The sequence below is a fragment of the Lemur catta genome, chromosome 23 (genome assembly GCF_020740605.2).
Source record: "Lemur catta isolate mLemCat1 chromosome 23, mLemCat1.pri, whole genome shotgun sequence".
Lineage (NCBI taxonomy): Eukaryota > Metazoa > Chordata > Mammalia > Primates > Lemuridae > Lemur > Lemur catta.
The window spans coordinates 12,487,403-12,559,491 of record NC_059150.1 but is presented as its reverse complement, the minus strand read 5'-3'; the positions used below and the strand labels follow the sequence as shown (position 1 = coordinate 12,559,491).

At 40.0% G+C, this 72,089-nt stretch overlaps 1 protein-coding gene and 3 pseudogenes across 1 annotated transcript; 2 read left to right on the top strand and 2 right to left on the bottom strand.

The window, feature by feature from the left end:
* Window positions 1–1,365: 1,365 nt before the first annotated feature.
* LOC123627187 lies at window positions 1,366–1,415 on the top strand (annotated as a pseudogene).
* Window positions 1,416–1,419: 4 nt separating this feature from the next.
* Window positions 1,420–1,535, top strand: LOC123627186 (annotated as a pseudogene).
* A 15,293-nt stretch (window positions 1,536–16,828) lies between these two features.
* On the bottom strand, window positions 16,829–21,737 carry LOC123626866 (annotated as a pseudogene).
* A 1,859-nt stretch (window positions 21,738–23,596) lies between these two features.
* Window positions 23,597–70,554, bottom strand: CENPF (centromere protein F). Its single transcript, XM_045536057.1, has 20 exons — window positions 70,338–70,554; window positions 69,383–69,585; window positions 68,295–68,491; window positions 66,089–66,219; window positions 65,566–65,657; window positions 63,582–63,873; window positions 62,235–62,437; window positions 58,558–58,683; window positions 57,428–57,556; window positions 54,282–54,404; window positions 48,224–48,359; window positions 43,123–46,532; window positions 39,000–41,849; window positions 37,301–37,453; window positions 34,637–34,813; window positions 34,157–34,318; window positions 32,421–32,583; window positions 30,805–31,281; window positions 29,221–29,399; window positions 23,597–24,669 (listed from the first exon to the last, which is right to left on the bottom strand). Exons 2-20 carry the CDS (start codon window positions 69,542–69,544, stop codon window positions 24,463–24,465), a joined length of 9,369 nt encoding a protein of 3,122 aa, XP_045392013.1. The 5' UTR covers window positions 69,545–69,585; window positions 70,338–70,554; the 3' UTR covers window positions 23,597–24,462.
* Window positions 70,555–72,089: the final 1,535 nt, after the last annotated feature.

The following is a 72,089-nucleotide window of genomic DNA, read 5'->3' as shown; positions in this document are numbered from 1 at the left end:
AAAAATAGATCAAGAGAATGTTCTCATAATGTTTAATCTTTGATATTGATTATATCAGGGAATTGTTGAGTGCAGCACTCAGGGCAAGAGCGCTGAGCCTGTTCTGAGCAGAGATGTAATCCTGAAGGTATCTTTATCAACATTTTTTGCCCCTCTGCTTAAAGTGAATGGGTACACAATTTAATCAAAGGAGTTAATGTAAATGAAAGAATTTCTAAATGGAAATCTGGCTTTCTCAACCAGGTTATCGTAGAACTAACTAGAAATCTGCAATTCTCAAGTAATCCAAACATATTAGTTCTAGTACCCTAAACACTGAGAATTTCACCTTAGTGTTTTGCAGATTTAAACTAAGAAATTTGTGCGAGGAGAGGGCTATTCCAGTAGTTGAGTTTGCTTGAAATAATACCAGTATCTTTGATTTGCATGATGCCTTTAGTACTAAGAGTTCAATGTGCCTTTATGAGGAGGTGCTTCAGGTGCCCATAAATCCAGGATGATTAAGATTCAAACCATTCCTCACATTTTCAATCCGATATATGTTATATACTAGAAACTACTTGCAATAAGTATTACTTGAAATAAGCAGAGAATGGAAAAACTTTTTATTAATTTTATACTGAGATTTTTTTGCCCCTGGGTTTTCCTTATAATGAGATTACAAAAATTACCCAAAAAATTCCCTATGCAATTTCTAAAAATTTACATCTGAAGTACAAAGGTCTTATCCACTGTTTTTGTAAGGTTTTAGCTACTATTATGAGTAACAATGTTAATAATAACTACATTATCTGAGTCTTTACGATGTGCCAAATACTATCACATATTCAAAAATCCTGTAATCCTCACAACACCCCTGGAGAGTAGGTACTACTGCTGTCTCCATTTTAAATATTATAGCCATACCTCGGCGATACTGCAAGTTTAGTTCCAGACCACTGCAATAAAGTGAATATTGCAATAAAGTGAGTCACAACAATATTTTGGTTTCTCAATGCATATAAAAGTCATGTTTGCACTGTATTATAGTCTATTAGAGTGCTATTGCATTAGGTCTTTTAAAAAAAACTACATACCTTAATTTGAAAATACTTTATCGCTAAAAAATGCATATGATCACCTGAAACATCAGCAAGTCATAACCTTTTTGCTGGTGGAGGGTCTTCACTTGATACTGGTGGCAGCTCACTGATCAGATGGTGGCTGCTGAAGGTTGGAGTGGCTGTGGTGATTTCTCAAAGTAAGACAACAGTGAAGTTCGCTGCATCCATTGAGTCTTCTTTTCATGAAAGTTTTCTCTGTATCTTGTGAAGCTGTTATATAGCATTTTCCTGACCGTAGTACTTCTTTCAAAATTGGAGTCAGGTGTTGTATGAAAGGAGGGAAGGTTAGCACTCCCCTTGACAAAATTGGAGCCAGGTGTTGTATGAAAGGAGCGAAGGTTAGCACTCTCCTTGACAAAATTGGAGTCAGTCCTCTCGGATCTTCTTTATCAGCTAAGTTTATGTAATATTCTAAATCATTTAATTTCATTTCAACAATGTTCACAACATCTCCACCAGGCCACCAGGAGTAGATTCCACCTCAAGAAACCACTTTCTTTGCTCATCCTAAGAAGCAACTCCTCATCCATACAAATTTTATCATGAGATTCAGCAATTCAGTGCCATCTTCTGGCTCCACTGCTAATTCTAGTTCTCATACTACTTCCACCACATTTGCAGGTACTTCCTCCACTGGAGTCTTGAACTCTTCAAAGTCATCCATGAGTTTGTAATCAACTTCTTCCAAACTCCTGTTAATATTAATAGTTTGACCTCCTCCCATGAATCATTAACGTTCCTGTTGGCATCTAAAATGGTGAATCCTTTCTAGAAGGTTTTCCATTAACTGCCCAGATTCATCAGGGGAATCACTATTTATGGCAGCAATAGCCTTGCAAAATGTATTTCTTAAATAATAAGACTTGAAAGTCTAAGTTACTCCTTGATCCATGGGCTGCAGAATGGATGCTTTGTTAGCAGGCATGACAACATTCATCTCCTTGTACATCTCCATCGAAGCTCTTGGGTGACCAGACGCATTGTCAATGACCAGTAATGTTTTGAAAGGAATCTTTTTTTCTGAGAAGTATATCTCAACAGTGGGCTTACAATATTCAATATACCACGCTGTAAACAGATGTTCTGTCATCCAGAAATGTTCCATTTCTAGAGCACAGGCAGAGTAAATTTAGCATAATTATTAAGGGCCCTAGGATCTTTCGTATGGTCAATGAGCATTGGCTTCAACTTAAAGACACCAGCTGCATTAGCCCCTACCAAGAGAGTCAGCCTGTTCTTTGAAGCTCTGAAGCCATGACTTCTCCTATTTAGCTATGAAAGTCCTAGATGGCATCTTCTTCCACCAGAAGGCTGTCTCATCTCCACTGAAAATCTGTTGTTCGATGTAGCCACCTTCGTCAGTGATCTTAGCCAGATCTTCTGGATAACTTGCTGCAGCTTCCCGATCAGCACTTGCTGCTTCACCTTGCACTTTTATGTTATGGAGATGGCTTCTTTCCTTAAATCTTGTGAATCCACTTCTGTTAGCTTCCAACTTTTCTTCTGCAGCTTCCTCACCTCTCTCAGCCTTCACAGAATTCAAGAGTTAGGGCCTTGCTCTGGATTAAGCTTTGGCTTAATAAGGGAATGCTGTGGCTAATTTGATCTATCGAGACCACTAATGCTTTCTCCCTATCAGCAATAAGGCTGTTTGCTTTCTTATCATGAGTATGCTCACTGGGGTAGCACTTTTAATTTCTTTCAATAACTTTTCCTTTGCATTCCTAATTTGGCTAATTGTTTGATGCAAAAGACCTAGCTTTTGGTTTATCTCAGCTTTCAACATGCTTTTCTCATTATGCTTTATCATTTCTAGCTTTTGATTTAAAATGAGAGGCATGTGAGTCTTCCTTTCATTTGATGCTTAGAAGCCACCGTAGGGTTATTATTTGGCCTGATTTCAACATTGTTGTGTCTCAGGCAATAGGGAGGCCTGAGGAGAGCGAGAGAGATGGTGGAACATCCGGCCAGAGGAGTAGTCGGAACACACACAACATCTATTAAATACATTGTCTTATATGCATGCAGTTCATGGTGCACCAGGACAATGACAATAGTAACATCAAAGATCACCATAACATGTAATACTAATGAAAACGTTTGAAATATTGTGAGATTTACTAAAATGTGACACAGAGACACAAAGTGAGCACGTGCTGCTGGAGAAGTAGTGCCAACAGACTTGCTCAACGAAGGGTTGCCACAAACCTTCCATTTTTAAAAAACACGATATCTGCAAAGTGCAGTCAAATGAAGTATGCCTGTGTAAAGAAAGCTGAGCCTTACAGAAACGGAATAATTTTCCAATATCACTGAATTTATAACTGAAAGAGGCAAGATTTGATCTTGGTCTGTCTGCCTCCAAAGCCTGTGCTTGAAACGCTGAGCTAGATTGCTATTGCAAATGTTCTCTGCCCGGACGTGTGCAATGCAGAAACAAGGGGGCATCTCTCAGCTCCAGGGCATTGCAGATGACTCATATTTCCTGAAACACACTGTACCAGTTTTCCCTGGTTTGCGGTGAAAAAAAAAAAAAAACTCTGTTAATTGAATATTCCCTAAAAACACTTCACCTACTACGGAGACAATGAATGCTTCATGCATGCAGTTTATAATAACAGCAAACACTTTTAAAGCACTTACTATGTGCCATGTACTCCTCTAAAGCCTTTATTTATATTAATTTATCCAACACTTAATATTTGTTACTGTTGTTGTCCCAATTTTACAACTGAGAAAACTGCGGCACAGAGAGGTTTAAAAACTTTCCTGAGAGCACACAGCTAGCAAGCAACAGATGTTCACACCCGGGCAGTGTTGGCTCCAGGACCTGAGCACTAAACTGCACTGTAGTGTCCTCTACCATTTCTGAGCATGAGCCTAGTACAGATTCTGTCCTAGGCCACAGCGAACCAAGCAGATACAGGCTCTGTCCTACATCTAAGCTAAGACCTGAAATGGAGGAAGAGCCACATGAAGGCTCTGAGCCTGGCAGGAGGCAGTGGTGAGAGGAGGGGAGAATTGGAGGACGTCCTGACAACCCCAACTCCTGTCTTTACATTTTAAAGTTGTAAAGGGGATGCTCAGATATGGCTCATTCTATCTCTGTTTGATCTTTCCATAGGTTGACAACGGAATAATAGATCCCAAATATTCCCACATGACTTGCAAAGAGGGTACCTAGAAACCCATTTGTCAATCCATATCTTGTCACCCATCTTGAGGGTGCAACAGGTTTGGAGTTGAAAAGATCAAGAGCAAGAATTTCTCTTATGCTCTGCATCCACTCCTTATCCTGTCTCTCCCACAGAGGGGAAGATGAGGGGTGTTTTATCCCCACACTTTGAAATCTAGTAAGGGGCTCAGGCATCTGCTCCATGGACTAGTGTCTGATTCCACTGAAAAATACAAAGGCTATATAGGCCGTGGCTCAGCCACGCTAAGGAGCGGCATCCACAGAAAGTGGGTGGCTCTGGGAGTGAGCCGCACTTTCGCACAGACAAGGATGGAGAAGAGGTTCCCAGCAGCCATAGAACTTGTGGGTCTTGTGGTAGCCAGCCTGGAGCCATCTTCAAAGAGACCTTACTGAAAAGGCTTACCAGAGAGAGTCTTGTGGGGTTGACAGCCAGACGCCCAGGGACCAGGAGTTTGTGTTGTTGAGTGGCCAGCCACGTCCCACATCACAGGACTAGTCACTGGAAGTTCCCAGTGGGGAGTTTCCTAGAAACCCGCAAAATGTATTCCAAGGGAAAGATTTGGGTTTGCCCTTTGAACACTAGGACATATTGTGAAGATGCCAATCTCTGAATAATGTGCATTTCCGTAATTCCTTTTTCCCAACTCTGAAGGAGTCAGAAGCCTGGGCTAGAGAGCTGGGGTTGCAGAAGTAGAACAAGGTAGGGACACAGAACCAAAGCCACCATGCTTCCTCCTCATTCCAGGATTCAAAAGCTAGGAGACGGGGAGACACTTTGAATTTGACTGAAGGCCTCAACTTCATTATTACTTGGAACTGGGTCATATAGAAATAGAGAAAAAATTTTGTGTGTTAATTTCTTTAAGCCAACCAGTCAGTTAAGAATATTTGTGGAGTCCCCTCTGTCTGTAAAATATTACTTCGTTATCCATAATTTGAGAATTCAGAGCTACATTCCTACCATTGTCCCTTGGTAAGCCCTCTAACCACAATAAAAAAGGGAAATGTAGTCTCCTTCTCTGTAGGCCAGACAAAGAAAATTGCAGCTAGAGGTCAGAGGGACAAACTAAATGTCACTCTGACCCAAAGGTTTGGAAAGAATGTAAAAATTCCATTATGAAAATAAGGGGGCAAGAAAAATGGTGGTAGTGATGTCAAACTGCTGCAAGGTAGGCTCAGGTGCTGATCACGTTCCCATGAAGGATGGGGACCATCCTATAGACGCTGTCCAGCTGAATTCCAGGCTAGAAGCACAGAAACATCCTAGACTATCCCGTCCTTAAAAGTCCAATGGCTCTGAGACAGTGAGCAATTAGGGTACAGAAAACAATGACACAGACACTGAAAAAAAAACATAGATGTGAGAATAAACAGAACCAAACAAAGAAAAACATTGGGAATACATTTAAACTCAGCTGATTTAGCTTTGACTTAGAAGGCAGCAGGACCAGTTCCAAATCAGGCTGGGAGGGTTGTTTGTTTTGCTTTGCTCCAGTCAAATCTAATGATCCTAATGACTTTAAACGATCCTAAATTATTCCCCAGACTTGGTTAGGTTTTGCATTTGGGCCATAGTTGAGACAGCAAATGCTGATTTATTTAGCATTCAACCACCCCAACTCTCCATCAGGCAGTACAGTGAGTGTCGAAAGTCATACTTCCACACCTAAACTATTTAAGATTATAACATCCCTTCAGAATTATTAAAGTACAGTTTCAGGATCAACTGTATCAGATTCTTTTTGTTTGCATTTCTTTTTTTCTTTTTAAGGATATGTAGCATTTCTCTGTTAACCAGAACTCTCAGCTGAGTAGAATACCTCATTCTCTGGAACAGTGCTGTGCAGTAGAACTTTCTGCATGATGCATATGTTCTGTGTCTGTACTGTCCAATACAGTAACCACTAACCACTGTGACTATGGAGCACTTGATATCTAGCTAATGTGTCTAAGGAACTGAATTTTTAATTTTAAATTTTAATTTAATACTTCAATATATCTTTCCTTGGAGGGGAGAAGAGGCAAAATTCAACACATAACATTTGGTACATAATTATGTCCTCATATGGCAGTAGGTGAGTCCCTGAAAATATGGCCCCTTTCTTATTCTAATCCTTTAGAGGCAGCAGGACCAGGTCAGAGGTCCTGTCACGCTCCCATTTCCCCCTAAACAGCATTAACTGTGGACTCAGCAAGAGACACTGAGGAGCTGCACCTGCTCATGTCGAAACTCACCCAGTGTCTTCTCTGCTCAGTATGGCACCAGTGTGGCCATCCATTGAGGAGAAAGCAACCTGAATGGACTCCAAGGCATCGTTTTCCCAGCCTTTCAACCAGACGAGTCTCCATGGTCCGAGCCTGCAGTGCTGCTTTCAGAACTCACCACTATTCACAGCCTCTTAGAAGTTTAAAATAGAAAATCCTTCCCTTTTAAAAGTTAAAATTAAAAGTACCTTGCCCTTCTCTCCTTTTATCTTTGCCCTGATTCCCTTTGCTGAGTCGGTCTGATGTTCCTCTTTGTCGAGCAGCCTCCTTCCATTCCTGGAGGTGGTGGTACACATTGCACCTGACCCTGGAGGAAACTTGTGAACATCACGTTCCAGACAAGGCCAGAGGGCATGGGATGAAGTGTGATCTCAGTAGTCGCAGCTCAGAAAAAGCTGTGGGGCTTGATGAGCTGGGTTGGTGCAAGTTTTCCTGGTGACGTGGGAAACCTGAGACTGGGGGGGGGGGGTGAGCAGAGGAAAGTGGATTTGGACCAAAAGCTATGAAGGGAAGGGGGTAGGGCGTGGAGGGACTGAAGAGATGACATGGTCTGGGGTAGCACAATAAGGCATTTGAAACATAGAACAAGAATGAGGTCCTTGTGATGGTTAATTTCATGTGCCAACTTGACTGAGCTACGGGATGCCTAGATAGGTGGCAAAACATTATTCCTGGGTGTGTCCGTGGGGAAGTTTCCTGAAGATATTAACATTTGAATCACTAGACTGAGTAAAGATGTGGGTGGACCTCATCCAATCCATTGAGGCTTGACGAAAACAAAAAGGCAGAAGAAGGGCTGTTGCATCCATCTTCTCCCGCCCTCAGACTTCCCAGCTCCTGATTCTCAAGCCTTCAGCCCCAGACTGGGAATTACCATCATCCCACCTGGTGCTCAGGCCCTCAGACTCAGACCAAATCACACCACCAGCTCTCCTGGGTCTGCAGCTTGCAGATGGCATATTGTGGGACTTCTCAGCTTCCGTGATTATGTGAGCCAGTTCCCATAATAAACCTTCTCTTATACGTCTCTATCTATCTATCTATCTATCTGTGTCCTGTTGGCACTGATTCTCTGGAGAATCCTGACTAATACAGCCTGTTTGGGGGAAAACTCTCAAACCATGCTTTCCTCTAAACTCCACATGGACACAACAATCACCAACACGGCAAAAGACATCTGTGACCAAATGTGAGGACTTTTTCCTATTCACCAAGCCATGGACACCAGCTGGGCATCCTCTAATTCAATTCTGACACTATCAACCTGATTATAATGTCAGATTCCGAGGGTTGGGAGCTCTGTCCCCAAAACTTACTTCCCCCGACACCCCCAGACACCAGCTGCAAGTCTGGGCCTCCTGAACTTCTGATTGACTGGCTTCAAGTTGGTGTTCCCAAGACCCCCTCTTTGGGTTCAATTCATTTGCTCACAGAACTCAGGGCAATATTTATTTACATTTACTTATTTATTATAAAGAATATTACAAAGGATACAGATGAAGAGGTGTAGGGTGAGGTACGGGGGAAGGGGTGTGGAGCTTCTATACCCTCCCTGGGGGCGACACCCTCCAGGAATTTCAATGTGTTCAGCTACCTGGAACCTCTACGAATCCTGTCCTCTTGTTTTTTTTTTTTTGCTTCATTACATAGGTATGATTGACACCATGTAAAAATGTGATTGGACAAAAAGTGCATGATCTAAACCCAGAAAGGCCTATCTATTCAGGTTCCTCCTGGCCTCTCTGTGTAGCATTCCTTCCCCCAGGGTATGGGGGAGGACCCTCTTTGGAATGAGGGTCTTGTGACCCACAATCAGATCAGAGTCCCACTTTGGGCAGGTGAAAGAAGACAGGAGAAGGTCATAGAGAGTCTGTTTCCTGAGGCCTGTTCCTGAGGCCTAACACACCCAACATGTGATCATCCTGCAGATGTGTTTGGTTTCATCCACATGGGGTTAAAGAATAGTTTTTAAAAATGACATTTCTAATGGACACAAAAATTCATTGCACTGCAACTCCCCGGGAGTGTAGGCTGCTCAAGCTCGTTGCAGTCTACACCACAGGTGATTGTCTCTTCAAAGAGCACATTTTACCTGTGTCAAAAGGGCTGATAACCCACCAGTAGACATCAGTTTAGCCAAACAGGTTGTTAAAATATTGGAATACTTTATATTGCTTGGTAAACCCGCATTATCCTGTGCCTTCCAACTGCATCTCTGCTTTCCCAACTGTCCCAGACCCACCCCTGAGCATCCCCCAGATGTCCCTAACATCTGGCAAATAAAGGAGAAATGCTGGTGGCACAGGGAACTTACTGCACCCATTTCTGATTGGGAAGTATTGGTACCACATCAGTTGTTAAATGTTATCAATAGGATCCCTGCATGTAGGTTACCTGCCTACTTCCTGCAGGTATTTGGGTTTGTCACCTCTGCTCAGACCTTGGGTGGTTCTTATTCTCATGCATAGGTGCTCACCTGAAATTCTTACCTTTCTTCCGCTACCCCATAGATCTCAAAATATTTGGCTTGTTGACATTATCCTTATGTGACCTTCAGAACATGGCTTTGTTATAGCCCTGTTTCTATGTAGGGCCCTAAACAACTTCTATGCTCAACCTCCTCAGCTTAATGACCCTTCTACTTCACTGCATTGCTGGTTGTCAATTTGTTTGACATCTTCCCAGAACCCTGCCCCTGTTTGCTTTCCCTGGGCTTTTCCCCCCACCCCATGGTTGCTGTTTCTTACTGGATTTGAATATTGAATTCTAGGGTATCTTTTGTTTACCTAAAATGTAGGCAAAATAAATCAGTAAGAGGAAGGTTTTATTATAGAAAGAGTTTCATTAATTAGAAGGTTATTGTTAGTATCCTGATGAAATTCAAATAATCAGAAGGTAGGAAAGAAAAGCAGAAATATCATGTTTATGCCCAATTTTCTAAGTGTTTCTGCCTTAGCCAAGAAAATATCTAATGTATTAAGAGCTCTATCTTAACAGCAGACTCCTGTGGTGGCCAGGCTTTGGCTGCATTTCAAAATAACAAGCATTTGCTTCAGAAGGCTGTTTAAAGGAAATAAAAAGGCATAAAATCTCGATCATCCAATATGTTTTGTATTAAAATAAATTGATTACCCAAAACCTAATGTGATCAGAACTCTGCCAAGAGCCTGGCAAGCAATAATTGTTGACATAGCCCAAATCCTAATCAGCTATTTGTAGCAAGTGATTATTTAATAAGCATTCACATTCATCTTTGCTCCTTCAGCAAAATGGAAGCAGAAAAGAGAGGGAAGAACCTTCAGAGGGAATTTAAAAAGCTCCAAGCCTATTTTTCACTCTTTGTGAGTACAAGGAAATGTGTCCACAGGCAAAGAAAAATTCAGTGCTGTCAGTCTGATGCTGCACAGTGAAAAGTAAGTCACTCTTTCCATCTCTGAAGCCCTTGAAGAGCAGTTGACAGACTGAACTGTTCCTCAGAGTTTAAATATTGGATAAGGAGATTCAGTGTCTTGATGCTTTTCCTAAAGCACAAATTTTTTTTTTCTGTTGCAACATGTATAAAAGTATAGAATTACAGGCAAAATGTCAAAGAAATTTTCCATTCTTTCTTAGTTGTACTTTATTGGATGATGAATCCAGTTGATTGAACTTCTGAAATTCCAAAAGCAAACTTTCAGTCTAGCACACTGAATAATGATAAGCTTAGCAAATTTAAAGAGAAAACTTGGGAGCTGGGCACCGTGGCTCATGCCTGTAATCCCAGCAATTTGGGAGGTTGAGGTGGAAGGATTGCTTAAGGCCAGGCATTTGAGACCAGCCTGGGTAACATAGTGAGACCCTTTGTCTAGCCAGACATGGTGGTGCACACCTGTAGTCCCAGGTACTTGGGAGGTTGAGGTGGGAGGATTGCTTGAGTCCAGGAGTTTGAGGTCGCAGTGAGCTATGATTGCACCACTGCACTCCTGCCTGGGCAACACAGTGAGACCCTGCCTTTAAAAAAAAGAAAGAAAGAGAGAAACAGAAAACTTGGAACATATTTAAGACATATTAATGGTTTACTAATAGATGATAAACTAAAAAAAGCTTTTTACAGCAGTCTTGAACAAAAACATCAGCATTTTTTTGCCCTGTGATATCTTAATAAAGAATATCTCTCCTCAATTTTTCCTAGACTGGTTATGGTAAAAATATTTGATGTTAGTTGTTTGACTTTAAAATCTTTTGCATGCCTCATAAGATACCCCTCAACTTCCGAGTTACTATCCTGACATACCGTAAGAAAAAAATATTTTTGTAACTGTCTAAAAATACGATAAAATTGTCAAAAGCACATGAAAACTGCACTCTAGTTGACACAACTATTTCCCAAGGGGGTATGAGTTACCTATTCTGATACTGCTGTATCTGTATACCAGAAGTAAACATTTAAGTAAACAAATGGCGGATGGTGGGAACCAGGTTTTTCCCTCTTGGGGTGGGAGGTTCCAGATGAGCAAGGGGAGGACGCCAGAATCATCCATGTGGTAATGGGTGGGAGTTGAGGACATTTGTATGAACTCATGTTTAACTTAGCATAGATCCCGATGGGTTATATATAGAAATACTAATATATATACACACATATACACATACACACAGTGTACATGCATATATTTCTTTGCTTTGTCAGCTGAGAAGGCCTAAAAAAACAACATCCCAATAGCAACAAGCACATTTAGCACCCAGATCTTCGTTTCTAATACCATGATTTAATAAAAGACACCAAAGCTCTTCAGAGAAATGGCTGTGTCTGGAATAGGGGCAGAAAATGCATAAGATGAGTCTGGAGCAACTTGTAGTTCCAGTAAGTAAAAAACAAACAAAAAACCCCACACATTGATAGGGGTTTATTAAAGGGACACAGGAGCCAACTGAAAGAGCTCCCAATGTCCAAATGTCCAAAGCTGGAATCATTTAAGCAAAAAATAAAATGGTATTGGATTAACATCTAAAGTATGAAAGAAACACCCATCAGTCCATACTAATATAAATAAATGATTGGATAAATTAACAATGGGGAAGAAGAGACAAATCTCCCATGCAGAAGAATTCAAAATAATTTATTTAGCTACTCCCAGTCAAGGAGCAAGGACAAAACTCCCCACTCCTTAAGCATGGACTGCACATAATGAGTTCCTTCCAAAGAGCAAACATGGAAAGGGGTGGGGATAGTCGCTTTGCAACGGAGAAATCTGACAAACGCCTCCTTAGCTATGTGATCAAGGTCAACATCAACAGTCATAAACCATGGTAGTAGTATATACCCTTGGTATGACGTGATGAAAACGGCACTTTACCTCTGTGATCTTCTTCCCCAATCCATAAATCCAGTCTAATCATGAGAAAAACATCAGACAAATTCCAATACAGAGGCGTCTTACAAAATGCCTGACTGACACTCTTCAAAACTATCAAACTGTCAAAGTCATCAAAAACAAGGAAAGTCTGAGGAACTATCACTGCCAAGAGGAGCCTAAGGAACCGTGACAACTACACGTACTATGGTACCCAACATGGGATACTGTAACAGAAAAAGGACATTAGGTAAAATCTAAGGAAATCTCAATCAACTATAAATTTTAGTTAATAAAAATGTACCAATAGTGGTTCATTAATTTTGACAAATGTATCGTACTAATGTAAGATGTTCATAATAGGGGAAACTGGCTGTGGGGTATGTGGGAATTCTTTGCACTAGCTTCTCAATTTTTCTGTAAATCTAAAACTAAAAATATAAAGTCTAAAAAATAAAATCTATTTAGAAAAATGAATGAACCATTAGATTATGGATCTTTAGGACAAAGCCCATTGTTTTCTTCAGTATTCCAAAGAATTTTCTAGCTGAAAGAACCTTCACAAATTATTAGATCCAATTCTTTCCCCTGTCAATATGCATAAGTATGATACAGTGGACAGAACTGGGTATTTAAAGAACAGGGCTGTATTTTAAAAACACGTCTACCATTGACTGGAGGGATAATTTTATGTTAATCAGCTAAATGAGCTTCAGTTCCATCATCTGCAAAACAGAGACAAAAAATAGATACTTCACAGAATTATTGTCAAGAAAGCCCTTAGCTCTTGTACCACAGAGAAGACACTTCATAAATATTGTATTTTCTTCTTCCTCTAACTCACCTGTAAGCCTCACTTAGTAAATTCCATTAAACCCTCATTTAGTAAATTCTATTAAACTAATGAATGAATTAATGATGACTATACTACAATGCAGGGGGAAAATCTGATAGAGAAGCAGAAGTGACTATCTAATGAGTAAGAGCAACAAGTACACCTCTGAGCACAGAAGTTCTCAAGGGAGAAATTTTCCTGTGACCTCAGAACAGCCAACTTCAAGCCAAAGCCTCTATCCCTAAAATCCATTCTCGCTCATGCTGAGCAATGTTGAAAGGAATATTTAAATCAATTCCGTTGCCCCCCTGGGCCTACTCCTTCCGTTGGCAGGAGTAAGAAAGCCCCAGGCTCATCGGCTTCCTGGGAGTGAAGATTCTTAGGTCCTGTGTTGCTCTCTTCTGCGATTTGGAAATGTCACAAGAGTGGGGCTGACTTGAATATTATCATTTTAAATCAGCCCTTCTTTCTGGGGTCTAGGGGGACAGGACAACAAAGAACAATATCAGTTTTCACTTGCTGGAAATGGAGTTATTTAGGCATTTTTTAAGTCCTGAAGTATACAGTAAGTATTAGCATCAAGCCTAAGAAGTAGGTTATTATAGAGGAGGAAATAATGGTTTCTAGAACACATCACTAATTCCAACACATTTAGTAGAAATTTGAAAAGGTGAAAAATATGAATTGAAGGATTTATTGAAGATATTTTTATTACCTCCAAATACATAAGACAACCCACATAATCTGTATCAGTCACAGTCCAAGAGACAGAAATGATACCAGCTATTTAAACAGTAAATTTGATAGAAAGAATTGCTAATAAGGTATTGAAGAACTTAAGAGGCAAAAAGCGAACTCAAAGGATTCAATGAGCAGTTACAATGTTCTTAAAACCAAAGGAACAAAAGGAAGAGGTGAAAATGTTTAAAAAGTGGGAAAAAAAAAGGATCTCGCTGTTACTGGCTTTGAAACGGACTGCAATGAGGCTGATGATGGTTGGGAAAATTGCAAACTAAATACAGATGCTGCTACTGAAATAAACTTCTCTCTGGAGAAGTGGGGCTAAGGGTGATTCTGACAGGAAGAAGCTAGTCCCTTCTTCTTCTAGTTTTCCAATGTCCCACAAGTACCTCATTACGGAGAAAGCCAAGAGCCAAATTGCAAAGCAGAAATATGGCTTCTTTCACAAAGCAAGTTTAGAAGGATAGGTTTGAAGCAGAAAGAAAATTCCTTTATAAATGGTGTTTTTATAAAGTACCATAAATGAAAGGAGAAAACAAATTTAAAGAATGTTAAAAAATTAAAAAAATACTCTAAAAATTAAGTAGGTTGAACATTTCTCCCAAGATCTTATCTTTTTTAATTCATTTGGAAAACCTATTCTTCCTAGATAATGCAAAATCAGGTGGCAATCCATCTAGGGTATATAAGACATTTGCACAAATTCCAAATTTATGAGGAATGGATACATTAGGTCCTACCGTACTTGTAGAGTCATATAAGGTAATCTTATTAAAAGAGAAAAGATAAAGTACATGCAAACCTCTTGCGCTTCAATTTCTTGACCTTTCTGTGATGAGATCCTTGAGCTATATACCGCCTCGATTTATCTCAAAGAAAAAGTGAGAATTGTTAAATAGTTGTACTGGATGGCAAGTAAATAGTTACCAAATGAGTGGGAAGGAAATGGTTTTCTGTGTGCCATTCCCTTGGATAAAGAGAATAGCTACGTGGATTCTGGGACAGAGATTAATCATGTGAGAATTTTCTGTGAGATGTCCTCCCAATCCATCAGTTGAAACAGCTGTAGGAAAAGATTTGGTTGTTTATGAAGATGTATTTGGTTTGGCCTTAACAAAAACCCAGAAAGGTAGCTCTTACCACCGGCTGGGGCTGAGGCTGAGAAGTCAGTACATCTATGTCAATTTCTCACCCTTCTTTTGTCCTGGTAAAAGAGAGAAGGCAATTTTAATCCAGGTACTAATCATCCGTAAGTATTTATAGGCTGAGCCTTGCACTTGAACTGGGAGTATAAAAAAGTATAGGACACCCTACTACCCCCAAAGAGTCTTCAAATTCAGATGAGGAGGTAGGAATAGACATACTATTATATTAATAGCATCTGTTATGATGTTGTGTTTGAAGTAGTAACCAAAGAGAGGTCACTACATCATCCCAGGAAGCGGTCAGAGAAAACTACAAAAAAAAGTGAGGCTTATGTACCGGGTGCTGGAGTTAGGACTTGGGATCAGGAAGGAGTCCAAGGAATGGTGAAAAGTTGGGAAGCAGGAATAGGAATGGGTGGATTAGGAAAGCATAAACCATGTAATTTTGTCGGAGTGAATGTTTGTTCTAAAGTTTAGTGAAATATAATGCTTTGAGAGGTGATCACGGCTACTACAGCTTTAGAAATGAAACTGGCTTAACTCTGGAGTCTTCTTTTTATAAAATTCTAAAATGACCACAATTAAATTCTTGATTTTCCAATTGGAAAAAAATCTGTATTGAGACTTTGAGCAATTACAGTTCAGTTTTTTTAAATTAATCATTCAGCTATAGATTGATTAATAACTACTTATTAAAGCTTTCTTTACTCAGGGCACTGTGCTAGGGATTACCAAGTCTACAAAGAATTTTAGCGTATGGTCTATTTAAGGACAGTGGACATGATAAGATAAGCAATAAAAATGTAAGCCAGTGCATGATGAATAGGGAATGAGTAACACAAGCAATGATGCCTGCTATGTTTGATAGACTGGAATGTAGGTAGGTTGTCTGCAACTCAAGTAACTGCCACCAGGTGTACATTGATCTTGGACTAAATATAAGCCAGTATTGCGCCAGAGAGGAGAAGGAAGCAGAAGAGGAGGAGAAAGAGAGGATAGGGCTGGTTGAGGGTGGGGCGTGGGGGTGTCATGCAAGATGGCAGCAAGCCAAGGGGTGCAGGAAGACCCGTTAGGAAACTGGTGCAGAGAGGAATAGAGGTGGCTTGGAAGAGAGTGGTATCCATGGGCACGAAGAGACGTAAACAGAGTAAAGAGATTTTTAGAGGGTAGAATCAACAGTCCTTGGAGATTGACTATATGCAGGGTACAAGGCAGAGAGAGAAGCCAATGATGTCTCCCAGATTCCCAACTTAAGACACAGAGTGGATGGAAACACCGTTTAGTCAACTGGAGGAGGGGGAGGGGAGTGGAGGGAAAGATCAGACCATCTCTTCATGATGGACGATGAGATTACTTGTTTTGTTGTTTATTCTTCTATATTTCCCAAATTCTCTCTGGTGAACGTTCATTACTTCCACAATAAAAAACAAAAGGAACATTCATGATACTTGAAATGTCAATATGTAGAATGAAGGGATGAAACAGGTTTTTGAGTCATGACTCAAAATGTCAGAATGATGTGTGAGTTCTTTTACTTTTGTATTTTTAAAAATATTTTCTAATTTGCCTACAGTGGGTATATTTTATAATTAGAAAAAGAGGCTCTGCCTTATGTCAGTTTGTTTTTTTTTTTCAGTAGACAGTCAAAGCCGTACTTGGGATGCACAGAAAGAAGCCAGGCTGGTCAGGAACAGATGAGTCACGGGTCCAGGCTGAGCAAAGGGAAAACAACAGGGAGCAGAGCAGAGACCCACAGAGCAGCAGGGCCCGAATGTCACACTCAGGCAGCTGAATGTCACACTCAGGCAGCCCTGATAGCCAGGCCACTCCCTGCTGACACAAGAGCCAATTCCTGGATGGTTCTACCCTCCAGGCTTCAGGGAATAAACTGAGAGGAATTTCCTGGGGTTGCGGGGAGGGAATGGGGTACACAGAAAATACCAGAGTCCACCTTCTCTATGAAACTTGCCTTCCCTGCCACTGGCTCTCTTGTGAGAAGAGTGGCGCTCACAGGGGACTACTGCAATCACGTGACGATTCTCGTTTTCAGGTTCATTCAATGAATTGTAAATCTTTGTAGAAGCGAAGATTACTTTAAGCAGTGAAGATTATTTTAAGAAGTGTTTGGCTTCTTAAAATAAAACAAAAATAGTCTTCAAACAAGATAGAAAATTTTTTTAAGTCAACAAATCTTTATTAAACACCGGCAGTTACTGGGAAGAGGCCACGATGCTGGACACACTGTCAAAATCAATCTTCTCCATGATGTTCTTGGACTTTAATGCTCTCTTCCAGGACACAGATGAAGATTGGCCCAGACTTGTCAGTGCTCCAGCTGTATTCGCTGCTCCACACCTTCAGCAGTCTGTCTGTCGGTCAGATCACCGGCCACCCCAGCCAGCAGTCAGCAGCCAATGCGCTGGTAAGTGGTACCCATGGCAGATACATTTTTGGGCAGAGTACTCAAAGCCAGTTGAACCTTCCAAGAGGTTCACGTTTTCATCCCCGGCTCGCCAGAAGGCCTAGAAGTGGCAGGTCTTCAGCAGGTCCCCCAGGTACAAAATCTGTTGCATCAGCTGCTCTTCTTGATGTGCCTGGTGGATCACACACTTGCAAAGGGTGAAGTCAGTGTGGGGCAGGTTGGTGAGGACCTTCAGTGGGGTCTGGGCAGTGACCGTGGTCTGAAAGAAGGGTGGGTTGAACCGGTACAGCTCCAGGATGGCCAGGTTGGCCAGATCTCAGGCATTCTCCTTGGCCTGCGTTTCCACGTAGCGCTGCAGGGTGGCCAGGTTCTCAGGATTGCACCTGCTGACACCCTCAAGCAACTTTCCCATGTTCATTCTCAAACATTGCCATGACTACTGTCGCCGCCTTCCACAACCAGGGCTGGAAGCAAACACCAGATTGGTACAGCATCCTCGAGGACCTTAAGAAGATGGAAATTTAGTCCAGGGTTTTAGCCCAGGGCAACACAAAGTCACCTGGGACTCATGCCCTTGCCATTTCTATGCTCTCCCATATATAGGGTGAAGCTCTCTTTCTCCTAGTCCAAGGAGTTCTAGCCACCATGTCCATAATTTAGAACCAGAATAGATGACGGAACAGAAAGCCATGTCACCTCTCCATAAGGAGATTTCCCAAAAGCCTCACATGACATTTTTGCTTGTATATTATTGGTCAGAACTTAATCACATGACCCTATCTCCTATCTGCAAAGGAGGCTGAATGATATTTTTAATAAAGTCAGCAATGTGCTCAGCCAAAAATTGGGGTTCCGTTAAACAACAAAAAAAAAAAGGAGGAGGAATAAAGAAGCATGAATATTGGCAATAGTAGGAGCCACTGACATAAGCTTTTATACAAAATATCTCTTTGACCATTTAAATAAGGTATTATATAATTATAAAGCAGTTTGGGAGTGAGGGCACGGAAGAGTGAAATCAAAAGTAATTCAGAGGAATTCCCCTCAGAAAAGTAGCAGAGGTTCAACATCAGTCTTGGTTATTTAAAAAAAAAAAGAAAAGTAGCAGAGGAGTGATACAATTGATGGAAATAGGAGGATCAAAAGAGGAAGCTATTGGAGGTCAAAGACAGAGATAATAAATTCTATTTATAGGTGACTAAAAGTCACTTTTCTCAGTCATGTGGGGAATTATCTAGTCCACTTTTGATTTTCCTCCTAATTGTCTCCTAGCCTGTGGGAGATGGAACAGAATGAAGACGGAGTAAAGAGGGTAAGAGAGAAACTTCTTTTAGAAAGTTAAGCAGGACTAGGGGGGAGGAACACAGACTAGTCAAGCCAGCACTGGAGAGCATCTCTGGTCACACATGTGGTGGCAGAAGCCAAGGCTATTGATTAGATTAGAATTGGGGTTGGCTGCATCTGATTTTCAGTTTTTTAAATAAGTGGAGGCTTTTTGCCTCTGCCTGAAAAATAGGTGGAAGTGAGTAAAATGCTGAGACGAGCAATGCAGTGGCCTCCAAAAGCTCGTAGCAGTAAAATAAGGACCTTCATAGGGAAAAGCTAAGAGATTGAGGTCCAAGGTCCCTCCTCAGCATGGAATTAGCAGTCCTGCACAAGACAACCAAAATTCCAGTTCTCGCTGAAACCACAATAGAGCGTGTGACCCTTTGTTTGGGGTTGGTCTATCACTATTGGGATCAAGGTTCCAACCCCATCCTTGCATTCCTTCCTCCCGACACTGTGCCTCCTCCTCCCACCTTGTTTCTTGTTTTGTTTTTTTCTCTCGCTGACCATCGCTCAGCTCTTCCTGACCTACCACCATTCACAGCACGTTCTTTATCAATTACTCGTGAGATGGACATGGTACCTAAGGGGACCAATCTTAACCAGCTCCCTCACTTATTTACTTTACTTGTTTTTATTTCATTTTGGAGAATAGAAGCCAGTCAAAGTGGGAATTTAATATATAAAACAGGAAAACAAGACTTCTCCAAAATGTTTATCTTTTTCAAACATAAAAAAAAGGTAGTGATAAACAAAACACAGGGTGCAGAGGAAACCCTGGTAAACAGCTGTCTGAATACGCTGCGTGGTGAATACCTTTCGCCACGGATGTGTCATGAAAAGTTACACGAGAAGAAATGTGTGCTCAACATCTCTACTGCAGAGAAAAACAAAAGTTTTTTGAGTTAGAGTGGGCTTATAAACAAGATTTCTTTCCATTCTCCAGATTCTCCGTTGAGAACTGTATTGACTATGTATGTGTGTATACACACAAACACACTTAAAAGATAACTTTGCTTTTCCAATGGCCATTGCAGATGCTTCCTCTGTATTTCTACTTGATCTTCAGTGGGGTGTGACCCTCTCTCCAAAATCCAGCCCTTCTGTCAAGTTGTTAATTGTTTCTAAAATTATAGGGCAGGGAATGGTAAGGAATTATTTGGAAAGGTCAATATTCATCCTCTGATTTTCCTCTAGTTTTCATAAATTGATTCTAACTCAAGTAGGTTGTATGTATAAAGGGAAGGAGTCTGGGGGAAGAAAAGAGGAGATCTTAAAATTCTGTCAAGATATTCTGAGGATATTAAAAAAAAAATTTTTTTTTTAAGACCAAACTCTGTAAAAGACATACACTGCCATGTTTCAGAGCTACTAAACAAGCAGCCCTGGACGACATACACAGGCTGGCTTTTAATGTGGGCCTTAGCTGGGGGAGGGAATTGGAAAGGTTCTGGGATTCTGCCACCAGAAACACTGGGTGTTGGTGCTCCATGTTGGTCTCCCCGACTATCTCATTAACATGTGCACACATACATTTCTCTTAGCTGGCCACCTATCATGCTTTCCCTACCGGCTTTATCTAGTACTATCCCTGGTCTTCAAGGCAGGGCAAAGCAGAGGGATAGTTTATCTGCACAGAACTCGAGATCTTGATACAGTTCAAATTTATCACTCTTTCCAATGCCATGAGTGATCATTTCTAGAAAAAAAAAAAATGAGCAAATAATTATTCACGTTAACTGGCTACATGTTTTATTTTTTTAAAAGCAATATTCTGGGGAGCTGAAATCTAGGTCTTAGGACATAGTGTGGGATGTAGAGAAAACCAGTTCAGGATCTCAATTTCTTCATCTTCAAAGTGATGACGAAAACCTAGGTCATTAAACCATATTGTTATAACAGAAGTTATGGACACTCCAAAAGTCATTTGATCTGGGTTTTTTTGGTGATTATAATTTAAATTATATGATGTTTAGGAAAATCACAATAGGCAGAATAATGAATCACTTTAAAGATTTGAATCAAGAGGCATTAGAAAATTATGCACTTTCTTCATATATTTCCCTGTATAATTCAGTCCATTCCACAGGCTAAAATTAAGTTTCAGATAGGTGCCCTGTATCAAACTAAGCATAATTGCTTTTTATGACAGACCTGGAGAAAGGAAGATCATTAAGCAACTGGGTTTTAAAGTGCTCTCTTGCTTTCTCAGCAGCAGGCCAAATTCAAAGAAAGTGTAAAGAAAGTGGTGTTAACTAATAGAAAAAAAATCTGAAAACAGGCTTTGCAATTGTATCAGGAAGCTTGAAGTAACAGAATTTCCTACTGGAAATTGCTTTAAACAATGATGTTTAGTTTTCTGACATGGCAAGTCCAAAGTTGGTTCAAGAAGCTTAAAGTTATCAAGGACTCAGTTTCTTTTCATCTTTCTGATCTGGCATCGCTCAGTGTCTTGAAAATGCCTCTTTTCTGGTTTCAAAATTGGTCACTGCAGGGTGGTCGTCATAACTAATCACTGGCAAAAGGTAATAGATGACCACAATGGTCTTATGCTAATTATGCTTCCTTCCCCAGGGAGGGGTCCGTATTCCCTGAGCAAATTGCTGTCCAACATCTGAACAAAAGGGGGATTCTATTGACAAGAAAGAAAATGGAAGTGACAATTGGGTAGGCAACCACCACTTCTGCCACAGTAACAAGAAAAAAATTCTGTCTGGGGATCATTAAAAAAAAAAATGGCTGCACTTGGTTTAAAAGAACATCTCTTCATTGACTACAATCTACGCCAGATTTGAAAAATCAATGTAAGACACTTCCAAACCAACATATTCACGTCTTAAATGAGTTTATGACAGCCTCAAGGGGGAGAGTAATCTAATTTCGTTATGCATATTGCAACAAGATTTAAGATGCTAATTTGGGCTTCTGGTTTTCATAACAACAGATTGGTAGGTGGAATTTTCTGTAACTCCTCTCAAAAAGAACTTGTTTTAAATTTTAAGAATGACGAGTATGGTCCATTTATTTAGCCCGCCATTAAAATAGGTTATATGCAAATCCATGAACATCTGGTATTTCCACATCTAGGGAGCCTCTGATTGTCTCATAGGTTGAAATGTTCAAGCTCTGAAGAAACTAATTGGGCAGAGTCTAGATGTAGCTCACTGATATGCTTGAATCTTGGTTGTTTGGGAGGAAAAATGGTCTCCACACTCACTACAACTCACCTGTTTACAAATCGGAGCAAGGGCACTTCTTTCCTTCCCCACGTTTATGGTTCCAAGGAAAGCGACCACCATGCCACTGTGTAGGCATTCAATGTACAATGCAGCGGGAACAAAGCATGGTGGGCTAACACCAGACACCCTCATGACCCTCTGCTGGCCTAAGACCAAGAAGGTGACCACTAAAACAAGCAGAGGGTGCCCAGGACAAATAACACCCTCATGTGGACTGCCCAAGGAGCCACAGTCCAGCAGGAGGGAGTGGGCACACAGCCAGCAAATGCTCGGTTAGAGAACACAGCTGTGATTTCAACACCAAGTGGATCTGTTCCCATCTAAAACTCAGAAATATCCCAGTGTTTCACTAGAAAGTCTGTAACCGTAGAAGTGTGCTCATTTTTTCACCCCCTTGCAAAAGCAGCATTGGGACAAACAAAAGTGGGAGAAGTGAAATGCCCTATTATTACAACAGTGTCATTTTTGCTGGGAACCTGGATGCCAAATCCTCAACTACATCAAAAGGTTAAATGAAGCTAAATAAAGCAGATTTTCCCTAGGTGCAGAGTTGTCCTAAGCCCTAACAGAAGGAAATTTCCTCCATCGGGTTCAGAATAGGATTCTAAAAAGAACCCACCAGGCTGGTAGTTGGCCTCTTAGGCAACTGAATCTCTTTACTCTCTTCTGGGGAGGTATATATATGGTAATATACAAAGAGCTTTGGACTAGGGAAGCCTACCCCCCTAACTTCTTTCCAGGTGCAAACAAACCTGTGAAAATTTCATAGTTCCAACAAAATAAACAAACTGGGATCAAACGAGAAAAAAAATCACAAATAAATCTCAAAGAAGGTAAGTTCAGGGTGAGCGATAAGGTGACTCTTGAGAAATCAAGCTACATTTAAACGTTGGTTTTTATCCTTTTCTTACCGAAAATGCGATTCCTTTGGACTGCGGACAATTCCAACAACACAAAGGGCCATTTCAGTTCCCACAAAACAGTCAATGCAAAAGAATCATTTCAACCAAGCCCCTCATCGTACAGATGAGACTCCGACTCCCAGATCTCTGGACTTGGTCCATTTTCCCATATGAATTGTCAGCTGGGATCTTATTTATGACTCGACTGGTTTATAAGATACCTGAAAGTTGAAACTGTAGCATTTTTACTTTTCATCCCATATGCAGCTCAGCTCATAGTAGAGTGAGTGTTGTTAGTTCAAAGACTATTAAACATCCTGGCTGTCTATTTATAAGATTTTGAACAATTCGCTATGATTATAAAAATGGAAGTATTCCACGTAACAAAAGCAGCAGCTACAGCGTACCTAGGAACAGATAAAGATGCTTTCAAGGATGCAAGAAACTACCCAGCAAGGCCTACCGAGTGGAATCTTCCAATCGCTAGAGACAGCCAACAAAGCTGATGGCCCGATCCCAACAACGTCTGCTCCGGGTCATGCCCTTGAGCACATGGCAGCCTTGGGATGATTTATCGTAAGGATATTGCACCAGACCACGACCCCGAGCAACTAAAGAAATGAGGAAAGTCAGGGTATCACTTTCAGTAGATGAATACTAAGTAGCTTAGTATTATTGAACCATTATCCAACAACAGAGGCCACCTCACAAAGGACGATTTTAAAATATAAACGACGATGTTTGTCAAAGTTTGTGTATCAATCTGAACTGAAAGCCAAGAACAAATTATCTTTTACTAGCTCATGTCCTGAAAAACTTTTTTACCCTGATTCAAGGACGCAAGAGCTTATTCACATGTTTTTGGATTTGATATGGCTCAGAATGCCTGCCTATTTTCAAAACTATATCATCAATGAGTGAGCTGGAAAATGCCATATAGGTATATCCTTGCTGATGGGATTTAATGACACAATGTACTAGGCACGGGGCTGGGCACAGCATATTCCCATATAATCCTTAGGACCCACATTCTAAATTGCGTCTTTCAATATAACTGAATATGTTCATTAAATATGCTAGCATCATTTGTTTAAAGATCTATATCATTTATTCAACTATTTTTACATTTATAAGAGGTTGTTGTAGTTAGCAACAAATGGTACCAATATTCATACCTTTATATTTAGAAAGCATTTTTACAGAAAACAAAGGTGATTATTTTCTTATTAGAAAACAAAGGCCATATTTCAATACACCACCACCAGATAGGAGAATGCGTACCAAAGAATTGTTAAGAAATTGGTCTTAAAAAACGAAAAAGCACAATGACAGAAAACAAGGTATACCAAACCTCTAAGCCTACCACCAGACCTTTCCATGACTCCCACATACACATATGTACAGGTTATATAAACAAGGATTTATAAAACACACTGGAAGAGAAAGATAAACACACCTACACATAAGTATATGTGTGCATGTTTTCCTCAAAAACATATAACAGGTTTTCTTCATTTCACTCAGCTCAAAGAAAATCTTGATCTAAATCTATTTCACGCCTAACACTATAGATAGAAAATACCATAAAGCAAAAGTTTACCTTTTCCTGGGGGCAGTTAATTAGAAATATAAAATGTGTTTTGCATTTTTTTTTTTTTTAGTGTGAAATCGACATGCAAAGGTTGTTCTATAGTGCTTGCCATTTAATTGTAACTTACTAACAAAGAGCTTTACACAGTACTACTTACATTACGGGAGAGGAATATCAGTGCTGAATAAATGATTAGTGCTTCCAAACGTTTTCAGTACTTGCACATGGAAGATCTAAAGAGTACGATATATTTTTATTTATAATTGTTGTCTCCCCACTGATAAAATTGCTACCTGACTAAAGAAAAGTCCCGGTAGGCTATTATCTATGCAACTATTCCTGGGGTGCTGACACACGGGTCCCTTCACTGGACCCTGCAGTTCTCACTGCCCTTGAGCTCGGCTCCGGCTTCCGGGCTGGCGGCGAGTCGGCCTCGCTTGGCTCTCAGGCCCTCCCTGGGGCTGTCAGCTGAGCTTCTCTCGGGAAGATGATGGACTGAGAGAGATTTTGTGGTGGGTTCCTCCTGGAAGGCAGCACCGGAATCCGCTGGGCTGTGCTTAGCAACCTTGACCTGCAACACAAACGTATCTGTTAGAGGTTTAAATCACATTCACATGTTTACAGCATAAAAAAAAAATAAAGCACTATGTCACCAAGTTTTAAGTTAAGTTCTTCTTCTCCAGGAGTTGGACACAATTTTAAGATTTCCTCTTCGCTGAGAACAGGCCCCCACCCGACAGAGAAGTTAGAAGGATGTCAGGCAAGGCTTCCAACAAGCCATCAAACTTTCTTTGACACCTCTGATGGCCAGAGACTTGCTCTTCCAAGGCAAACGTGACATTTTCAGGCCAGAAGGTAAGCTCTTTGAGGACAAAGACATCGCCCTATTTACCCATACATCCCTAGGGCCCATAACATGGTTGACCACATGATAAATGTTCAGTGCATTCTTAAGTGAGAACCCAAATCTGCCTCCATTTGTCTCGAGCTTTTGCTGTCATTTAAAATAAGAATAATGCAAATGAATAATACTACCTTCATACGGCGGAAGCTTTATGTACAGCATTAAAAGACCTAGGACAAGTTCTGTGTGTTGTAATCATTCTCCTTATAGTGTTGTTGGGTTTCCATATTGAATTTGGATTCCAGCAGGACAGCAATCTAACAGTAAAGTCCAGAAAGAAAAATCCCCTCTCAGATGTCCTGCTTTTTAAGAGAAAAAGGTTATCTCAGAAAATATGAATTTTAAGTAGATGAGAGAGTGAGGTAGCAGGTGAGTCCCTGACCTTTTGAGATGCATAGAGTAGTGAAAAAAGATATGAGGTCAAAGAGAGAAAGAAGAGCAGGAAAACGGAAGTATAGAAAAACTTCACTTAACCAAAGTTAAAGGTGAGCATGAAAGACTCAAGTAAGATGATCTTTAAAAGAAAAAGAAGACCTCCCTGTGTATCAGACACAAGGTCCCTTGTCTGGTACAGATGTTAAAGAATAACCATGTGACAGATACTCCTTGAGCAACGGACTTCCAGGGACCTCCTTCGGATGCAAGAAAAGAGAATGGAAATTATTTTCCCATTTATGTTCTTTCCATAGAAGTATGTGGTTCTAAAAGGCAGTTTAATACTTTTCGTTACAGAAAACATAAGAAATCTGGCCAACAGATCAAATCCCTGGAAAGCCTGCTTCTATCTCAGATTATGTGCAGGACACTGGAAAGCAGCAGCCTTGAAGGACCAGGACTTAGTGGAAAATTACTGTCCATGGAAAGTGGAAGGAAAAAAACAGTTTTAGTGATACTTTCTTTCTTTTTTTTTTTAATTTAAGAGAAATAGTGACACCAAAGACAAGTGTTTCCCTTGAACCTGTCAAATGCTAGAGAGTCAAATCTTTAGGTTCACCATTAAAAAGAGAGAGAAAGAGAGACATTCCATAGAGAACAGAAAATTTGAGCCCATAAGACTTTCTTAATCCCAATTAAATGGCTAAAGTCCACTTTCCCAGGCTTCTCCCCCTAGACTCAACACCTCTGATACTGAATTGAGGAAACTGTAGTTTGTGATCACAATTTAAACTGTGGATTTGACCTTCATTTGGTTAGTTAGCCTAAGAATGGTCTACAACTAGACAAGGTCAAATTCACCAAGTATTTAATCCCTTAAGATAGCGCATCCATACCCTAGTTGCCTTACAGATGGTTCTACAGCCAAGATGAGAACAGGGCAACCATGCAGAGAGCTCAGCGGAAACAAACCTCACCAGGAAAAAATGCAAGCCCCCCCCCCACTAAACTGCCTAAAACTGCATTGACAGCACCCAGCACGGCCACCATCCATGATGGGCTTTACAGTTTAGTGGCCGGTCCTCTGGCACTGACCACCCAGCCCAGGTTCAGAAGGTCAAGTCTACAGTCACTGACTCCCTTATTCCCAGCAAACTAGAAGTTCCTGGGCTCATTCATCCCAGCAACATAACATACAATGAGCCTCACCTAACATGCATTTTACCCATTTTTTCCCCTTTTGAACTTGTCAGATGTCACTAAAGGTCTTCTTAAATGACCTAAGGAATTGCCTCTCTCAAAACTCAGCCAGTCACCTCTCAAGGGGGAGCTCACACCCCTGAGTTTCTAAGCAACTGCTTTAGGAAATAATACCTTGTTCTAGATGTTTAAAACTGATGAAATGTGCTTAACAGATGAGGCAAGTATTTTATAGGGCAACTCAGAAAATGCTAAATTAAACTAAAAATTACTAGGCTGGGTTTTGAAGAGTCCGAATCTAATCATGAAGTCTCCTATAGTCTCCTCTCAAAAAGAGCCCCCCATTCATTTGCAAGTGCACGAATTGCCTTGCAGTTCCTCCTGCTCTGCATGAAGCTAATGCACTCAACACCGATCTGCAGGAAACCATGGTTACTGCTCCCTGCTCAGCAGACTCAACAGCGGTGTGGAGAGCGGGGCCCCCTAGCGTGCAAAGCTCTTTTCCTAGGTAAGAATTCTGAACGCCACATGCAAACTGCTTTTACCATAAATTTCTCATAAAAAAGGACAAAAGACCCATGTGGTGATTTCATAAGAAGATTTCCTAACATACCTTTATAAACACCTATTATTGCAATCACTTCAGCACAACAGTCACAGTCCCATTCATTCAACAAATATTTGCTGAGCATCAGACAGACATTGCATTAGACGTGAGGACAGGACACAGGTAAACCAGAGACATGATCTGTAACCTCACAGAATCCAGACTGCAAATGAGAAGACAGATACTTATGCAAGTAATTACCTAAAGCGAGCTGCCTTAAGATAGTGGAGTTACACAGTACCAGCTGTGTGTTATGGTTTTGTTCTAAGAGAGCACAACAAACACTTCATTTGCTCTCCATAAATGTGAGACAACGAGGAAGGGATATTGCCTTGTCCCAAGGGGTAAGGGATGACTCCCAGTTACCCTTCGAAGGAAATAGCAGGGTCTCTACCAGGACCTTAAACCTGACTCCGCCTGTATTCCCTGTTCAGTGGGTATCTTGTGGTTAATAGCTTTGGTCAAGCTTAGTAGCTTCACTCTTTAGGGCCACTAGTTGTTTTAAGGAAGCTATTCTTATTGTCATTGGAAAGTCAGGACCTATTTTACTATACTCTTCAGTGTTTTGTTGTTGGTGGCATCCAAAAGTTAAATCTGTCTCTGTGTGTGTGTGTGTGTGTGTGTGTGCGAGAGAGAGGGAGAGAGGGAGAGAGAGAGAGAGGGAGAGAGAGAGAGAGAGACAGAGAGAGAGACAGACAGAGAAAGAGAGATAGAGAATTTGGTGGGGGAGGAGAAAGAAAGTTTGCACAAAATGATAGACTGTTTCTAATATAAGTACTAAATAATGGATGGGTTCATTTTAATGAGTAAAAGAAAACCTCAGACCCTTCTTCTTCGCCGCTGAATTAATAGATTTTTATTATAATGTAAATTATCAATAAACTTATTACTAGGTATAATTCTTTAACATTTAGAGCTCTTCTAGTCCAGCAAAAGCAGATTTGCAAATCTGTTGTTTTGATGTAACTAACCACCAAGGTTTTCATATTCTGGGATCCAACATCCTAACCAGGAGCGTGCTTGCTCCCTTAACAGTTACAGCATTACACCAAGAGGGGTTACTACATTTTCAAAGCTTCGTTTGCTGCTTCAAGGTTATCAGATTGTATACTTAATCAAACTCTGACAAGTGAGCAATCAAAGCAAAAAAATCACAAAATTTTTAATCCATTTGAAGCTGTTCCAGCAACCTCCAACAACATTCTCATGGTCCCTAGTTTGAGAAACACTGGTATCATGGAAAGAGCAAGACTGTGAGCTGAGAGAGGGGAAGGTGTTAACAGCAGGAGGTTAAACCTTATGAATCTCATGTTCTTCATTCGTTCATAATACCACCTACTGTGACAGTTCACTAAAATGAGACAATAAACCGTGAGAGTAAAATACAGTGTATATACTTTGTATACATACATAAATGGTGGCTGCTGGGATGGATTATAGTAATAGGAATAAAAATCTGTTAAGCAAATATTCTCTGTGCTATCAGCATTTTCTGGGCTGTTTGTCAGGTACATAGAGGTCACTACGATCGGATCCTATCCTCAATAATCAAAATACAGAAATCCATAGCCAAAACTCCTTTTTTTTTTTAGACATCTATTGAAAAATATGTTTTAAAAAGAAAGTAACGGATTAATTAAAACCATAAAGAATTAGCAGCCAGAGGCAGATGGGTGAGAGTGAAAAGTTTGAAACAAACAATGACCAATGCCTGTGGCCTAAAGGAAAACTACTTCTTCAAATCCTTCAACGGTAATGCTTGGAACTCACTTACAAAGCCACTGAGTTTTGATACAACAATGCCACTTGCCACCCAGCTACGTGTAAGGGGTCTGTTGAGTTGGGGATGGGATCGTGCAGCCCGACGCTGTAACGCCCGCCCTCCGGCTTGCTCACCCCTGACTTGCGTGGACCAGGGACAGAAGGTCAGACTTCAAAGGGCTCCTGAGTCAGAGCGTGCAGTGTCCAACCTTTGCCCAGACAACACTGCAGTTTCCCGGATCCCAAACAGCAGATAGCTGTCGACAGCAGTTTACCTTTTGTGATCTGCTGCCACCAGCTGTTGGTTTGGAGGACGCTGCAAGATTTTCTTTGCTGGGGCTTAGGGAGGATGGTGCTAACTTCTGTGCAGCCAGGCGGGGGCTGGTCCGAGTTGCCATGGTTGTTCTCCGTAGGATATACGGGCTAGTCTTTCCCATTGGGATGTCTGCAAACCCTGAGGGCAAAAAAGCTGACTGTCAACACTGCTGGGTCCAGTTCTAGCCACAAAACGGAAACGATATTCATTAGGCACAGTTTTAACAAAGATAAAAGTAACTCCAAAAAAATACTTTCTCTGAGCCACAGCAGACAATGGATTAAACATCACAGTTGCCCTGGAAGTCACCAAATTGAATCAATAACTAACAGGTTTTCTTTTATTAGAAACATAAAAAACTACAATGGGAGAAGAGGGGAGAAATTAACACCACACAGCAAATTTTTTTTCTGCTTTTTCTTCTTCTTCCTATGTGGATGTTTTACTCTGTATTTTTCTAAGATCCAAAGAACACCAGCAGGCCTTACTGTAAAATTTAGATTGGAGAAAAAAAAAGGGTAAAGTGGAAAATAAAAATAAAAAAGAAAGGGCAGTTCTTGTTTCAGGGGGAAAATGTAAAATGACGACAGCTACTTCAGGCGACCACTCTCGAGTGGAGACCAGGTGTGAGGAGAAATTGACCTTCCTACAGGTAATTTCATACCTGCTCATGCCGAATCCTGCCATAGGAGAAATGGACATGACTTGGTGACCAAGAGGAGAAAGTCAATCCCAAGGATACTAAAAGAGAGCTCATCACACACACTCCAGAATGGCATTCAGGGCTAACCAAAGCTGCATTTGTTTTTAACACTTTGACTACAAATAAAAATCACCAATGAGAGACTGCTAACTATTTTGGGGCCAGTTACTCAGAACAGTGCTTCTCAAGCCATCTATGGCAAAGAATTCTCTTTTGATTTGGGTGGGGCGTGGGAGGGTGGAAGAATTTCCAATCTTCTGTGGAAGGATGCTTGGATGTTGTAGCAATGTCAAATTGCTATTAAAATTTCTGAATTCTTACTCTCAATTTCTGTACCTTTTTTTTTTGGACCAATACCGAACAGTTCCTAGGCAAGTGGACCACTGGGAGTGGCTTTTTTTTAATCACTAAGTTTAAAAAAAAAGCAACAAAGAACGTGTGGTCAGTGGCCACAGCCAGGGGGCTGGCCAGCATCACAGGGCCATCCTCCAGCTCATGTGGTAAATGGGTCAGACACGAGTAAAGGTAGGAAGGCTCAAAGGGCATTTGGGGATTTTTCAGCATAGAAATATCAAATTCTAAACAGGTTTTGGACAGTCATTTTTCTAATCTAACAGCTCTTTCCATAGTATGACATGAATAATTAGATCTTAGACATTCTCTCGTGACAAAAAGGAAAGTGCATACCTCACCAATTTAAAAGCAGACAATTGCTTGTGAAAGGCAATCAGGATTGCTGCACAAGAACATAAAAAGTAAATGCTTCTGTCTTTTTATAGGTGAATTTTTATATGAAATTTGAAAAGAACACAAATAATTTTGGTTTTGAATTATGCATACCTTTCTTTACAACTTCTGGAAGTCCCTCTGGCTCAAACGCAGTATCTTCTGTGTCCTCTGTAGGCAGAACACCACTTTTCACCGCTTTCCTGCTTTTTTTAGAAAATGTCTCTGGGGTAGGTGGTGTTGGTCCTCCACCGTTCTCCCATATCCCGCTGGACCTTTGCCTCTTGCTGGAAGCTTTTTTGTGGCCAGATGACAACTTCTTTTCAGTAACAGAAAGGATTAGAGATGGTCCTGCAACAACTGGACTTAGCAAAGGAGAACTTCGGAGGTTACGTTTAGATTGCTGCCAACGGAGACGGGCAACTTGCGTTTCTAACATCTCGTTGGCTTTCTCCAATTTTTCATGGCTTATAAGCAGGGAACAGTACTTATCCAAGTATTCATCCCCTTCCTTGGTTTTTTCTTCAAGAGCTTCTTTCAGTTCTTTCATCTCAGTCATTAATTCATCTACCTTACCATCCACGACAGTATCTGCCAAAATAAAGTGATACATCCATCATATGTAACATGCACCGTGATGCAGATCATCTGGGACTTGTTCTTTGATTTTTTGGGAGGAGTGGGGGAGATATATCAGTATATGTTCTTACAGTTCAAATTCTTGTTTGGGAAATATCATATCAAAGTATTAATCTATATTCTCGTAGATGCATGACTTGTATTGGTATAGCTTAAATAAAATCCACCAAAATCTCAGACTCTTTTTTCAGCCAACCCATGACACGTTCTTATAGCACTACTTACATGAGATCAAATGAATTAATCTTTTACAAACCCTGTGTTCCCTAGTCCATTCCTTCCACCACAAGCGAATGAACAATAAAAGTCAGTAAAGATTAAGAAGTCTCTGTTGTACGGCTTTGGGAGACAAGAGGGGCCAATGACAAGGCAAGTCTAAAAAACTCCGAAGCTATTTGGAGGCAGTGGGGGTCTGACGGATGAGAGTTTGGGCAACACTATAAAGATGGGCATCTTGGTCAAATTATACCTGCCATGGGTGGAATGGAACCCATTAGAAAAACTCCCTGTAACCCTAATCTACTCCAAGCACTCTTCCCGATGGGGAAGACTGGTGACCTGCCCTGCCAAGTGACAGTCCTGAGGAATTCACCATCCTCTATCCACACAGTAACCCCATGCCACTCTGGGGGTAAAAGTAGAGAAAGTGACAAAGAGAGTTATTTCTCTTCTGTTTTGCCTGCATACCTAAAAATAGGGCAGCCCCCACCCCTTCCCCCTTTAGTGAACTCATGAGGATGGACCAAGGACCAAGCTATTTACAAATGACCAACGCCAATTCAGATGCCTGTCTGCTTTTGACAAAGAAACTACTTCACTGGACACCAGCAGGAAAAACTCTTCTTAGAATGGCGCATTAGCAAAAGGTACCACCAAGTTTTTCACGTGTTGTATAGAACATAAGATGTAATGATTCAATTTCAAAATACAGGCTTCATTCCAAACCCTAAAATGACCCCAGAAATTGGAAAATGGATGACTGCTGAAAAATCAACACCCAGTAAACAGACTAAAGCACACACACCATAAGTGTGTTATTTCACCATTAGAAAATAATTTTGGCTAATTGATGTGCTCCAGTTAACACCCACCTGTTTTCTGCTTCTCCTGTGCAGCTTCCAGTTGAGATAGTTCTTTCTGCAATGTTTCCTTTTCCTCCTCCAGCTGTTTACAGGATTTGATCAACAACTTTATTTTCCCCTGGGCACGTTCATTTTCCTTCTTCAGCTGATTTACATATTTTAGATTGTCCATCTATAACACAAAAGCAATTCTATTTAAAGCCTTGAGTTTCCTTTTATAAGCATATGGGGAAACAATTATGAGATATAACTAAGAATCACGTATTGTAAATTTAAGAATTATTAGGTTTAAAAAAAAATATCTAAAGACGCACAAACAAGTCACCTTCTCTACTCAGTTTCCTAAGTCTCCCCCATTGACAATGTGATTTTGTCTTTCTCTTTCTTGGTTCCACAAGCCTAAGTCACGGTTCCTAAGGTAATGTCCTATTAAGTGCCCACTGTGTCTGTGTCTATCCAGTGGGAATGACACTGGATTGCTGAGCAAAGTGTCCACAGACATATTCCTGGTGCATCCAAAATTCTTAATGAAAAGAATCGTGTTTTCCCTTGTAAACATGATTTCAGTACCTAGCATGGCATTTGTTTTAATCATATCAAGTGAAGGCCCAATGATATTATGGCTCACTATAACCAATTTAGATTTTATAGTGGCTCAAGTAGAAAGTGAGTAGAAAGGTGGAAGAACCATGTCATTACACACTTCTCTCTGTAGATGTTACAGCTTGGATCTCATTGTTTGTATATTTCATCTTGAAATAATTTATTAGCAATATTGTAGTAAATTTGCCCTTTGAGAACTTGCTATTTCTGATCCAATCACAAATGGATTAAAGACCCATTTAATTCAATTTCAATAGCTACTTCTTTCTATTATTAAACCTAATATCTGTCATTTTATAGCAGATTATTAATCTTAATATTATTTTGAATTTTATCAATTTATCTTTAGTTAGTAAATTCCCTTGACTTCATAGTTGTGTAAGAGCTATAACCATAATAAGCTTATACCTAGCTTTCTATTTGTATATTTTCTATTAATATCATAATTTTAAAAACTTAAATCATCCTCTAAGACCTCTACTGGAAGACATTTACTTCCAGCTTCATTATTACACATGCTGGGTGGGATTCATCGTATGAAAAATATCATAGGAATCAAAACAAAACACCTCCTTTTCCAGGCAGAATTACTGTAAAATCATCTTCAGACTAACAATCCTGAGACTAGGGTTCACCTTCATTTTTCCTAAAGAAAAAAGTTTCATGATCCTTGTATGGAGAGGAAGAGGAGGATACATACCCACATACACGTGCCTGACCAGGGTGTTTTGCCACACCTTGGGCTCCTCGTAAGTCACAGGACAGTGGGTTTGGTGACAGTACACTTGGAGACGGATCATTCAAGACTTTGAAATTGCCCAACAGATTGTCTGCTCTCACCGAAGAGGCCTGCCCTAATCTGCTGCATGGCTTGGTCTTCCCATCTACCTCAGAAATCTTTAACTTCCTCTAGCTTGACAGTATGCATGGAGCAATGGATAAAGTTTATTCAAGTTGTGAGACTGTGGACCATCCACTGATTTTCAAAAATAACTCAGCAGAGAATTGATGAATGATATCATTTTTGACTACAAAAAAATTTTTTATAAAATCAAAACGAAAACACTTAGTTCTATGCCATTAAAAGCACTACTGCTTGTATGAACCATTATACATTATGAAGCAGTGAGAAGTGAACATACCTTGGTTTTCTTCAATTCTTCTAAAACCTGAGTGGTAGCTTTCAAAGAATTATTGAGCTCTTCTTTACTAGACTTTAAGAGGTCCATCTCCAACTTCTGTGAGCTGAGACATTCTTCTTTAGACGTCAATTCATCTCGATATGTCTGGATCTCTATTTCATACTATGGTAAAGGAAAAAAAAAAGTTACTTAAGCTAGGAGGCATAGCTAAAAAAACATTGCTGATCTAGGGACCATTTTAAAGAGTATTTGCAACTCTCCTATTATTCTAATCCAAAATGGAATATAATTCAAATAATTAAGTGAGAAAATAAGACAGATAACTGGGGAAAAAATGATGAAGTTATAATAGGAGACTCCTTGTAAGATCAGATAGTATAATAATAACGCAGAATATTGACCTTCTTGCAAAACAATGATGTATTACCATGGTTGATATACACCCTCCAGCTCCCCCAGTAACCAAACCCCACATTTTACCTGTTTGTTTGTGTCCAAAATCAAAGCCTGGTGTGTCTTTGCAGCTTCCTGAAGCTGCAGCTGATATTGAGCCACTTCTTCTCTCACTTTCCTTTCCTTTTCTGCCTGGTCTTTGTGCATACAATCCAAACTCTTCTTCAAGTCACTATTTTCTAACATGAGCTCCTTCAATTGACCCTAAACAAAAAAGTAGTAAAATCACATTTGTGCTTCCCCATCGTTAAGAACCTGGATACATATCCTTAGGAAATAATGAGTACTGTGGGAAAAAAAATTGTTTATGAGTAAAAATCTACAGTGCTATAATCCTTAGCAATGTTTTCACTTTAAATTGAGACTTCACCTCCAATGACACATTCCTCTGCTCCAGCCCAAATGCCCCCAAGGTCACATCCACAGAGACCAGAATCTCTCTAAAAACTCGATTTCAACTAAACCACTTTGGGACCATACCAGAGTTTAAATAAACTATGCTTCCAACTTAGTTTATTTAAGGTCTTCCACTGTAACAATCCCTTGGCCTCCACACAGGAACCACCGCCACCTTCACACTCAGTCCCCTCGGGACTTACTTTGTCTTCCTTGACCAGCTGAGCCCCATGTTCTATCACTGTAAGAATTTCCTTCCAAACGCCCTCAACTCTTTCACCCCTCCCCCTTCACTGTGAAGGACAAGCAAAACCCCAGCCCTGGAGGCGTCTGTCTCTTCCATGCCTGACCCCAGCAGCTGGTATCCGCTTCCTCATCTCCCAGTCACTCTTCAGCTCACTCCACTCCTCCACTCCGTTCTGTCCCGGCTTCTCCTGAATAGTTTCTCGTGGCACCATCAAACTCCACGCTGCAAATTCAAGGCCCACTCGCCCGAGCTCATCTCACCCAACCTCCAAGCAGCATTGGGTGCTACTGACCACTCCTTCCTTCGAGACACTCCTTCCTCTTGACTTCTAGTCCGTGACGTTCCCCTGGTTTGCCTCATCGAGACTTCCCAGTTTTCTTTGCTGGATCTTCTTCCTCCATCTCACTGTGTGTGCTGGAATCCCTCCGGGCTAGGCCCGGAGCCACCTTCTCTTCACCTGTGCTTTCTACTATTCTCATAATCTCTAGATACTCCCTAAATGTGGGACTAGCCTAATGAATATTATTGCCCTAAACCTTCTGTAGCCTTCCTACCCATCCAGTCTTTTCTCATGTCATTTTCCCTCTGGCTCCAGCCACAATGGCTTCCTTTTAATTTCAAAAAAAATACCAAGATCTTTCTAATCTCAGAGCTGTCACCACACTGCTCTCTAGACCTAGAAGGCTCCTTCCTCTGCCCGGTCTTTGCATGGCTGGCTGACCCCTCATCCTACAGGTGACATCCTCTGATCACCCTATCTAAAGCAGTTTATTCCCTATCCCCACACCAGCACCTTCACTTCTCAATTATTCTGCAGCAAAGAATCTTATATGTTTCCTTTATAGCACTTATCAGTTTATTATGTTATCCATTCCCTATTTCATGATTTTTTGTGTGTTGAGACTGTGAGCTGTATGACTGCAGGAACCTCAGGATAGGTAGGGGTTCAATAGTCTAAACCCTGATCTTCCTGTACTTATTTTTTATAGAATGAATAAACCCACTGCAAACTAATACACTCACACGTATGGATCAGAGGCCAAATATCCAGCCTTTTCTCTTACTAGTGCCTATACTATACACAAAATACAATAACGACATACATGGAATAGTCCCAAGCTGCTCAGGACCAAAGAAACTTCAGCAGAGGCAGTACACAAATATCATCCATAGGAACTCCTTCCATGCAGCACTGCCAGAAAATTCCCGAAGTCAATTGCTGAGATTAAATGCCCAAACTTTTCAAATTTTCATAGATTAAATACTATGTTTAAAGACAAGTACAAACTTCCCCAACTCCTTGTACAGGATGCTACGTATATCATTTCAACTTTGGAGCATTATTCAGGGTCACAATCACGACTATCTTATTTTGCTATTCTTTTCTGAGCACTTCTTTGAGATGAAGTTACATGAGGGCTATATGGTTATAGGAGTGTTTACAATTTTAATGACCTTTGGCAAACACGTTTCATTTCATCTGCCAGCTCTGCCTGGGTGGTAGCAGCTACCCAGGACACACAGTTGGAGAAAGGGAGGGCATCAATTAACGATGTCTGCAAAGGAAACAGCAGTGGGGAGTGGCAGCCCCAGTGCTATAGATGTGCGATATTAACCCTGCCCTAAAATATCACCCAAGACTCCTCTAACTTTCCATTTTACTGTGACTTTCTTTTTGCTTCTCTGTTAGCTCTTAGCAGATCAGTGCATGTGTCTCCAGCAGTATTCCAGCTTGTCACAGGTGACAGGCTAGGAAAGCACATAAACCTGTTGAAAGGTGCACAAAATCTATTTCTGATGTGACTTCATGTGGTACAAGGGGCCTCTCCTGTGACAATGTATTTGGGCTCCGAATACATGACTCGATCTGGGCTCATGACAGTGCTGGCTGGTGGAGATGACCACACTTGTGATCCTGACAGAAGCACGGGGTTTTTTCAAAAGCTAAAAAAAGTTTGGGACATTACAGAAGGTCTTACCGAAACCAACAAGGAGATCGTGCACACTGGATTATCAGATCATACGACATCTGTCACACAGAAACTTACTTTGCTGCTCTTTATCTCTTCTGACAGTAATTTCAATTGTTCAGTTAGCCTATTTTTCTCTCCGTCAAATTCTTTTTTCAGCTCCGTTGTTTTCTGCACCATCTTGTGCATTTCCCGCTGCAGCTCAGTCTCCTTGGCAGTCATTGTGTTTACCTGAAATTTAATCTTTCGTTAGGACCTGCTTTTGGTTGTCTGTTTTGCTCAAATTAATCGCTCTCCTACAACCTATTCATGCCATTTACTTTAGCCTTCGATCATAGAATGGAGCCAGGCTAATCCCCACTTTACTAATCCACTCAACTGAACACTCTCAGAACATGCCGGTGTGCTTACCTTTTCTTCTCAGCAAAGATTTAGTAAAAGACAGCAAGAAGGAAAGGAATGACAAGTAAAGATAATATTACTAAGTCTTAAAATCCCTCATAAAGGCATTAATCTGAATTAAACATCAGAGAATATTGTATGAGGCAGTGGCTTAGTTTAGATCTCTACTAATTCCCCAATGCATACTAATCTGCAAGAAACATGCGCATGATTAGCTAAAACCAGTTAGAGAGCTGTTGTTTGCATTTGCCCCGTAAAGTTGAAGCAGCCTGATCTGGTTTGTCTCATCATCTCTAACTGCCGTCCCCTGCAAGGTGTACAAAAATCTGAAATTCTTGGAAAATACAGAGTGGTGATGAATTACATTTTCTGGATGCTCCTTTTTTCTTTAATATCTGTTCAGTGAAAATTTAATTTGAAGGAATTGCTTTCCTAGATCAGTATGTAAGCATATTGGACCAAAGCTTAATTTTTCTTTAATAATTGAGCTTCTTGATGGCAGATCGTCCCTTTAATCACCAGCTGATAAAATAGGAGGCTGCATAAAGAGAAGGTACAAAAGAAGGAACTGAAAGCACAAAATCCCCAGGACACGTCCTGGGAGTCATGGGTGCTCTGTGGGTTATAATTATATCAGTATCTTTAAAAGTTCTTTCTCCTGAAAGGAAAAAAGGCAGGGTCAGGTGGGAGGATACATTCTGATCCTAATGAGTATATGTTATACTTTCTACTTTCTACAGCAGTGATTCTCAACTGGGTACGTGGGGGCCTCTGTTCTCTCTGTAAGATAGGGAAATATAATTAGAACCAGGAACTATGCATAGCCTAAAAGTTCTCCTGTGTGGAAGTGCCACATTAGAAACCTGGTCCAGGTTGGGGCATGGTGGCTCATATTTGTAATCCCAGCATTTTGGGAGGCCAAGACAGGAGCCTCACTTGAACCTAGGACTTTAAGACCAGCCTGGGCAACATAGCAAGACCCTATTTCTACAAAAAGGTTAAAAAATTAGCTGGGTGTGGTGGCATGTGCCTGCAATCCTAGCTACTCTGGAAGCTGAGACCAGGAGTTTGAGGCTGCAGTGAGCTATGATCATGCCACTGCACTCCAGCATGGGCAACAGAGTGAGATCCCATCTCTTAATTTAAAAAGAAGAAAAAAAAAACCTGGTCCAATTCATGAAAATGTCCAATGTGTCAAAGCAGTCACTCCTGCCAGAGTCAACTCAATGTTCCCTCAGTTCAAAATCCAACAAACATAAAGCCTTTGCAAAGTTTGGTCCAATATGACAGATACTATCTAGAAGGAAATAATTCACCAAATGGTCTCCCTCCCTTATGACTGCACATTTAAATGTAAATAGATAAAGCCACTTACTTTGTCAACAAAGGACATTTTCTCCATTTTTGCCAATTCAAGCTCATTCTCTAGATCCTTGTAAGAATTCTGCAGTGCTGCTAAGGTCTCCTGCAAAGTGTCATTTTTGGATTGCAGCACTTGGATCTTCTGTTCCAATTCCACTGTCAGATTTCCCAATTCTACTTTTTCCTCCTTCCAAAGTTGCTGCTCTCCCTCCACCTGGGACAGTTTAGAGGCCAGCTGCTCTTGGTCTTGAATTTGACTTTTTAGTCTACTGATTTCTTCATCCTTCTTCTCTAGTTTATGTTTGCCATCTTCTACTTCTTGAATGAGGCCATTCATAGAAGACTGCAAAATAATGTGATTATTTTTGGCCTCATCAAGGCCTTGTACCAACTGAGCCTTCTCAAGTTCAAGATAATCGACTTGATTTCTTAGATCCTGTTCTTTGGCCTTACAGGTCTCTTGGTCATTACACAAGTCTGTCACTTTCTCATTGAGCTCTTTCAATTGTATCTGAAGCCTCTCTACTGCAGCGTTAGATTCTTCTTTCATCTGGACTGTTTCTCGCTCTTTTTCTTGCAGTAGATTTTCAAACGAAGAATTCAGTATTTCTAATTCAGACACTCGCCCTTGCTGTTTTTGTAATTCTTCGGCCAGGTTTTCTTTTTCTGACCTTATATTAACAAGATCTAATTCCAGATCTCTCAGGTTTTGAGCCATCCCTTCTGTTTTTGCTTTTAGGATCTCTGCCTCTGCCTTGGAATTCTCTGCCTCAAGAATAGCATGTTCCTGGTTTTTCCCTGATATCTCTAGCTCTCTTTCAAGCTTCTCGGCTCTATCCTTAAGTAAATCAGCATGATGCTCACTTTCCTTCAGCTTTTCCAAGACATGGAGCTGCTGCTTTCCATCAGCTTCTATGCGGACCTTCAGCTTTTCAATGCTATTTCTCAGCTGATGCACTTCCTCCATTGGTGAGTCCAGACTCTGTTCTTTGGCCTTCCAGGTTTCTTGTTCATCACAAAGGGCCGCAAGTTCCCCATTTAGCTCTTTCAACTGATTCTGAAGCATCTCCGCTGCAGTCTTAGATTCTTCTTTGATCTGTATTTTGACTTGTTCCTCTTCTTCTAACAGAGTTTTAAATGAAGAGAGTTGCTGGTCTAATTCCGACACTTGATCTTGTTTTTCTTGTAGTGCTTTTGTCAGATTTTCTTTTTCAGATCTTACCAAGCCAAGGTCTGATTCTAAAAGTTTCAGGCTTTCGGCCATCTCTTCCATTTGTGTTTTTAGGGTCTCTACCTCTGCTTTGGAATTCTCAGCATCAAGAATCACCAGCTCTTGGTTTTCTTCTGACATCTGCAATTCCCTTTCAAGGCTCTCCACTTTATCCTTAAGCGCATCGTTCTCCCTCTCGCGTTCTTTCAGTTTCTCTGTCACATGGAGCTGCTTCTTTTCATCGGCCTCGACACGGACTCTCAGTTTCTCGATGCCTCTTCTCAGCTGATGCACTTCCTCTTGTGTGGAGCTCAGCCTCTCTGCAAACTCACCCTTCTCCACCAGTGCAGCCTCCAAGGCCTTGGAGACATTCAGCTTTTCCTGTTCCAATTCACTCAGTCTGGCCTGCAGGCTTTCAGATTCCCTGCAAAGCGATTCTTTCTCTTTATTCAATTGTCCCATTTGGATTTCCAGCTCACATCTTACCAAAGACAGTGCCTGTGAGTCCTTTTCCAAGCTCTGTAGCTGCTCCTGGAGGTGAGCTTTATCTTTTAACAGCTGGCTCACATCAGAGGACAAAGTCTGAAGTTGTTCTGTTTTGTCCTTTACCTCTGCCTCCACTACCTGAATGTGATGGAGACGCTCGCTTTGATGAGCCTCGAGCTCTTGTATTTTCTCCTTCATCTTTTCAGACAAGCGATCCAGTTCTTTGTTTTCTTTTGACACTGTATCTAATTCTCCATGGAGCTGGTTTCTCTCACTGGAAACCACTGAGAGTTCTTCTTCAAGACCGACAATAACGTTCTGCTTATTTTCATTATCTTTTTCTAAATATAGCTTCTCTCTTTGAATGATCTCTAAGTCAGCTTCCACAGAGAGGGCACGATGCTCGATGCCAGCCTTCTCCGATCTGATCCTTTGCAGCTCATTTTCCACGTCAAGAAATCTCCCTTTCCAGTTGTCATTCACCTTGGCTTCATTGTCTTCAATAACTTCACGTGGTGATGTGTCTGTGCCCATTTCTAAATTAGAACTGAGGCCTTCAGAAGTTTCTCCTCTCTGGTGTAATTCCAGGTTAGCGCAAGAAAGAGATTCCAATTTTTCACTTAAATCTGAGTTTGCTTTCTTAAGTTCCTCAACTATTTTTTCCAATTCTACGTAGGCTTCTATTTTGGTCGCTAGTTGTGCTTCCTGTGAATCGAGTTTTGAGTCTAACTCTTTAATATCATTTAGCAAAGTTTCAACTTTTTTGTCACGGTCCCCTATCACATGAAGTAATCTCAAATTCTCATTTGATGTCTCTTCTACCTGCAGCTGAAGATTCTGGATGGTTACCTGATTCTCCAGAAAATCCATGGGTACCAAAGCATTAGGATCAGAAAACGACAATTCAGAAATGCACTCTGAACGGCCCTGCGTTTTGTCTTCCCATGGAGTCCCATGACTGGTTTCTGTGGACTTCTCACTCGAACACTCTCCTGGGAGTCTGACTGCACCAGGCTCTGTTATTTTCCCAGTCTCCAGACTGCGGTCCTGCTGGACATCTTTATCACCAATCTGATGATTATCATGCTTTGGTGTTCTCTCTGTAGTTGCCAAAGGATGTTCTTCTGATTCTTTTACATCACGGCTCTCATTTTGGCTCTGAATAACCTATATTTATAATATATAACAAGATGCATTTTATATATTTTTTAAGAAGAATCAAAATAGAATAAATAGACTTAATTATTACTTTTTAGAAACTGGCATCCGGCCTCCACTAAACACATCTCTTTAAATGGTGTATTTCCCACCACATCCACCTCTGTCTGTCCAAATATTCAACACAATTAAACATCAGGAGGTGGTTCCTATGGACAAGGCACTGAGTAAGGTATTTATCATGGACATAAACCCTCCGGCTCAGTTATTTTATCAACTAAATTGCAATGTATTTAAATTCTATATTTTCTTCCTTGCTAAGAATATTCTAGGTAGCCTATAAGTAAAATTTCTCTTTGTGATTATTGAATAAGAGGCTAACAAAATGTTCAGCTTCCACCTTAAGTACTTATGATATTCTTTAATAAGAGAAGGCAGTAAAATTTCATGACCAGACTCCCAGCCCAAGGACTTAATCACCAATCCAGCACTTACTATGTACATTCCTGGATAAATTACACAGGTTTGATTCTCACTTGGGATCTGCTGTTATTACTACTCTGCCACCAGCTCACCATGCCCTCCCCCTCCCCAGCTCAGAGGAAGAGAGAGGGAATCAGGTGAGACTCATGAACTGAACTGCATCACTAGTGAAGCTGGGAGACTAGAAAGGACAAAGTTATAAGCAACTAAACAATTAAATATTCAATAAAGAAATGTCTCTTTAAATGAACAATACCAAATCACACTTTTGTTAACATACCAAATTGTTAGAGAGAAAATTATTCATTAATATGTAAAGAATCCCCTATATTTAGTTTCATGACTGTAAGGCTGTAAACATTCAAAATAGTCTGAAAAGGACATGAGGTTAAAAATTCACATCATATTACCATTTATAAGCTCTTAATTGAATATTAGAGTATACTTCATTAGCTCACAATCAGGTGAAAACACATATATATGTACTAAAGAAGACCTTCTGACTCCAATAATATAATTTTCTCCAGGCTTTAAAAACATCTTTAGTAATTTCCCATATAATAGTGTTTAAATCTAACCACTTACAGAATTTTATTCTTCAAATAAGGTTTACTCATTTTCCTAAAGTTTTGGGTTTTTTCCCAAAAACTTTGGGTATATTTTGTTTCTATTCCCTCGAACCCTAAAAATATTTTAATTTAGATTGAATGTAGATTTCAATGAAAAAAGAACATTTATTGAGTCCCTACTGGTCTTGGAAAGAGAGAAACAGCACGTAAATGCCAGGTAAGGTACTTACATCTAAATCGGTGCCGAGCAAAGACCGAGAACTTAAGTCCAGACCTTGCAGCTGGAGTCGCGCTGCCTCAAGTTCAAGTGATAGCTGTTCCGTGTGTTTCTTTTCTGCCTCCAACTTGGACTCCATCTCCACGGTCATGCTGGTCAGCTTCTGCTGCCACTGTTCGTTTTCTGACAAATACTGCTTCCTAAGGCAGTCGAGCTCTTGTCTTTCAGAGCTTAATAACTGTTCAAGCTCTTGAATTTCCTTATTTTTCATATTCCCTTGACTTTCCATTTTCTCTTCTAGCTTCTTGAGAGACTCCGAGTACATGTGACAGAGGGTCTCAAGTTCTTCAACACTCCTCACTGGGGCAGATGGGCTTTCTTTCTTGGTCAGATTCTCCTCCTCCAGACTGCTGCAAGATAGCTCATCTCCATTGGACTGGTCTGCTGAAACATTCCCTTCTATCCCTTCTAAGTTATTCAACAGAGACATTTCTCCTGTCTGTTCCAACAGAGCTTTGTAAAAAGAGGAGTCCCCAAAACTGGCAAGACTAGGGCTGTCGGGCACACAAGAAAATGACAGTGACGGAATGTGCCCCACCTCAGAGTCCAGCTTCATCTCCTTCACCAGGTCACCTTGAAAGTTTCTCAGATTCGTTAACAAGACTGAATTTTCAGCCTTTAATGAGTCAACGTAAGTCTGGAGCTCTGACATCTTGGAGCTCATCTGACAGTGCTGATCATGTAAAATTTTGTGTTCACTCTGCAGAGATGAGAATTTCTCCTGCAATTCGGCAAAGTGCATTTGAACTTCTTTGTTTGACAATGTCAAGTGCTCATAGGAATGACTGTCATCCAAAGGATTCAAGGACACAGACTGCTGCTCATTTTGCTGTTCACCAAATTCGCCTTCTGGCATTTCTTTCACTAACTCACCATGGGGAAGACCGTTTTCATCGTTCAATATTTTAACTTCATTGACTAGTTTCTCCACCTCTTCTGCCATCTTACTAGTTGCTGTAATACATTCTGACCTTGAATCATTCAGCTCAGACATGAGTTCGCACTTTTCAGCCTTCAGTATTTCACATATTTTCTCTAGCTCATTCAGTTTGTTCATTGCTGTCTGTAGAGAGCATTGCACGTGTGCATTGTCATTTTGACTTGTTGACAACTCATAAAGCACTGAGATGTACTTTTCTTCTGCATCTATTTCACAGTCTTTAAGGTCACTAATTTCTTGTGACTGAGCGCCTTGCAAATTTCTAGTTTCTAATTCTGCTCTAATTGTCTGTAATTCATGCTGCAGGCACTCCTTCTCCTTCTCACTTTCCTGAAGTTTTAATTCCATAGTTCTTATCATAGCTTCTAATTGCACCAATTGTGCATTATAATTGTCTGGAGAAATGTTTTTAACGTCAAGATCCATCTGAAGTTGAAAATTACATTTATTTAACTCACTCTCTCTTCCTTTCACAGAGTCCCTAATTGGTTCCAATTCCTGGTTTTGATATTCATGTTTAGTCTTCATTAACTTCATCAGCTGCTCATTTTCTTGTAATACGTCATTAACTTCCATTTGCATCTTATCTTGTTCTTCCTTTAAAATCATGATTTCTTGCTTTAAACCGTCAGCCTCGCTCGTGGAATTGTTTGGGATGTCTTTAATCTCAGATCTCAGATCTTGCTGCACTGTCCTCAACTCCAGTATTAGATTCTGGGTTCTTTCTTCAGCAAGCACTAATTTTGTTAAGAGTTCTTGGTGTTCCTTTGCAAATGTTTCCTTTAGCTGTTTCAACTCACTTTTTCTATTTTCACAAACACTAGTGTGTTCATTTAGTAAGCATTCTAATTGAGAGTTCTTTTCTTGCGCTGCTTTGTACTTTTCACGGAGATCCTCAAATGCATTGCTGGCTTCTTCACATCTTTGTAGTAAAATAAGTCTATCTTGCTTGTACTGATCAGATAACTCTGAAATGCATTTCTCTCTTTCATCTATACGGTTTGAAAAACTCTCACTTTTTTGGAGTAAGTTCATCTTCTCTTGACTTAAGGTTGTATTTATTTCCTTGAGAGTCTCATTCTCTTGGGTCAACTCTTCAATTTCTCTTTTATTTAGAAAAATGATGGAACTCATTTCCTTTTTCTCTGAGCTCAGAGTTTCAGATAAAAGTTGTAGCTCCCTTAGAGATTCTTCAAGTAGATGGTTGCTCTTTTTTAATTCTTGAATCTCCGCTTGCTCAGTTTCTAATTTTTCATTCAAGAGTTGCAACTCTTTTTCCTTGTCCTCAAGGGCAACTAAAGTTTCAGCAACAACATTCTGATGAGCAGAAGTGTCTTCTTGTAACTTACTAATGCGTTGACTTGTTTCAGTCACAAAACTTTGATGCATCTGCTCAGCTTTCATGAGATTTTCTTCTATTTCTCCTCTGATTTGCACCAACTCTTCACACTGCTTTTGCAGATCTGAGTTCATCTGCTTTTGAGACTGCAATGAAAATTCAAGTGAATCAACTCTATTTTGTAGAATGGTTGAATTTTTTGGACTTAGGTCTGCTTCTAAATGGCATTCGCTCCTTTCTGAAGGCATGCTTCCTTGTTCTCCAATTATATCTGCAAAGGAATTATTCATGGCAGCCTGCTGTTCAAAAGGCAAAAGACTTTTCTGATGATCCTCATTTGGCACCAGAGAAGAATCTTTTGATTTCAGCAGATTCTTGAGGTTCTCATATTCAGCCTGCAAGTCTTGGTAACTCTGGTCTTTGGCCATTTTTTCACTTGATAGCAACTGAAGCTTGTGTTCCAGATCTTCAACTTGCCCAGAAAGCTGAGAAGTTTTCAAACACATATTTTCTATTTCCTTCTTATGCTTCTGATCTGAGAACTCAGCTTTCTGCTGCAGTTCTACATAAGCTTGTTTCTGTGTCTCTACCTCCACAGACTTGCTGTCTACCACATTGTGAAGGTTTCTGATCTCCACATTTAGGTTTTCTCTTTCCATCTCCAAGGTTCTTACTCTCTCATTGTATTCGTGACTTTTTATTTGTTGCATCTTGAGACAAGTTTCCAAGTGATTAATTTTACTCTGCAAGCTTTCCTTCTCTGATTCCATCTGATTTAAAAGTTTTTCGTTTTCACTCTTCCAACAAGAAAACAGAGTTTTCTCTTCTTTCAGTTCTTCATATTCTTTCTTTTTTAACTCCAAAGCATTCAATAAAGCTTTGGACTCTTTCTCTGTCTTGCTTAACTTGTCATTCAGTTGTTCAATGTGATGTTCCCTTTTCTTTAAAAGGTCTTGAGAACAATCTCGCTGCTTTTCCAGATCAGCCACAGCAAGCTTCAGTTTCTCTAGTGTCAAGGAGTTTTCTTGCTGATTTATTTTTTCTTGAAGATCTCTTAACATGGTTTCCTGAGAGACATTCTTGGCTATTTAAAAAAAAAAGGCTGTCAATGTTTGTAATAAATATTTATCCTGCAAGAACTCCAAATTCTAAGAAAAAAATTGCCTGGGTACCCCCTGAACAATGGATCACCTGATAATTAGCTAAGCTTATATAAAGACAATGAGAAAAACTGTCATTTTAAGCATGGTAACACATTTGTTAATCTTTCTAGCAGCTTAATAAAGTGTTGTTGTATAAAATGCCAAGGGATTATTTTCCTAAGCACTAGAAACTTTCTTTCCTTCTTTTTCTTTGTAGGTGTTTATGTGTGTGTATTCTTCCTGCCTTTTGAAATATTTATGCAAAAAGAGAAAATTGGGACACGAACGGCACTGAAATAGGAATATCCCACTTCGCTGTGGATTAATTCTGATGTCCTAGAAAAGTAAATAACTACTCTACCATTTCAGCCAAAAATCCTAGGACTAGGCTTAAGTAGAAAAGAATAAATGACACTATATATCACCAACTCTCAAGGCCCATATGTGAATATTCTTGAGGAATAATATCACCTGCATCCCAGCCCTTCATAGTAAGGGTGGTGTCTATGAATATGAAAATCATCTGGAAGCTTCTTCAAATTCCATTACCACCTTGTGTTCTGCCTCATGACTCACCTCTACCAACGGGCCCCTCCTAGTTGGGAATAACCACAATTATTTCATTAAACAGTGATGAAAAGGCTTCTTGTTTCTCAAGTATGTTGGGGGAGAATAAAAGTTGAGAACTTCTATAGATGACGAAAGCAGTATGCATTACAATCTCAGACGTTACACTAAGTGGGAAACCACGCAGGCTTCTAATCTGCTCATCTCAATCACCAGCTGAGAGCCACAGCGACTTTAATCTACTTTGCTTGTGAGGACCTCAAACAATGACACTGGTGACCAACATGAAAAGTTCCCTAACTATTCCTTTTCCTACAGTGTTCCTTCAAGAAAGCTAAAGACTAACATTTCCAACTGCTGCTGTGGAAAAACTGAAAGCACTCTTGGGGAGCCTGCAATTCAAAAAAGAAAATAGTCACAGAGAAGTGTGACGTACATTCCACAGGTCTGAGTTAAAAGAAATCCTAGATGTGCAAACACCCCAGGTGAGAAAATAAATGTAAGCAAAAGACACATGGCACACACAAATACATGTGAAACGAGAGATGGATTCCTTTGATGGGAATAGTATAATTCTCTGGCTTTAAAATAAGGAAATAAAACCATTCAGTCAAGTAAGTCATCAAAAAACAATGATCATTAAGGGCTTGGGAAACATGCATTTAATATAGGGCTTTCCCATTATAAGGGAAATGGCAATGAGTCAGAGGAGCTGTCTGGATGTACCTAACGAGCACACTTGAGACACAGGGGACAGCACTCTGGGGTGAGAGACGGCACTGACAATTTAGCTTTGTGTGGAAAATATTTACCCTTCTGGTTTCAAAGTGCTGAACACCAGGCATTTTGGGACTCAATATGTTCTAATTAAAAAATGTCCAGCGATTACTCTGGAAACTAAAAAGTAGAAAAGGGAAAACTCTCTTTTCCGCATCAACTGCGCACGTCTTTTTATGTGAATAAATGGAAAAACCCAAAGAAACTCACTAATGTGCCAATGCCACCGTCCTCCTTCATGGGAGTAACAGCTTAGGAAAACTCACTCTAAAACGCTAAGTTCACTCACCTTTCATTTCTTCTGCAAAATTCTGGCTCTGGTTTAAGCACTGTTTGACTTTCTTGAGTTCTTCCTCCAGGTGGCAGACTTCTCTGGCCTTTTGCTCAGACTGATTCTTAAGGAGGCTGTTTTCCTTCTTTATTTCCTAAAATACACATCGAATTGGTTATAATCAAAATGAACGTTTAAATGTGCTTCTGCCTTAATAAAGGTCCCCAGCAGAACTGTTTGTATGTGTCACTAGGGGAAGAGCCACACTTCCCCAGTGGGTACCTAATGAAGTCAGACATTCTTATTGCAATTAAATAATGTTAGGACGAGAAGTCAGAACAAAAGCACATGGTGTAACTCTGATAATAATTTTGTTCCTTCAAGAAATGTATTTCTTTGAACTTTCTGGCTGCTCGTATGGCTATGATAGAGGTAGCTCATAAGGAAAATCCTATTTACAAGATCCTCAAAGGCAAAAGCTCCAAGTTCCTATCACAACTGAATGACCAAATTAACACATCAAATCTTTGCAAGGATTTGATGTGTTAATAAACCAAAAAATTCACGGCACAAATTTTTACTTTTCATTGCAAAACCATCTTAAGGTTCACCGTTATGGAAATGTCTTTATGGGTAAAATTACCTTCAATAAATGTTCATCAAAAAAACCTACAATGTTCAAAATGCTGGAATGTGCATTATGAAAAATGCAAATATAAATCAGACAGACTCTGCCCTCAGGGCAGGTACCCTCCAGGGGGGGAAGAGGTGATACCAATCAGTTAATACACACCAGGATGTGTTAAATACTAAAGAGACATTGAATGTGCTGTGGGAAATCACAGAGCTGGAGCAGAGAGGAAGAAGTCATTCTAGATGGGGAATCTGAACTTTCACAGTGAAAACAGGTTCTTTGGGTGCCTGATTAAAGAAGTATCCACACATGGATGTGCTACAAAGTAGCAGAGATGCATACACAGCTCCGTTCTATTATCTAGGGAGAACTGTATGCTGTTCTGCATCTTAAAACCAAGCAATATTTACATGCCAAATAAAAACACTACTGCTTACTACTAAGACTCACATAATAAACATTATAAATATTCTATTCATCCTTGAAACTTTCAGTGATTTTTATAGCTGATAAGTATCTCAACCTATATTGTATGCCACTCTCTGGACCACAGGGAATTGCCATATACCATTGCAAACTGATGGAACCAAGTGCCTCATAGACTTCAGGGAAAAAAAAAAAAATTCATAAGGCTTTTTTTAAAACTGCATTTCAAAAATACCAAAAATATCCCTCTGAGAAGTAGAGGAAAATTTTTGAATCTTAAAGAAACAATTAAGACCCATCCTCCAAAACCCTACTGCACCGTTAGAAAGCAGATGGCCCTGGCAATACTGTGTTGGAAGGCTGCCTTCAATTATCAGTCTGGTTACTACCAGCAGATGGGTACCCATGTAGCAAAGCCAAATTCAAGAAGAGGGAGAATCTGGCTAGTAGAAAGTACTTGAAAACTTGCTGGCAGCTGCTCTGTTCATGTATACGTGTTCATTTTATCATTAAAATAAGACAGAACCTGTTGTAGTTATTATACTCCCCTGTCTCCTGTGTCCTAACCCAGCTTCCTTTGCACTGGTTAACTGATACTCTATCAAATTAAGACAGCAATCAGAACTAAAGGGCAGCTGCAACTGATTTCAAGATTGGGAGGCTAATATTCACACCAGTCAGTGTTGAATTTTGAAAAAAAAAAAAAAAAAAAAAAAAAAAGATCATTACGCTGCAAGAATGTTATTGATTTAAATTAGCATTATTACCCTGTAGAACCTATGATCACTTGTTTGTTCTTCGGACTCAGAAGAACCACCCCGCAAATAATGAGATCACAGATGTAAAAGGAAGAACACTTTAAAGCATGCTGACAAGGGTAACAGAACATTATTAGTAGTATTTCTTCCCGAAGTTTAGCAGTAGCCAGAGCTCCATGATCAATGCTAATTAAGATCAGCTGAATGAGATCAACGTAAAAGAGAAACTAGAATGGGTTAACTTCGTATTTTACAACTTAGAAAATATGTTCTTACTCTAAAAAGATTAATCAAATCAAATGACACCTATATCTGGAGGTTTGACAAGAAAGCTGGGAAGACATTGTGTGCAAAACTGGGTGTGTCCCAACAGGAAGGAAGGGAGGTGAGAAAAAGGAGAAAAAGAAGAGAGGGCACCAGGGAAAGAGGAGGAAATTTATGTTTATGTGTTTGTTGGTCTCCATCCATCTCTGTCCATAACTGGAGACGCTTAAATGAATAGTAAGCTCAATGGAAAGATTAACATGCCTTCCTCTATTCTGGCATTAGCTCCGCAAATATTTGCTGCGAACGAAGAAATGTTCAGCCAATCCTGGGACCCAGCAGGCTTATAATGCTAGGGCTGTGACCAACGCAAGAATTTTAAAAGGCCAGAATTTAGAAAATGAACATCTGAAAACGGCCGTGCAGGCTGCCATCCATCAGCAATTAGTTTTCCACGAGGCTGCAGCCACTTAAGACTTGATTGGGTAGCTCATTATCAACAATGAGTTAAGCATACAAAGATATATTCTCCTAGGCATCCCTTGCATCCTCACATGATTTGCAAAATTGGGCACTGCTCTGGAAAAACACAACAACAACAACAAAATCCCCATCACCGCAAGCCAGCGTTAGCGCTTAGCAAGTAATTCCACCCAGATCAACTTGGGTTTAGGAGCAGCAAGGGAAGCATCATTTCCTAGGGCCAGACAAAACAAATTTCAGTTACTGTGTCACATTTCATGATCCCATCCATGAATATAGCTTAATACGTCCCCTGCTGGGGCAACGTCTATGTACGTGAGTAAGGGTTGGATTCAAAGGATGCGCTTTTCCCCTTCTGCCTCATCATTCCTGCCTGCCAGACCAAGCTCCTTGGAGGACCTAGCGTGATACTGATCCCTATGCTTGCAAAGGTCCCCAAGCAAGTGTTCCCTCATCTCGACTGTCAAATGATGGTTTTTTTATCGCCCAACCCCAATGCGATGGGGGCTGGCACTGGATGCCGGACGAGTAGTTTCTCTAAACCCTCCATTCACTTTGATACTAAATGTTGACTTTACCCTTGATTGCGCCATTAGATCACGTTTCCAGTACTGATAATTTCTCATTGTGAGCAGCATGTTTACCAAATACGAACAAGGAAAATTTCAGTACAACTGTCACATTATTTCAGCATCCAAAACCTATAAGCATGCTAAACTTATTCGTACTCATTTATAATTAGATACAGAAAAGACACCCAGAGTGATACAATAATAGGCAAAATGTTAAATATGAGAATTCTCAAATGCACTGTCCCCTTGGTCTCACACTTTCTGTGCCTGTAGGTGACAGCAAACAACGCTGACATCAAAAGGTCCTAACAGTTGTGAAGACCAAAGCAATGAGCAGGTGGCCTGCAATAACTGACTGAGCACTCACGTGCTGGGCACTGGGCTAAGCACTTTACATACAATATTTCATTGAATCATGACCACAGCCTCATATGCAGATGAGGAATGTCAGACTCAGAAGGGGGAAGCCATTGTCTCAAGGTCACACAGCAGGAAGGTGGCAGAAAAGCAACGCAATTTCAGATCTTGCTCACTCTAAAGCCACCACCGTTTTCCCACTAAGTTAGACCACCGCTCTCACTGGGTAAATCACCCACCTGATCCCAATCCCAGTGCAAAACGCAAGAGCCAGCTACACCCTTTGACTTCTTAATGTCGTCCTCAAAAGAAGACACATATGCAAGCATGAAGATAAATTAAGATGAAGACTAAACTCATTCCCAGGCCCTGGACTAGGCACTTTCCCTGATTTGACAAAGCAATCGATGAAATATAAGTGAAATATGACATGCACGCGCCTCAGTACAGGCTAGGGTTAATCAAGGACAGCTCTACAGCTAACAGACCAGACCTCATGGGGATGAATGAGTCTTCAGAAACACCTGCAAGACAATGTCCAGCCCACCAGTGAGACTTGGCCAAGCAAGCAGTTTGCAAAGTGTTTGGACCCTCTTAACCAGATGATTGCTTTTACAAAATGTTTCCACCAGGCAGCCAGTGGAGTCGCGGGAGAGTTCCTGGCTGAAAGGGAAGCTCACAGAGGGAAGAGTTCGATGCCAGTCTGCCTGTGGAAATGTTAGCAGAAGCATCTGTTGGTTGGTCCCCACTGGCCAAAAGGCAAACATTTGTTTTGCTGAAACAAACACTTCCATTTGAAAACGTTTGCTGATGAAACCATCATCCGATGTGAAGTTTTCTTCCACTTGGGTGGCTGGCGCCGTGGCGCCCCGTCTCCAGCAGTATTACCCCTTTGAGGCTAGCTGATTTAACAATCGCCTCTTTGCTACCAACAGATGTTCTGATTTTACCATCGTGACACACTCCTCGGCAAAGCTGCGGGGATAAATACGTTTAGACTTTCCTCACCCAGATAGATAACTACTCTTTGTAGAGAATTTTTAAAAATCTTTACAGCCTAAAAACTGATCATAGAACATTTAAAGAATAAGTGGAAAAACATTCTTTCCTGGGAGGTCTGATGGAGAAGAAACATCCATTAGTCCTGTATTATTCCTCTTTTTAAAATTACAATGTTGATTTATGGCTCTATTCAAATTACTTCAGTCTATTGGCTGTTGCTAAATGGTTCTTAATTAAGCCTTTAAAATAAACTCCAGGACACTAAATTCAGAGAGAAGCCAAATTAAAGTATGTATGAGTAAAATCCCATCAGGAGAAACGTGGAGGTACCCCGGGTCCCCACCCTTCTGGAACCCCTGCCAATTAAGCAGGGTCTCCAAATACACGGTCCACTGGAGCTTGCATCTGCTGAACACTAAGGTTAGCATTCACTTTGGAAGCCAGAATATAATTTACAATCACTTGATGTTTTTATAAGAATTTTAAATCTAGAAACTCTTCATCCATCATTACTTTTGTTTATTTATTTTATTTTACTTATTTAATTTTTTAGGAGAGGGTCTCACCCCGTTGCCTAGGCTGGAGTGGAGTGGCATCATGATAGCTCATGGCAGCCTCGAACTCTTGTGCTCAAGTGATCCTCCCACCTCAGCCTCCCCAAGTAGCTGGAACTACAGGTGTGCGCCACCACACCCAGCTAATTTGTTTCATTTTTTTGTAGAGATGGGGTCTCGCTATGTTGCCCAGGCTGGTCTTGAACTCCTGGCCTCAAGTGATCCTCCCACCTTGGCCTCCCAAAGTGCTGGGATTATAGGCGTGAGCCACCACATCCAGCCATTGTTTATTTAAATCTATGACTTTCCAAAGGTTTTTAATGCATTGACCGCCACACTCGCAAAAAAAAATTATTCCTTGGAGCCACAGTGTTTTATTACAAAAATAGAATAAAAACTTCAAAAACAAAATAATCCTTTCTAATTTAATGAAAAATTTGTTATTTTTTATCGTTTTCTATGCATGAGTTATATGCAACTTGAAAAATAATTCACACGGCTCCCAAAGTGAAGAGATGTGTAAGTTACATGTTTCATGAGGCCCCGGGCTCAAAACTAGCGTGAGTTAAACATAACTCACATGACAGTTACTGTGTTAATATTGGATGACCCAAAAGCCGACCCTTAGGAAAAAGATCTAGATAACATTTCCCCTCAAAAATTTTGTTTCTTTCCATTTAGAAAATCCCTTCCTGTCTTTCCTCCATCCTTCCACCTTCCAGGCACCCTAAAACAATCTTTAAAAAAAAAAAAAGGTACATGTTCTTTACACAAAGTCATGTTTTCCTATAATTGCTAGATGCATAGGAGTCATTATTACATAGAGGAATGGAGAGTGGAAAAATTAACATGTATATCCTGCCATGGGTGATATACAGAACACTATAATCCTTACTTCCAGCAAATAGAAAAGAAAAATGATGTAGTCATAACAGACTACTGACAAACAGTACAGAAATTCTCTTTTCCCCTCGCACTTGGTCCTGCACAGAAATTAAGAAATACTCAGCTCTCCCCTTCGCTCACCTCGATGCTTCTCTTCAGCTCATTCTCCTTGATCTGACTTGCCTGGAATGCCTGTTCAGTTCTGCAGAACTTTTGCTTAAACTCCTCCAAATTTTTTTCTAGCTGTTGCTTTACTGATGTGACCTATGAAAAGGAAAAAAATGGCACAAAGTATCATTTTTATGTTCTTTACTTTTCCAATCATTTATTCTTAAATAATAAAAAGGTCATGGAACATAATAATTGATGCCATTGAGTTTGGCACACAATACACGTCACAGCTAAATATATAACGTAAAATAATGTGAACCTGTAACATCACTTACAAAGGAAAAAAGATTTAACCACAAAAAAAAAAAAAAACTAGATTGTAATAAACAACCAAAAAAGAACAGTTGAGATAAAAAAACAGAGAATGTATTTTCTCATAGACTGGGAGAATGTATTTTCAATATATTTTACAGAATAAAACAGATTATATCCATAATACAATATATAAAGCACGTCTATGATTCAATTTACAAAAAGACCAACTAGTTTTTAAAAAAAGGGCAATGGATAGAAACAGATAATTTTACACAAAAAAAATACTAATGGTTACTGAAAGAAATAACTTCAATAGTAATTAAGGAAATGTGAATTAAAACAATGATATAACATTTTTCACTCCTTACTTGGCAAAATTTTAAATACGCAGATTTTCTCCAATTACCAGGGATGAGAAGAAATGGGCCCTCTCTTACAGCTAGCAAGAGAGCAAACCGCTACAACTCTTTTGAAGGGCGACGTGGCAGTATCCATCAAACATCTGAATACATGTGCCCTGCAAGCCATCAACCTGCCCTACAGAAACATCAGCACAGAGACACCTGCCCAGTGATACTACAAACAGGGCTACAGCAAATGTGTTGAAAACCTAAATATCCATCAGTAGGGGAATGATTAAAGAAACTACAAAACATCCAATAAAAGCAAGGCTCATATAATACTAGCAGAATGTTCCTTTTCAGTTAATAAAACAAAAACAAAAACTCTCAACTATACATTTGTAAATGTATAGCTTTAAAAAAAGAAAGGCCTTAGAGGACACTCATTAAACTGTTAGTAACAATTTGTCCTCGGAAGGGATGAAGGAAAGGGGATTTTTCTTCTTTTTACCAAACTTGGATGGATGGATGGATAGATAGATAGAAAGATGTATCTAGAAGCATGTCAGATAGTTCCTTGTATATAAGAGAAGTCCATAAATGCTAGCTCTCCGCATCCCAGCTGCACTCCCCTATTCCTGATTCCCCTACTAAGAGGAGTCAACATGTTATATCTTTGTTGTATCTTGAATTTAAGAGTTTTAAGCTACATTTTTCATAAAATAAAAGAGACTCTACTTACATTGTACATCCCTAATTTAAGAAAATAAAGACGCAAACACTAAGAAAAACTTACGTCTGACAACAGGTGAATACCTGACACATCAAGGGTAAACTAAGAGGTGTAGCTCTCCAGCACTATTTGTCAAGAAAAGAACAAGCCACTGCATTGCACAGGCTCTGCCTTCTTAAAGCTGCAGATATTTCGTGCTTAAGGGCTGTCCACAGAGCGGCAAACTCATGGAAAGATTCAAGTGATAGGAGGAAGACAACATAAATAACCACAGTGTGTGCCAGACGGTATACACTACGCAGAAAAATTAAGCAAACTAAAGAAAACAGAAAGCATTTGAAGTTAGGGATATAAGTAGTGACCAGAGACAATTTCACTAGGAAGGTGACAATTGAGCAGAAATCGCAAGGAAGTGAAGGAGCCTGAAGCCCTGCAAATCCATCTGGGGAAAGAACATCACCAAGCGGGGCGCAGCAAGAGCAAAGCCCAAAGTTTGCACGTGCTTGGTGAGCTTGACCACGGGCAAGGAGGCCACAGGGGTGAGGGGAAAGCAGGAGAGGCGGTTGACCAGTGACCGGGGGAGGGAGAGCACTTAGGGTCCTGCAGGCCTGTTGAAGGACCTGGCTTTTATCCAAGAGAGACAAGAACTGATTGTGGGTTTTGACCACAGGAGTGCCACGATCTGACTTTGACTTTGAAAGGCTCGCTCTGCTGCTGGTTGGGAACAGACTGTCCGGGGAAAGCCCAGGAGCAGGGAGAGCAGTGAGGAGGCTGGGACAGTAACCCAGGGGAGCGAGGGCGGTGGCTTAGACCAGGGGGTGGCACCAGATAGGGTGAAAAGCGGTCATAGTCAACCTAAAACATAAAGAGAGACATACAAGTCGGGCTTATTCTTAGCAGGGAGGTAGAGATACATATGGAGGGTTTCTGGGGGGGGCCACCAAGACTCTACTCCTGACACAGGGAAGGGTGATAAGAGAGAATGCCACAGAATAATCTATTGACGTGTACATTTGTTCTATATGGATTTCATATTTTAACACAAGTTGAAATATGATACATATACACACAAATACACATGCACACACATATACATATAGATATGCAAATATGTGTGTGTGTATGTAAACAATTTAAAGATAGAGTCGGCAGTTTTAATGGACTAATTTGAGGCACAGAGAGGAAGAAAAAGAACTGAGGATGACACAGAAGTTTGGGCCCGAGTAACGTGGAGAACAGAACTGCTGGCTGCTGGGATAAGGAAGACTAACAGAGGAGCAGGTTTGAAAAACTAATACCTGGAGTTCAGTGAGGAGCATGTGAAGTGTGAAATGCCTGTTAGATACGCAGGTGGGAGGAGAATACAGTCCAGAACAGTCATCCAGGCTGGGGATGGAAAAATCATCATCATATAGATGATACGTAAGGCCAGCAAACTGGAAGAGACCACTTTTGGAGTGAGTCTTAAGCCAGTAAATGGATTATCACTTTCAGGGCTTTAACTATTTGGAGCATAGACCGCATGGAACGGCTCCCACCAAGAACCACCAGAACAACAGAGACCTCCACGGACCTTCAGATCTGAAACCCGGACTCACCACCCTCTTTCTCTAGACGAGAAAACTGAGACCCAGAAGGTTCTGTTTGCTCTCCATTTTGATAAGTAAGGAAAGTGAAGATAGAACAGTTTTCCTTTAAAAGTGTCGTATGTCAGCTGTGGTAGGGAAATAACACTTCTGAGGAAAAGGGGGGACTGCTGAGGAGGGAGAGAGATGCTAGCGCCCTACTTTGTCCAGCTCAGCCTGCAGGACGTTGCGCGTGTTCTTGGCTTGCTGTAGCTCCTGGGTGAGTTTGGCTTTCATCTGGGTGCACTCTTGGTCCAGTGTCTGGAAAGACCGCTGCTGACGAGAGAGCTCCTGCAAAACAAAGAGCGTACACGTCAGCTCTTTGGCAAGGGAGATCCAGGGTGAGACACAAACATCCCAACAGGCGATGCTGTTCCGAGCTCTTCTGAGCTCGCAGGAGACAGCAGGGAGCCGGGCAGGCCATCCCCTCAATGATAAACATAATCGGTATCAACGCTGGGCCCAGTAATCAAATTCAGGTCCTTCAGGGGACAGGGAAGGAGTCCATCAGTTGACCTTGTGGCAACTGGCCTGTTTCCGCCTCAGCCCTAGTTGTCCATGTATCATCTCTATCTCGAAGGATTGGGAACCAGAGAGAAGAGCTAAGCTGCAATCGTCACAGCTCAGCTGAGAAATCAAACACGCTCAAAAATGGCGTTTAAAACATCCCAAACCATATACCACTTAAAATGGTCTTAAGTTTATAAGAATAGGAAGTATACAACACCCATTAACTTTGAGAACCACAGAAGGATGCCAGTTAACATTTCCAGTCACTCTTGTTCAAAGACCATAGACTGTCAATCCATACAATATTCAGGCTAACTGCCCTGGAAGAACCCAACTGGCAGCAGTACTTACAGAAGGGCACCTTGCACCCTAACTCGTCTGCCAGCTTCATTCCTCACCATCATCAACTACCTTTCTATTAACTTATGTGCCAACCTGTGGGCTTTAAACACAACTAGAGAATGTAATACAACATCCTTCCCAGCAGAGAGAATGTCTGAAAGCTTTCCTACCCAGTATCAACTCCCAAACAAATCAGAAAACATGGATTAAAAAGAGAAAGTTCTGACTACTAATTCTCTTCTCCAAATCAAAACCTGAAAGATGGAAAAAGTACAAAATACAAGTGCAAAGGAAACTAAAGTGAACTTTCATTCGCAAAGCTTTTCCCTGCTCATAGAATTTCCCAAATTATGAAAAACAGTTCCCCTTCCCAAATGATCAAACTATGAAAAACCCACAGAGACTTTCAAACAAACTCTTCATGAGCCCATTTACCTTACCTCATGAAATTCCTTTTCTTTTTCCTTAATTTTCTGTTCCAGGGAACATCTGGCACTTTCTGCATTTTGTCGCTGGCAACTCAAATCTTCAGTCAATTTTTTCAATTTTTGTTCCAATGCAGTACACTAACAACAAATAAAAACGTTCAAGACAAAACAGAAATGATTCAAGTTAAGAAGCAAATAGCTCGTGTTTTAAAAAAATTAGTCCCAAGATCTGTTTCAAGCTTACCCTTGTTTTCATATTTTTACTCCCTAAAAGGTTGGGTTTAAAACTATAAGCCAAATACTAAAACCACTAGAATTATTCTAGCACACAATTTATATTTGGGAAATATTAGCGAGGATGTAAAGCATTAGCCCATTTAAATAAATAGTCTGTAATTTGTGCCATGAATAAAGAGATCAGCATGTCTAATGAGAGCTCTAACATTTTGTTGCATGGAAATGAGAGGTTAAAATGCAGTGGTGTTAACCTATGTGATTTAAAGTCTGTAAAACAATCAGGGGTGCCCATTACTCTCATATGATAGTCTGTTTCAAGTGTAATGGATTTTGTGGGAAATTTTAAATATTAAAATGTTTCTTTCCACAATGTTCCCACTAAGCCACTTTACATTCCTGGAGGTTCATGGCACTCCAGAGAGTATCCCAACTGGTTTTTAATCAAGCTGCCATAAGCAACACAAAGAACATTCTATTAGCTTTTTTCCATAGCCAGTTATCCCTGAATTAATATTTAAAACATGAACCACATGAAAATTTAGAATACTCTTCCGAAATTAGATTGGAACAAAATGGTCTTAAATCTTCAAGTGCTAAAACCCATTCCTCTGAATCTTCTCCATGGGCTCAAATCCGTAAACCACCCCACAAAACGACGCTAAGGACCCAGGGACTAACAAGACCCCTCCATGCTGGTGGGGAACAATTTCCCACTCCTGCAGAAACGTGTTCCAGTATGGCAAGAGATTCTCCAAAATCTGATTTGAAACTGTGAGAAATATTAAAAATATAACTGAGAATTCAGAGGAAGAGAAAATACTACGTAATACTTTGCCAAAAGACCAGTAGGCCACCAATTATGTATGAACTAATCAAAGATGAAAAGGGCCAAGCTGGCCACTAATGACTAAGTGATTTTGAAAATATCAGAACTTTAAAAATACCCAATTCAAACGGTAAACTTTTGAGCCAGGGGTTCAAATTAATCCAATGCCTTAGGACATTAAGACACCTTTGCCATTATCTCTATTGTCCCAGAATTTTTAAACACCCAAGGAAAAGTATTACAGAGATTATTTATAACAATAATAAATATGAATTCAACAAATATTTATTGAGAGCCTACTATATGTCAAGCACTGTTTTAGGCACTGAGGGTATGGCAATAAACAACAGACAAAAGTCATTGCCCAAACGGTGGTCCAAAATTTTGATGGTTAACAAACTGCAGGGGGAAAAAAAAAAAAAAAATCAAAAAAAACCACCACCTCATACCATAGAGTAAATGAATGGACCCTTGGCGCCCTCTACTGGCACACCTTCAAACTGCAACACATCCCAGTAATGGATCTCAGATCAACAAATCCTTTCCTACTAGACATAGAGGTTAAAAAAGTCTTTAAAAGGTATTTATATTGTATTTAGAATTTTTTTTAATGGAATTCTATTATCAACGATGCACAATCATGTAAGAGTAGTCGACCACTAGGTGTCAATGAATGCTCCATAATATTCTAAAATAGTAGCCAGAGCTCAAGTCCTTGAAAATAGGTAGCATATGACCCTGGGCACTCACTCCCTTAATCTCTCTGGGCCTGAGCTTTGCATCTGTGCAGTATAGGGGCTGAACTCCAGGTTTGCTGCCAGCTCAACACTCTGTTTCTAAATGAATTCAAGCCTTGTATCCCACAGTTTTTAAATACTTGGAAAAGACATATACTATGAACAGCGTACGTGCACTTAAGAACATGTACTGATTTTTGTTACAGTAACTTCATTTCATTTAATAGGCAATTCTAATGGTAGATCAGGAAACACAGCATAATTCTATTTCAGCAACACATTTGACAAAGTCATATTATATCCTATGGGATAAGATGGAGGAAAGTAGACTGAATTTACAGTTAGGTAGATTTGTAGCTCACTGGAAAAGAGGAATCCAAAAAAAAAAAATCTGATCCCAGAAAGCAAATAAAAGTAATGTGTCTGCTGCAGTGGATTTTACCTACAATCTCAGAAATAGCTAACGAGTTTATTAAAAGTAAATTCTTCAGGTCCACCTCAGATGTGGGTCTAACAGGATCAATTTCGAAAGGTTCTCTGTGATTTTGACAATTAGCCAAGTGAGGAACTGCAGGGCCAGAACACAAATAATGACAATATAAAGGGTCATAAGGGGGATGCCAGGAGGAAAGGAGCTCACAAAGATGAGAAAGATGGAAGGAGTCTGACCTGGGGAGAGGGTATTCCCAGCAAAAAAGGCAAAGGTCAGCAAAACAGTGGGCCTGGAGAAAGATTAGGTTCAGGAAACACCAAATCCTCATGGTTGCTCTTAGAAGATAATTCAGTTTTTCTCTACAATACTTGTTGCCACATACCGTACTCTTTATGTTACTTATTTATGTTATTTTCTGCCTCCCCTATTAAGACAAATCTGCATTGGGCAATGATTTTTGTATATTTATAGCTGCTCCAGCCCCCAGTCTATAATGCCTGATATACAGCAGGCACTCAATAAATATTTGTGAAATGAAATGAGTCAGTGAATGAATGAATGAATGAATGCTAGAAAAAAGAGAAGAAAAGAATAGAGAGGTAGGCTGGGGCCAAAGCAACAACAACAACAAAAAAAAAAAAATTAAAGACTTAAATGACTGGCTACGAAGCTTGGCCTTAGTTGGAGCCTTAGGAAGAAGATTCAATGGTGGGCGTACAGTTGTCCCTCAGTATCTGTGGAGGATTAATTCCAGGAAGCTCCCCACCCCAAGGATACTAAAATTTGCAGATGGTCGAGTACCTTATATAAAATGGTGCAATATTTGCATATAACCCACGTACGTTCTGTTGTAATATTTAAATCATCTCTATATTACTTATAATTCCTAATACAATGTAAATGCTATGAAAATAGTTGTTATACTTTATTGTTTAGGGAATAATAACAAGAAAAACATCTGTACATGTTCAGTACAGATTCAACCATCTGTTTTTTTCCTAAATATTTTCGATTCACAGTTGGTTGAATCCACAGATGCAGAACACAGATACAGAGAGCCAGCTGTATATATACTGAATCCAAAAGCAGATCAATCAAATCCTATCATATGTCCTAAAACTCTTTTAAAGTTCCATTACCTTAAGTGCCTATTCTATGGGCCACGTACCATGCCAGGTGCTATGTATATATTTTCTTTATTCTTCACCACATCCTGAGATACAAGAGATCAATAACTCGCACAAAGTCACTTAATGGGAAAATGTGGTACCAGGATTAATCCCAAATCTGCACAACTCTAAAACAGCTTTCTAGTTCAAGTCCATGAACAGTGCTAGTATATATTAACAAAGATCATTACTAACATTTATTTCATATACTTAAGTATAAAATACCCTTTCCAGATAATTGTATGAAAAGATGGAGATGTCTCAATAATTCATGAAAAGTCAAATACCTTGGTTGATGCCTGGTCGTATTGTGCTGTTGTTCTCACTAGTTCATCCCTATTTTTGTTCAAAACTTTCTCTTTTTCAATTAATTCCACTTTTGCTTTCTCCAGTTGGAGTTGGAGTTCTTGAAATTTATTCACTTGGCCTTTCATTTCTTTTTCTTGTCCTTGTAGACGTAGTTCCAACTCATTAATCTTGCTTCTTAGCTCTTAAACCACAAACAAAAACCACATTCCAGTTAGTGTATGTTTCATAAAATGCTCAGAATTTATCATTTATTTTACTGTACTCTGAAATCTTTAGTAAGACAAATATAAACAATTTACATTAAACATAGAAGCTACTTTAATTGATTTTATTTCAATGGTCAGTTTCTACTGTCATTTATATTCAAATACTCTATAGAAAGCAAAAGAAACATATTTTCTTATGTTCTCACAAAGAAACATGGGAGGAAATGCTTTTCTAAAATCACAAATACTACCTTATTGAGGCTATAAAAAGTACATCACATATAACACCAAATTTGTTTAAAAATCACCGCTTGGTTTTATACACTGGCAAACTCATATTTGTTTTGTGCCCATATCCATGCAAATTAGTGCTAAGCAGTTAAAAGTTCACCCTCCTATATTCTCTGCTAGCTTTACCTCCAGTAAAGATCAAGACAGTGTGAACCTCCTATACTGCCAAAATTAACAATGATTCTTTTTGCCATTTTTTTCCACACACACACACACACACACACACACACACACACAGGACACTGGTTCCAATGGCGTTGGCAGTGTGACAGCTCTCACCAGTGAACACTGATGATGATTTTCAATATATCATAGCACTGGAAATTAACATATTCTACAGAGTGGATTCCAAAACACCACCTGGTACCCTTGGCTGTCAGCTGCAGCAGGGCACAGCAGCCAAGGTTACAGGTTTGCTCCCATATGGACAGCCTGGCAGTGAAGAGCAAAGCTACTCTGCATATGCAGGCACAACCTCTGGCCAAAGCTGGTCAGACCACAGGCTTGTTCTGTGGGCCACAAAGGAGCTAGATGAGAAATGTGGGGAATGCAAACTATACCCAACCTACTCACCCTGCCTCTGGAAGGATAACTCAAAGCCTCTCAACCTACTTTTAAAGGTTTCAGGATACCAGCGTCTCAATGCAAAAATTATCAAAGTTCATTCCAAAACTGTGATATCTTTTATCATTATCGAAAGGACAGTATTTCATATAACCAGCCTGAGATGCTGAACACTGATGTGTCTAACAAAACACATAAGCACGTTCTAGGATTAAAATATGAGAAATCACCTCTGAAATTATCAAATTTAGCTCGAGAAGTTACCTTGATTCTGTGCTTTTAATTGACCCAAAAGAGGAGAACTGCTAGAATTATCACAGAAGCTGCTATTAGCATCTCTTTTCCCTCTTCGCAAAGCTGATCGACTTGGAGTCACCTCTTGTTCCCCAGAAAAGTTAGATGCAGAGAAATCTCTCCTAACTGGAGTTTTCTGAGAATTGGATGAAAGGCGACTTGGGGTCTTCTCTTGTTGCCATGAGAACACAGACGATGAAGCCTGGTGTCGAGCAATGTCTCGGTGATTCATGCTGGTTTGGGGAATGGTCTGGCTTGCTTTCTGTACAAAAAGACACTTTTTAGAGCCCTTTGGAAATCTCAATAGTCAAGGCTATTTATTTTCAGACAAAACATAAAGCCATAATACCAAGAAGTTGACACTTGCACTGTATACCAGGAAAGAACATTCATCCAGTTAAGGGAACCATAAATCCCAATACCCAGTGATGAAATTTTCTAATGGTCAGATTTCTCAGCATTGAAGGGGTAAGCCACTACCATCTGAGGCCCAACCTATTGAAAATGGGCTAAGTCTTAGTATTTACTCTGCATCCCTCTTGTCATCCATTAAACATGTGAGTATTCACTGCCATCTCGATTTCTAAAACTGGCTTTCCTTTGCCTGCCCTTGGTCACCTCACTCTGTAGCTTTGAACAGAGAATTAAAATGAAACATTAGCCTAAATCAAGAATCTCACTTTCCATCGTACCACTTCCCTCACCCGAGAAAAGGTCATATAGAGTGTTTTATATAACAGACATTTGTGGATTATCTAATGCTTTGCATTGTTTTTTCTGTTCTTCTGTCTATATCCCTCTGACAAATATCAAGACTCGGTGGGCTATAGATGCAGCATTAAATTTTTTAGGGCAAGCACTTTTCTTGCCACAGGAAGAGGTTTAATGTTTACAGAGACTCACATTCTCCATAAAATAACTGTGAGAGTCAACATTAGGGGCAGAAATGATACCAGTGACTGAGTTGGGTGACAAAGCACATGATATTTCTAGAACAAACCTGAAAATTAGAATTTAATTTTTATTCACCTCGATAAGCAATGCCTTAACTTAGATATGTATATCAGAATCCTGGTAACCTCAAAACAAAGGTTAAAGGCATGAACGGAGTAAAAATTGTTAAAGTTCTAAGAAATAGGTACTTTTTGAACCTCAGTATTTAAAATACTTATAAATTCAGCCTTAAATTGTTCGCTGAATAGTTCATATGTTTAGTGGGAAGACACCATTAAGTGCGAGACTTGGATTTTTTTTTTTAGCAAATAACATCATGTGAACAGAAATGATAGAGGTAAAATTCAATAGATACCAAGGTATTTTCAGGGTCAGTCCCTGAACTAGAAGCACGGGTTTTAGAAACCTGCATTTTGTTTAGTTTGTTGACATTAAACAAATCTTTTCACCTATCTCTGCTTATTTATCAATATCAGTATGGAGTTTAAAACTCTTCTCAGCAACGTATTCAAAAGCATTGAGAAAACTATGTTGATAATGTTCTTCTCTGAAATAAACATTTCACAAAAACCAACCCTCAAATCCCAAGTCCCTGGTAGTAATGACCGCATTCCATCAAAAGGATGGTACAGGAAACAATTGCCCCCAGGTGAGGAAGCCAACCAGTGAGCCTCAGGGATAATTCTCTGGTCCTACCCTCTCCAAACATGCTCTGTATCATTAGATCTTAACAGGGAAATAATTAAATGGCTACGGTTTCCATAGAATTCTGTGAACATTTAATATTTGGGGATTTCTAACCTCCCCACTCTATTTTACTCACTCCTACCTATTTTTAAAACTAAAAAATAATCACCCCTAATGAGCCAGGGACTTTTTCTCAGTGTAAGAGAAATACATCAGCTCTATGTAAAACAGACTTTTCTCTACCCTTGTTCTATCTTACATCAAAGCACTTCTATGACTACATACTCTATCATAGGGCCCATGACTAACTTACTTTAGCCTGCAAGGCTTTAACCTCTGCCTCTAATCTTTTTCGTTCTTCAACTTCTTTATTATATTTTTCTTTTAGAACTTCATACTTGGAACCTAAAAACAAACAATGAAATACAGTTTTATTTCAGTCACTAATTTCATGAAGGAATTCACAGGTCAACAATGATTATACACAGGCTAGAAATATCTTAGTATACCACGAAGAAAGAACATTTTAGTTAGGGGAGTAGATTTAAATATTGATCAAATTACTCAAATATCAAAATACACGGAAACAGGTGTTTTGAATATTCTGAAACTGAATTTCTTTTAAAATGCACGAGAGAAGGATAAAGTGAAAGCTTAAAGGCTTAACCCAGTGGCCCAACATAATTCAACAGATATGCAAATGGATACGTAGCAAGTGGTTGCAGCTTTTAAAAATCAAATTAAAAGTTTAATTCAAAGTCTAATTAAGTCATTTCTTTTACAGAATTAAAAATCTCAATAAAAGAGCTGTTTATACCAAAGGAAAAAATCTTTACCGCTATAATAGTAACTTGGTGTTAGCGGAGTTGTAAAAATGTTTTGTGGTGTTTGTGGTGTACTGCACGGATTCAGAGCGACATCTGCAGACTGTGCAGCTTGTTGGCTTCTTTCAAGTTCAGATTTACACCTGTTAGAAAGGACCCAAGAGGCAGACAAATCAGTTAGAGCACAGGCTACAGAATACCAATGGCATACATTCCCAGAGGAGAATAAACTTACAAAGAAAACCATCCTCAATGAATTCTTAATTAATAAGAACTATGGGCCAGACATAAATGCCTTTAAAGGAACTCAGTCTAGTTAGAGAAACAGAAATACAAGCCAATAATTCTGATGTTATAAAGGCTATAATGAAAATCTGTAATAATTACTATTATATAAGAGCAAAAAGTCAAGGGGTTAGGGATATATTCCCAGCAAATATTATATGCTAAGCCAAAGGCCCAGGGATACAAAGGAACCCAGATCTTGAGAAACAGCGGAGGAAAGGGATGTCATTGAAGCAGGCGCTCAAATCATGAGAATGGACAAACCAGAGAATTAGTATTTAATTGCTAATTCAGTAGTAATTCATAATTGTTAATGATATTACTTATGATATTTAGTTAATACAAAAACAGACTTGATGTACTGATCTCGTATCATATGATATTTTAAAAACAGAGATTAAGTTAATATAATGCATCTAGAAAAGATATGGTTGGAAATAGTTACAAAGAAATGGAGAAAGTAAGTTATGTATTGTACATAAGTACAGAATACCCATATCATTCAAGCAAGTTCTGAACACCTTTCAGAACCAAACAACCCACATTAAAAGAGGGCTTAATTCTTGCAAGTCTGATTTCAGCTTAATATAAGAAATAAAATAAACACTCCATTAGAATGGCTAATTGGATACACCAGTCTCTTTGTCATGGGCCCATTACTTAAAACAGAGCATGAAGAAAGTAACTCAGTGCCCTTAGCTCCAGCCAGCTCCAAACTCAATCTGGAAAGGAAGAGCCAATGTGTGAGCTAAAAGATATGACTACTCAGCAAATCAAATCACCACATTTGAGCTTACAGTAGGTAATAACAACATCCAATAGAAATGTTCTATTAGTATTAAAAAAGCAACAAGAAATAAGTAAAATCAACTTTAATATTTTAACTAATTTCAAGATATTATTATTCCAGCTTTTAGTCAAAAATGATTAATGAAATATTTTACTTTTTTTTGTATTAAATCTTCAGAATATGGCATGCATTATATATTCACAGTTCATCTCAATTTGCACCAGCCACATTTCAAGTGCTCAATAGCCCCACATAGCCAGTAGCTACTGTATTGGAAAGTGCAAACTGCCAGAGGTGGAACAAGGTTGGTGATTCTAGAGATCAATTTTGAATAACCTTGTAAAACCTGTGTCTCTTTTCCCTCTCAAATTCACATCTTATCCCCTTGTGCCTTATTTGAAGAAAAAAAAAAAGTGATTGATTTTAAACATTAAAGTATACCCTGCTATTACTTTCATAAACCTTTTGTTTCTCCTTTCTCCTGGGAAGAAAAAACACAAACCATCACCACCACCAAAAAAAGCATTAAAAAGCTAAAAGCTGTTTTCTACTAGGTTGAACTATATATATGAGATTTCCAATAGCAGCAATTTTGACAAACATTCCACATGGTTCAACCTACTTTGTTGGAGACCTTCCTGAAACCTAATAGGTGGCCATTGATAGAGAAAATAAGTTTCTATACTGCACTTGAAGGTTACCAGTAAGAATTTAAAAACTATATTCAGTTGTTTTTACAGTCTAGAGTTTATCACCATGCTCAGCAAGAGTATTTGTACACCAAACGTACTATGGGGGGTATCCTAACCCTATGATAATAATAATGACAACTAATAACTCAAGTGTCCATCAATACATGAGTGAATTAATAAACTGTGGTATATGTATACCATGGAGTACTACTCAGCTACAAAAAACAATGGTGATCTAACACTTCTTGTATTATGCTGGATAGAGGTGTAGCCCATTGTACTAAGTGAAGTATAACAAGAAGGGAAAAACAAGAAACACATGTACTCACCATCAAATTAGTATTAATTGATCAACACAAATTTATAATAATTACATAGTTAAAGGAAAAGATAAATGCATCTGACAAACACATACAAACAACATCCATAAATTACCATTCAAAAACATTACCTTTTAAGTTCCTGTTCCAGTTTTTCTATTTGCTTTTTGGTTGAATTCAGTTGTCCTTCCTGAAAATTCACCTGTGACTCTTTGACTTGAAGTTCATGAGAAATCTTCTGCTTAGTTTTCTCCAGATTTTCGCATATTTCTATCAATCTTTGATGCTCTCTTTTCAGGTTTGTGCCCTCAGTTTTTTCATTTTCGACCTAATGGGAATTGTTGAGAAGAAAACAGATCCATTATTTCAGAAATTTACCAAGTATTATTTGTAGCTCTGAGTCCCATACCGACTAATTTTCTGAGATATGGTTGTAATAAGCTAGAAATCAGAGCTTTATGGACACAAATTTTAAATGACCACATTTCGAAGCCTATAGATAGAATAGTTCCACAAAGTTATGCATGACATCATCTTGGGTCAGGGCTACAAATACGCATCCTAAAAAGGGAGGCTTTAATAGCCTTTCAAGAATTAAAAAAAATCAAAAATAAGCCCTATAAATCCCCCTTAGCAATTCATTTTCAAGTTTGGCTGCTAAAGCTAGTTATTGTAAGAAACTGGAAAATTCTCCCACAGGCAAAAACATTCTAGAAGTAGTGATTATGTCACTATATGGTTGGCTGATACAGAGGTAATGAAGAAGTACTAGTCCCGAAGAGAAGAGGTTCAGGACTACAAAGGTAAAAAAAAAAAAAAAAAAGTCCACTCTCAAAAAGCAATGACCATTTAACTATAAAATGCTCTAATAGTGTCCCCAGATTTGGAGCCAGAGACTTTTGGCCTTGTTGCTGTGCAATGCAAAAGCAACTCCCAGTTCATGGTCCCAACAGAAGTTAAAATTGAACTCAGTAGCCCTCAATATTCGCAGGTGAGCAGAAATGAGGGCAGAGGATGGAGAAAATTAGAGGCAATTAAAATAAAAATGACTCCAAAGTGGGGGGGGGGGAGGGGATTACCACTTGAAGACAGCAAAATCATTGTTCCCTAAATTTAAAGACGATAGGATTCATTGAAAAATGAGTGAACTGTTTTCAATACCAGCACTTCTCTGATAATAATGAGTGAACAGTAGCAAAGACCAGAGCCTCAGGGGTACCTTCTGCTTTTGCTTCTGCAGCGCAGCCTCCAGAGTATCAAGCTGAAACTGCCTTTGCTGCTTTTCCTTCTTCAGTTTGTCCAGCTGTCCTTCCAGCTCTTGAATTTTCTGAAGAGCTCTTGTAGGCAGGCCTTCTTTCCATTCTTCCAAAGCCCAGCTCATTTTGTTCTCCCTTCTTTATTGTGCCGGCATTTATAAATAAACTGAAAAGAAAAGCTCTCGTGGGACCACTAACCTCCACCTCATAATTTCCCTTTGTCACAATTCCCCTTCACCAAAAAAACAAACAAACAAACAAAAAAAAAAAAACCCCAAAACGTGAGTCCCCTCCTACTCTGCCATGACTGGGGTCTGAGAATGACAACCCTGCCTCCTCCTCCTCCAGACTCGGACCCATATCATTTATTTCTGGGTCCTCATAACATAGCAGGGCCTGGCACACAGGCCCGTCCAAACAAACGTGGATGGGAGGAAAAAGAAGGTCGGGGGAGAGAGAAATGCTCTTGTAAACTAACAATAGGCACGCCGCCCCGCCGCCCCGCCGCCCGGATCAAAACCCAAGCTAGCATCTCCTCAATGAAACGTAGGCCCAGGGTCCGAATTTCAAACAGGAGCCACTAATTCCCGGACTTGGAAGGCTGCTTGTTGATACCCGGTCATCTCCAGTTCTTTTACCTTATGGAGGAGTAAACTGATCCCCACCAATGCCAGTTGGTGACCGAGCGGGGTCTCCGAGCCCCAGTGCGAGCCCAGACTCACCCCGGAGAAGAGGGCGCCGACTCCCCTACGAACCTCACCCGGGGGCCGAGCCTCCCGTCGGGTCGGGAGGGAGGGGACGGTCCGCGGCGCCTACGGGGGCTGCGAGCGTGATCCCAGAGGCACCGCCGCCCAGCGTCCGCGGGCAGAAAGCCAGCGCCGCCCGCCGCCCGAGCCGGGACCCTGGCAGGACACTCACCTCGCTCCCCTCGCTCCCGCGGAAGGAAAAACAGCCTCTCGGAGAGTCCGGTTCCGGTGCGATCTCCGCGGGCTGGAGCCCAGATTCCGATTCAAACCGCCCGCGACCGCTACTCGTGCTCGACTCGCCCGCCTCCGGTCTCGACGAAACTCACCTCCGCGCCTATTGGTCACTGTGAGCGGCCGTGGACCAATCCGCTTCCGCGCACTCGGACCGCCGCTTTTGATTGGTCCTTTTGGACGGATTTTAAAAACAAGCCATCCACTGGCGGTGCCTGCGCCTGGGTTAATGAGCTTTTTTGTTGTTGCGGAGACGCAGAGACCACGTGTTTTTGCTGGTGCTAGACTGGATTTGGACCGCTATTTCCCTAAATGCCAGAGAACTGGCCCGCTGATTATGAGGGTGTGGTCTACCGCCTACAGCCAGGGGGAGTGTGCTGCCTGCTGAAAACTCACATACTGCACACACAAATCTGCTTATTTATTAAATATATAACTTAGGACATTGATACTAAGTACTGTGCTTGTCATGCATTCTTTATATGGTGTCATTCTTAACAATTGTTTGAGTAAAGTATTATCCTTATTTTTTTTATTTAAAAGTTAACTGAGGCAGCGGGGCGCGGTGGCTCACGCCTGTAATCCGAGCACTCTGGGAGGCCGAGGCGGGAGGATTGCTCGAGGTCAGGAGTTCGAGACCAGCCTGAGCAAGAGTGAGACCCGTCTCTACTAAAAATAGAAAGAAATTAGCCTGTAGTCCCAGCTACTCGGGAGGCTGAGGCAGAAGGACTGCTTGAGCCCAGGAGTTTGAGGTTGATGTGAGCTAGGCTGACACCACAGTACTCTAGCCAGGGCAACAGAGCTAGACTGTGTCTCAGAAAAAAAAGATTTTCCCTTATAAATCTTAATTTAATTCTGTTGTGATTAGGGAACATATTCTGTGTGGTTCCAATCATTTTAATTTAATGAGACTTAAAGAAGTCTCAGCATATTGTCAAGCTTAAGGAGTGTTCTATATGCCATTGAAACAATGTGTATTTTACATTTTGTATATGAAGTGTTCTATAAATATCAATTATGTCAATTTTGTCCTCTCTATCATTATGGATTTTCTGTCCACTGTTCTATCAATTATTGAGAGAGGAACATTGAAATCTCCAACTATAATTGTGGGTTTTTCTATTTCTCCTTGCCATTTCAGATTTTGTCTTCATGTAATTTGAATCTGTGTTATTAGTTGATACATAAATTGTTATTCTTAATGAAGCATTTCTCTTATTATTATGAAATGGACCTCTTTTCTCCCTAGAAATGTTTCTTATTTTGAAGTCTATTTTCTCTGATACTAATATAGCTACTTCAGCTTTCTTTTGTTTATTGTTTATATGGTGCATCTTTTTCTATCCTTTTATGTTTAGCCACCTATGTCTTTATATTTAAAGTATTTTCTTGTAGACAACATATATTTGGGTCCTTCTCTTTTATTCAGTCTGACAGCCTCTGCTATTTTAATTGAGTTGTTTAGCATATTTATTTTTAAGACAATTTTTGTTATAGTTCTTTTAAATCTTGCTATTTGTTTTCCCACCTATTACTGGTTTCTTTTTTCCTTCTTTTCTAGGCTTCTTTGGAAGTAGAGTAATGACAATTTTTATGATTTCTTTTTATCTCCAATATTAGGTTATAACTACAGCTTTTTGGTTTTATTTCTGCTTGCAATGGTAGCTATGAATATATAAGCATACACTTTCAA

Excerpts from the sequence above, each read along its gene's own strand:
- CENPF (XM_045536057.1), bottom strand. The coding sequence starts at position 69,544 with ATGAGCTGGGCTTTGGAAGAATGGAAAGAAGGCCTGCCTACAAGAGCT. Across the intron at positions 68,492-69,382 it reads TGCAGAAGCAAAAGCAGAAG|GTCGAAAATGAAAAAACTGA; the intron begins GTACCCCTGAGG and ends AATTCCCATTAG. Across the intron at positions 57,557-58,557 it reads AAGAAAAGGAATTTCATGAG|GAGCTCTCTCGTCAGCAGCG; the intron begins GTAAGGTAAATG and ends TTTGTTTTGCAG.